The 64,873-nt window shown below is 33.5% G+C and overlaps 5 protein-coding genes across 5 annotated transcripts; 2 read left to right on the top strand and 3 right to left on the bottom strand.

Annotated features, from left to right (window-relative positions):
* Positions 1 to 7,912: 7,912 nt before the first annotated feature.
* Positions 7,913 to 10,209, bottom strand: LOC130825789 (germin-like protein subfamily 2 member 4). The gene is made up of 2 exons (XM_057691198.1): positions 9,922 to 10,209; positions 7,913 to 8,608 (listed from the first exon to the last, which is right to left on the bottom strand). The coding sequence occupies exons 1-2, from the start codon at positions 10,034 to 10,036 to the stop codon at positions 8,067 to 8,069; spliced, it is 657 nt and encodes a 218-aa protein (XP_057547181.1). The 5' UTR covers positions 10,037 to 10,209; the 3' UTR covers positions 7,913 to 8,066.
* Positions 10,210 to 19,096: 8,887 nt separating this feature from the next.
* On the top strand, positions 19,097 to 21,388 carry LOC130825801 (germin-like protein subfamily 2 member 4). The gene is made up of 2 exons (XM_057691225.1): positions 19,097 to 19,385; positions 20,699 to 21,388. Exons 1-2 carry the CDS (start codon positions 19,271 to 19,273, stop codon positions 21,238 to 21,240), a joined length of 657 nt encoding a protein of 218 aa, XP_057547208.1. The 5' UTR covers positions 19,097 to 19,270; the 3' UTR covers positions 21,241 to 21,388.
* A 3,524-nt stretch (positions 21,389 to 24,912) lies between these two features.
* LOC130824868 (uncharacterized) lies at positions 24,913 to 29,644 on the bottom strand. Its single transcript, XM_057689886.1, has 3 exons — positions 29,483 to 29,644; positions 28,859 to 29,390; positions 24,913 to 25,042 (listed from the first exon to the last, which is right to left on the bottom strand). The coding sequence occupies exons 2-3, from the start codon at positions 29,353 to 29,355 to the stop codon at positions 24,913 to 24,915; spliced, it is 627 nt and encodes a 208-aa protein (XP_057545869.1). The 5' UTR covers positions 29,356 to 29,390; positions 29,483 to 29,644.
* A 5,044-nt stretch (positions 29,645 to 34,688) lies between these two features.
* LOC130826339 (probable receptor-like protein kinase At5g24010) lies at positions 34,689 to 39,417 on the top strand. Its single transcript, XM_057691968.1, has one exon. The coding sequence runs from the start codon at positions 34,923 to 34,925 to the stop codon at positions 37,401 to 37,403; it is 2,481 nt and encodes an 826-aa protein (XP_057547951.1). The 5' UTR covers positions 34,689 to 34,922; the 3' UTR covers positions 37,404 to 39,417.
* A 131-nt stretch (positions 39,418 to 39,548) lies between these two features.
* Positions 39,549 to 48,137, bottom strand: LOC130826340 (NF-X1-type zinc finger protein NFXL1-like). The gene is made up of 3 exons (XM_057691969.1): positions 47,784 to 48,137; positions 45,656 to 47,476; positions 39,549 to 41,178 (listed from the first exon to the last, which is right to left on the bottom strand). The coding sequence occupies exons 2-3, from the start codon at positions 47,353 to 47,355 to the stop codon at positions 39,549 to 39,551; spliced, it is 3,330 nt and encodes a 1,109-aa protein (XP_057547952.1). The 5' UTR covers positions 47,356 to 47,476; positions 47,784 to 48,137.
* Between the last annotated feature and the right edge of the window lie 16,736 nt (positions 48,138 to 64,873).

Raw genomic sequence — 64,873 nt, 5'->3', positions numbered from 1 at the left:
CGGGGTGGGGACGGGGAAATAAATTATACCCGCCGCGGGGATGGAGATGGGGATGGGGATGGTAACGCCAATACCCGCCCCGCCCCGCCCCGTTTGCATCCCTAATTCTAATCTTATAAGACGTTTAAGTATAACTAGGCATGGCCACCGGGCGGGTTACCCGGAACCGAACCGGTCCCGAACCGCTTGGAACCGGATCCGGTACCGGAACCGTTAACGACAGGTTCCGAAACGCCCCAAACCGTGAAACCGCCGGAAAAAAAGTTGCCGGAACCGTGAAACCGCCGGGACCTAAAAACCGCGGTTTGGAACTGAAACCGGTCCAACGGTTCCACGGAACCGGAACCGGTCCGGTTGAACCGGTCCAACGGTTCCATGGAACCGGAACCGGGACCGGTCCGGGTGAATCGGCCCAACGGTTCCATGGAACCGGAACCGTGAAAAGTAGCCGTTGCCATTTTTCCTATAAATACGCACAATTAAATTATATGAATCAATGCGCTATGAATTAGTTGAAATGTTTAAATCTTTTAATGGTAGGGTTAGCATAACAACTGACATTTGGTCTGCTCCCCCACATTTAGAATCTTATATGTGTGTAACAGCACATTGGATAGATCAAAATTGGATTATTCAAAAAAGAATAATTGCTTTTGAGACAATGCCAGAAAGACATACCGGTGAAAACATAAAATATAGATTAGTAGAGATATGTAGAGAATGGAACTTATTAGATAAGATATTTTGTTGTTCTACTGATAATGCAACCGCTAACATTAAATGTATAGAACTTTTGTATAACGAACCTGCTTTTAGTTTTATCCTTGGGGGTAGCTTATTACACATACGTTGTTGTGCGCATATAGTTAACTTATCTTGCCAAGCAGGTATAAAACAATTAAACGATTTATTAGAACCAATTAGAGATATAGTGAAGTGGCTTAGGATTGGAAAGATAAAGAGACGATATAAACAATTATGTGACCAATATCAACTAAAAAAAGTGTATTGGTCATTAGATACTCCTACACGTTGGGGCTCAAGCAACGATTTATTAAGAAAGGCGATTGCTTATCGTCTAGTTATAACAAAACTGTATAGTGAGTGTACAGATAGCTATATAGCTGATGACACTTGGGAATTAGCTATAGGTGTACATAATATATTAGAAGCGTATGACCACGCAACTAAGATATTTTAATATGTTTATGAACCGAACGTTCACTTAGTAATAAGTGAGTGTATTACTATTTTTTATCATCTCCTTAAACATACGTATGATGATACTAACCCATATTTGAAGCCGATTCTTGCAGATATGATGGAAAAATGGAAGACATATTTTACCGATTTTCCTTATATTTATGGAATTGCAACCATTTTAGACCCATGTTATAAAACTGAAGTCCTTACTAAAGTAATAGGATTTAACTACCAATCATTAGATTGCCCGCCTACTGATGTACATAATTATGTTGGAACATGTAAAAAATATTTAGCAGAACTCTATGATTATTACGCTTGTGTATATAACCCAAAACGCGATACGTCTAGGCGTGCTAGCGTTTCGGCACGTCCCTCTTATTATAATTCGGTAATAGCTAATATAATGAGTTAAGATGATAGTTTTGTAGGATCATCTTCTTCTTCACCCTCCACCTCATATTTAGAATTAGATAGTTATCTTAAACACCACTTTGAAATAGACCAAGGCAGCTATAAAATTTTAGAGTGGTGGAAAGAAAAATCTGTAAAATTTTCCATTTTATCAAGAATTGCAAAGGATATCCTTGCAATTCCTGCGTCAACAATTGCGTTGGAGTCTGCTTTTAGTGCAGGTAGAAGAGTTTTGGACGAAAAGAGATCTCGTCTTGCTCCACATAGTATTCAAATATGTGTTTGCAAGAAAGATTGGGATCAAGCGGAGATTCGAACACAAGGACTAAGGAATGATGATGATCAAGACGACGATGATGATCCATGGATGATGATGGATACATCTGCATCATCGTCAGGAGGAGAGTTAGCGGAAGCATCTAACCAACCAGATGATGATGACTAAGACGAATAGGATCAATCGGACAACGATAAATCAACATTCAACAACTATAAATAAAATGTATGACAAAGAACTACGTGGGCTTTGATTCCTTCGGGATACGTAGGCAGCTTAGTATTCCTTTGGGTACTAGGTTCAAGTCCATTTTCTCCCTCTTTTTTTTATTAATCATCTTTATCGACATTATCATTGATTCGTTTTTTATTAATTTATTTTTTGCATTCTTTTTAGTATATATTTTAATAACGATGACAACTTGACAAGCAATGAATTTCGCTAATAATCAAGTAATCATCAAAGGTACGTCCGCAATATTATAGTATTTTTTTATTATATAAATATTTAAAGAAAAATAAAAATGGAACCGATGGTCCGACCCGCCCGTCCCGTGAGTTGGAACCGCCGGAACCGCCTCATGAACCGCCTCAGAACCGTTTGGAACCGCCCGGAACCGGAACCGGAACCGGTCGCGACATGTTCCAAATGGAACCGGAACCGGAACCGGATGGAATCGGAACGGAACCGGACCAACCCGGACCGTGGCCATGCCTAAGTATAACAAAGAATAAACATTGTAGATACTTGAATAGTTATCTCAAGATTGATGGTCACGTTTTGTTACACATGTGGACTATTGTGAATTGTAATCTATTAATTCTTACCTTATATTATGTTTCTTTTTCTCATTTGGAATATTTTGAATTTTTATAGTCAAACTTTGATTGTAAATTATCATCAATTTATATGTAAAAGTATATTGACGTGAAATTTTGATAGATTTTTCTCAATATATAATTTTCAAAAATTTTATTTTTTAGGAAAAATTATTTAGAATAATCCAACCTATTCGTGATTTTCCTATAATAATCCCACCTATTGATTAACCATGAATAATTCCAACTTTGAAAGGAATTTTTCTAGAGTAAACCCGGTGACTAGATGACTTTATATAGCAAGTTTTATTTTATTTTTTTAAAAAAAGATAAATTAAAATAAAATGTCGAAACAATGTTAAAAAATTGTTCAAAAAAATTTATAATTTTTTTTATTATTTAGAATTTTTTATGTAATTTTTCAAAATTATTCTCTAATTTTAAATTAATTTTCAGTTTATTTTTTTGGTGAATTACCTACTATAGCAGGTCATCGGATTACCCAAGTTTACTTTCGGCAAATACCCGTTAAGGTTGGGATTATTCATGGTCAATCAATAAGTGACATTATTGTAGGAAAATCACAAATAAGTTGGATTATTCTAAGTAAATTTTCATAATTTTTAGAAACACAAAACTAAAATTATTTCAGAATTAAATTTACATTAGAATTTAAAAAGAAAAATAAATAAGAAGAACAAAATACAATAATAAAATGAGTATTCTAATCTTATAAGATCGTTTAAGTATACCAAACAATTAACATTGTAGATACTTCAATTTTTTTTCCCTAGGATTGACGATGACGTTTCTCTTAGACGTATGGATTCCAATTTGTGTTGTTTGAGTTGTTAAAGTTGTCGTTTTATTTTGCCTCATTTTCTTAATTAGTAGCAGATCACTCTCTATCATACTACTATGTCCAACAAGATAGCATCATTTCGGTTTGGATTGTTATTATTTTTTGGCCTTTTGTGTAATAAATGTAGTTTTAAATGAAAAAAATATTGAATAGTAAGAATTAAAAAGATTAAATGCGGAAAAATAATTGAGATTAGGATCGCCAATACCAAACTTGCATAATGTTTGGGCGAAGGCATCTGATGCTACTACCTTTGTGAGAATGTCTGCAAGTTGATCTTTTAATCTTACAAAATGAAGACTTATAATCTTTTTATCATGCTTCTCCTTTATGAAATTCTAATTGACTTTGAGTATCAAACAATTTAAAATTTAGTCATAACTTAGAGTTTCTAACACAAATAAAGCTGGCTTGGCCCATTGTTATTTATGGATGGATACTAAAGGGGTCGGGGGGAGGGGCTGAATTGTAGTATATGCGTTATTTTAGAATTTGAGAGTTTTTCAAATCTTTTGCGGAATTAAAGACTTGAATATAAAACGAACAAAAAATGACAATAAAGGGATAAAAAGATTTAATAAGGAAACTATCCAGAGCCAAACCCGATAAAAAACCTCGACCCACTATGAATTTCTCTAAAACTCTTTCACTATGAAAATGGGCAAAACTCATTACATAATTTTCATATAGGTTCTCTTATTTATCTTTCTCTCACATTAAGTTCCTCTATGAACACAATTCCCCTTATGAACAACCACTTATTCTCATTATCTTAACTATAAGCTTCACTCATAGCTATTACAACTCACTGCCCCCTTGAACTTAACTATAAGTTTCCAACTCTCTTTTTTCTGAATTCATTCAAATCCCTCTTACCCCATTTACAAGAGTTCATTCAAACTCTCAACATATCACTCGAAATGCAAACTCATCTCTTTATAAGAATGGAACTCTACGTATGATGAAACGTTAGAACATATAAATATACTTTGTGAAAAAGGAACAACGTATTGTCTCAGGTTCAGTCAGTAATATCTAGAAAGGACAAACTAGTGAACTAGGAACAACAGGTTTAGAACGTGACTGGAACATTGAGAACTTACTGCAAATATGTATTTAGGATATTACGTGAAACTCAATATTTATGAAACCCATCCTTTAATGAAGCAAACACTCTTGAAGAGTGAATACTCATGGTGGAGCTATGAAGACGCATGTTCTAATTGATTAAAGAAAGTCTTTATATAAGCAAGAGAAAAACTACTTTACAATAAGTTAACTTCCACTACTACCCATTAATTCTGAAATTTCCATGACACTTCAAATTAGGAAAGTGAAAAATGTTAGTTAATTAAAATTTCCTTAACAACCCATGTTCCTATGCTTAAGGAGAACATAAAATGTCAGTAAACTTCTTTGACCACTTCTTCCTAGGTTTAAGGAGAGTGGATATAAAATATTAGCAAACTTCTTTGACCACTTCTTCCCTTATTTCTAATTAACAGTCAAAATATCACTTTTTTGTTTTATGTAAAACAACAATTTATTAAACATAATTTTGTTTTACAAAAATACTTTTCAAATAATTTCACACAAATATTTATTAAAATCCTATTTGAAAAGATATTTTTTTTCTTATAAAACAGTTAGATAAAATAGCTAGTCAAAAGATAAGATATTAATATATAAAATTTAGTAAACAATATTTATCTTTAACTTCTTATTAAAAATTATTTTAATAATAAATAAATCATTATTAAACTACTAATTTTTATTATCTTATATCTTACTGTGTTTTACGTATTAACTGTTAGCCATATACTCATTAGGGTGACTTGTTTCTAAACTGACTTATTCTTAAACATACTCTTGTTCCTTCATGTATCTTAATATATTCTTTGTTCTATCATACTTACATGAAGCTTAGTACACTCATACTTGAATCTTCATGTCCATTTGTGCTTGGCTTCCACTATGAAGCTTCACTTTATTGAAATTCTTTTTGGAACAACCTTAAGATCCTCCTTGTTTCTACTTCGAAACTTCAACAATTTTGGTTTTATTTGTTTAGAATTTTTCTTGAAGTCTTTGTGCATATCTTCTGATATATGAAGACTTCTTTTTCGGAGCTCCTTCTTGGTAACTTCATTTATTTTGTTGTATACTTTAAAACAACTCTTCAAGTTATTGATGTTCTTAGGAACTTTCATATTCATAACCTATAACTTGTTCATGTACAACTTAATACACATATTAGTTTGATAATCATTTTGATTATCATCAAAACCAATCATAACTCAACACCCATTATGATTAAAAGTTAAAGGAAATTTGTATTAGAAGAATAATTTGACAAAAATAGTAAGAAAATTAAATTAGGACAATTTAAGTGAAAAATGGTAAATGATAATTATTCAAAAAATTAATCAAATCTATCAAATTATTAAATGCGCTAACAAAGCATAACAAGCTTTTAAAAGATGATATTGTAATGTATATATGTTGTTTGAATTTGCGGTGCACATATGTTAGTTGTATAAACTTAATGGGTACATGTAGGCATGGCCACGGTCCGGGTTGGGCCGGTTTCGTTCCGGTTCCATCAGGTTCTGGTTTCACCCGGTTCCGATTGCGGTTCCATTTGGAACCTGTCGCGAACGGTTTCAGTTCCGAGCGGTTTTACGGTTCCGCGGTTCAGGCCGGTTCGGAACCTGTCGCGAACGGTTCTGGTTTCAAGTGGTTCGGGACCGGTTCGGTTCCGGGTAACCCGCTCCGTGGCCATCCCTAGGTACATGTATAATAGTATAAGCTGTTGACATAGAGGTTTTACAACATGAGTTGACATCGTACACTTCAATAGTTTATCGCATTATACATTTTAAAAGTTTTTGTATATGCCTTATTTTTCTACGATTTAGGGTAATCTAGCTATAAAAGTCCTATTTGTTTTTTTAGTACTATTCACCAATCACTTTTAATTTGTAATTTATTCTTAATTTATAAATTAAAATATAGTTAAATGAAATCTTGTTTGATTCATCTCAATATAAGGTTTATTAAAATCTATATTTTATAATTTTAATTAAGCACAATTAAAGATATTAAAGATTGAATTAGTGCGTTGACAAACCTACAAAAAGTAAATGAGACATTTAAAATGAAACGGAGGAAGTATATTATTAGAATAGAGCCCTTTATAACAACTGAGACAACAGTATTCAAGTTTAAAAAACTTAGTAAAAGATTCATTATCAAGATTTGAGATAAATAAGAATATAAAAATAATTAAATAGCGGACAAAATTTAATTAGTCAAGTAAAACATATTAAATACTATTCTCAATCAATAATTCTCAAATATCCAACATCACAACTAATACCATCTACGACTCTTCCTCTGTTAAGGTGATAAGAACATATTACCATTGCTTTGGGAATAGAATATGCTCAACTGGATTTGGTTAATGAATTAGCGAAAAAAAGGATGTTAATTGAGGAATATGTTGGTTAATAAATATAAAACAAAAAGGGGGTTAATTGAAGAATATGATTAATTGTTTAAATTAATAAGAGAGGTTAAAAAGAGAGTGAATTGAGGAATATTTACTTGGTCAATAAATAAGACAAAGATTACCAAGTATTATATTTACTTGGTAAAAAAAAGGAATTGAGGAATATTTAATATCGTTATAGGAATGTATAGTATATATATGCGACCTTTTTATTTTTATGGCACTATATTATTAGGCATCTCACACGCCCTAAGAACTGCTCCTGATCAAATAGTTGATATATTGTGCAACTACAACAGAGTGAATGACTAATTTGCGTTTTGTGGTTAGCCAAATGGATGGGGTGCGGATACCCCTCCATCAATATACCTACACCAACCACTGTCCATTTTGAGGAAATTTCATATTGATTTGTGCCTACCTTGGTATGCATTCAAACTTCCCACTCACTACCGCAAACTCGATATATTTATCACAATTAGAACTACTATATATGCACTTCATAAACACTCATTGTTCGTGTTAAATGAGCTGTATGCCCTTGTCATTCTTAATTTATAAATTTATTTGTATTTTTAATTTTATTCAAAACATGAAATGCTAATAAGATAAAATCAAAATTTACAGTGAATAATTAAATATATTATTTATCAAATTATAATTTATACTTTATATTGTAGAAATGTTTTTAGCTATAGCTAAAAAACATTATGTATTGCTGATTCGACTAATTTAGAAAATAATTTAATTTTAAATTTTTTGTAAATTTAATAAAAAAAAATCTATATTAAATGCGAGAATAACATAAAAATAAAAATAAAGAAAAGTATCATTTTTATTAAATTTGAGTACAACAAAGCTAAAATTTTAATACAATAATATAAAATCAGGTAAAAGAATAAAAATAGAAACAAATCAACATTAAAAATTCTTACAAACATAACAAATCAAACACCCAATCAACTTAGGACAACAAACATGTTAAGAAGAAAGGCCAGCCCTAATGTTCTCAACATTTTTAACATCAATATTAAATGCTTGAGCCAAAACATCATTAGGCACAGGAGGCTGAGAAGTAAAGAGAGCAGCTGCAAATTGCTGAGTACCCGGTAATTGACTGTTAAAAGCAGCTAAAACAGCAGCTGGATATTTTGATAAATTCTTTTGAAAATGACCCAAACCTCTTGGAAACACAAATGTTTCTCCCGTTTTAACAACCTTAGAAATGAGCTTATTATTTGTGGTTATAAATCCAACCAACAATTCACCCTGAAGAACGAAAATCATCTCAGTGGCACGAGGATGAATGTGAGGTGGGTTTAGACCGTAAGGAGCGAAATCGACTCGAGCCATGGACACTCCTAAGGTGTTCAAACCAGGAATGTCTTGAACGTTTGCTCCGGTTACTTTTGATCTTAGAATGTTGTTGGTGATTTGACCGGGTTGACCGATTCCGGCGAAGAAGAAATCTTCTGCTGTTATCTGATCAATATTCTTGCAAGTGAATCCATTTACACGTGTTGCTGTTTGGACAATGATTAAAATAATGATTAGAATTTATTCGAACTATAATTCGAGGATCATAATTATCATATCACATATGATCATTTGGAGAAGTGGTTAACGAGTAATCAATATAATAAACCAAGTCTAAGTAAAAGTTTACTGAAATGGAAAAATTGCATTTTTGAGATTGAAATTCAACTGCATATCCGCTAAAATGAATTTTAAAATTAGTTTTCATCCAAAACTGTTGCTCTGACGTGGCTGTACTCAAGTTTACACGTGGAGATTCCACACATGGCGTATATTTTGAATTTCTTATCTTTTTTAATAGTTTATCCTAATTAAATAATTAATTAATTAATTAATTAAATTTACTTTTGTTAAGCCCACCGGTCTTAATTTATTTGTATTAGTACGATATTGTTCGCTTTGGGTCGAGGTCATACGAATTTTTTTGGCACGTTTCAAAATGCCTCATAATACTAATATTGTGTCGGATCACTTATACTTGTTAATATTTTCTAATGCTTCCATCAGACCAAGGACCACATCACCTGTGTCCTCTCTTCCAACGATATAATGTGTTTCCTTGAATCCCGCTTCACCATGGAACCTTCTTTCTTCACCACCATGCCAAGAGACTCTCGATGCAAGTCACCTAGACCAAATTCTCTTATCTTTAGGTCACACTAAGAACCTGCTCATACATCTTTTTTATCAATCCTCAGTCTACTTATGGTTTTGCTTCATTGTGCACGTATGTTCCTAGTCAAACCTTTGACCCTTGATATCAATTGCAAATTTAGGGAGAGGGGGAGTTGACAGATGGTAGGATAAGGTGGAGAATCAGGTTGACCGAGGGTCACATTGGATGTAACCTCCTTTCAATGGTATGGTATACCGTCTTCTAACCCTCTAATTCTTAAACCCTAATCAAAGCTTCAAATGAGCGGAATACACTAAGTATGATGATTAGTTTTAATTTAATAATCTTTTATATCAAAGAAAAAAATTAATAAAACAATTTTTTTACGTGTGTAAGAAGTAAAAAGGTGTTTTAGATGAAAATTGATTTTTATGTTTCTCGTAGAGGATGCATTTACTAAATTCAACTTAAATAAAATATTTTTGACCAAAGTTCAACTTGTTAGGTATAATATTTTCTAAAAAACTTGAGTTCACACACTTATATGTTAGCTTTGTGTCAACTTCACACATATATGCTATCTAGGACAATTATTGGGAAATATTTGTAAAGTTTATTACAACTTGTTAGCTTAAGCCTAAAAGCAAGTAAGCTAGCATTCTAACGAAAGATAAATCAATCTACCTGATGGAAGATCAGCAACACAAACATCTTGAAGCATGTCAGGGTCATTAGCAAAGACTCCTATTGTAACACTTGCTAGTAATACTAACGACAACACCACTCCGGTCGACGCCATCGGAAAGTGAGAACCACTGTTGTAAGGATATTATAGTTAGCTTGGAAAACTAGGAGATGATCACAAGGATTCAAGAATGAGTTTTACTCTATTTTGGTTTAATAAGCTTATAATGAAATGTCATGCATTGTTAATATGCTTTATATAACACTCAAGTTTGGAGAATTAGTCTAAGGACTCCAAATCAATAATGAGTGATTCGGTACGCTACATGCCTTTTTAAGCTTGACCACTTCAACAATTGTTTTTTTTTTGTTTGATTAAAACATTAGTAAAAAATACAATTCAATTATTTGAGATGAAACAAATAAAAAAGTGAGGTTAGTTCTTTTGATTTTTGAGTTTATTTTGTGTTTTAAATTTCTTTAATATATGTATAATTATTATATCGGTTGTATTAAACTTGTTAAATATTAATCGAATTCGTAATTAATTAGCTGATCAAAACTTAGTAAGACAAAACTAAAAAGTTTGGCCGTAATTCAAAAATGATCGAAACAAATATATCAAAAAAAACTTGGTCAAACTAGACCTTAACTCAAACCCGTCTGTTTTGACCCGTTTTCTTAATTTTGTGAACTTGTTCAGTTTTAAATCATCATTTTTAGTCGTAACCTACTACATTTCTTGTCAATGTTTGTATTTTAGATAATAATTCATTGTTTTAACTTTATAATAAGTTTATTTTTTTAGTATATAAAAATTATTCTATATATTGGGAAAAAACTGAATGATGAATTTTTTTTCAAAACAGTCCTCGGTTTGTTGGGTTGACTTGAGAGAGCTGATCCGATGTGATAATGGCCCGACCCAATGCTTGGCTGATTGACCGTTATGAGAGATTTAGTTGTATCATTTTATTTATACATGACCTATTTTAAATCAAATTAGACTCGATATTCAAATTTAGATAATCAGTTCTAAATTAAATAGCTCCATGTTTAGAGTTTCTATTTGATAATAATTTATAAATATGTAATGAGAGTTGTGATAAAATGTAATATGAAAAATTTAGAATAAATTGAACTAAATTGAACCTAACAAATCAAGATAAAGATAGAAAAATCTAGAAAAGTAAAAATATAAGAATACTTTAGAGAAATATAGATTTGTGTAATAATCTTCTCAAACTCCTTACATTTTAGTATAAATAGATTTTTTGGCTTACTAGGGTGGGTGTGCACCAATATGTGCACAAAAGATGTACACCTTATAATGAAGTCTCTTGGATTAAATGAATAGGAGAAATGTGATTTTGGGACTGCTTAAGTAACCTTATGGGGACTATCCCAAGAGATGAAAAAGTTTTTCTAGGAAGAGACTTCAACGGGCACATAAGCAAGGAAGCGGATAGGTATGAGTCAGTCCATGGTGGCTTAAACGAGAGTGGAGAACAACTACTTCAATTTGCCCCAGCTCAAGCTTTGGTGATAGCTAACTCTATCTGTAACACCCTCAGAATAGGTTGGACTTTTGAAAACACCTTTAATGAAAAACATGAGCCAAAACCTACTCATGGGAGTGTTACCGCCACATCTATTTCTAATAAAATAAATGTAAGGCTTAACGACTAAGAAATAACTTAATAACTTTAAATCCAACAAAGGGGCTTACAGCATAAGAGAAGACTGAAACGCAATCTATGTCCATATAAAATTTAAACGACTTAAGGTAAAATTTAAACTGAAATATGACTCTAGTAAAAGCTATATTTCTAAGTGATCCTCACTCCACGATTCCCACGCAATCAATAACCTGCAACATAAGAATGCAAGAAAAACAAGGGAAATTTCCCAAAATCAAGAAATTGAGTAATTCCAACTCCATCCCGTAAAACGATTAAGTTTGAAAATTATTTTAAGAAAATAAGATATAATTAAATTGAAAATAATTTTAGAAAATAATATATAGCTGAGTTTAAAAGAAAACAATTTTGGAAAACAATATATATAATATCACATAAACCAATTTGTTAATTTGATATTTAATAATGACAAACACATAATCAATTTTTAATTTGAGGGAACGAGAAAGCCAGTAGGCCGAGGCTTTATCCCTATACCTACTTCATCAAGAGGTCGTCACCCCAAATAATTCAAGGCCAGCAGAGTAGTCTCAGGGAACCCTAGTGTGCACACCCCTTCTACTTGGATCACAACAAATAGAAGGAAGACCAAACATCGTATCAAGTATCAGAAATAAAAATAATAATAATACCTGTCAGCAGCTATACTAACCAAACAGGGCAACCTGTTCATCACCCTTATACTTGGATCACAACAAATATAAGAGCTTCATTTCCCTCGAGTTACACTTTACGTGATTTAATATATTTTTATAATTAGTCGCGATCACGCAAACATATAATCAAACATACATTATTTATTTTATTTTAGGATCATAAATTTTTCCTAATAAATATATATCTCAGGAATTATCCAACTGAAATCTCATTTTCCAAATCACCATTCTAACATCAATTGGTGGCAATAGGAATTAATATCAAAAATATTTGTCTTCCAATTTAAATAGTATCTAATTTCGTTATCAAAATAATAATATAAATTTTATCGAAATAAAAATTATAAATTCAAGTTTGACAAAAATAATAGTAAATATAATTTGAGAATATATAAAACATAATATCATACAAAATAATGTCATATCAAATCATGCACCCATTTAAACACATTAATTATCACTTAGCACATAATACTAATGGGATAGTCCTAATTAGATGGACATTGAGAATTACCTTGTCACGCGATCTTAGACAACGTACGCTCCTAATAATCTCTGTCTACGAATCCGCTGTCTACACGAGAAAATAATATATCTCAATTTAATACCCCGATCAACTCATTCAAAAATAATTTAAAAGACTCCTTTTTATTTTATATACTTTGTTTAAAAAAAAAGGAATAAATTTAAACATGTAATTTAAAATTGTAAGAGTAGTATAAAAGAGCAAGGTTTTAAATAACATAGTTAAATCATTTTATTATAAGATTTAAAATTGTAAGGGTTAAAAAAAAAAAGTTAATAATAATTTTAGCAGGAATAGCAGCTAGATATTCATATGCTTGAACAAAAATATTCTTTATTTCATTCATTTCTCTATCAAAATCAAACTGTAAAAGGTAAATTATTACTAATTAGTTCGACATTAAAATCAAACTGTAAAAGGTAAATTATGACACATCCATACCTTGTTGTAAGCTCTTGTTGCTTTCCAAAAGTGATGCTTGTACAACTCTCCAGGGAACTTAATCTTAAAGTTAGCCCATATATGCCTACAGCAGAACCTAATTTCGGCTTCAGGAATCACTGCGTTTAAAGCTTCAATCAAACCCTACATTGTGAACACATTAGTATTTAGAATGTTAATTACAATTCAAACAAATTATAGAAATCAAGTAAGTACGTGCATACCTTTTGCCTATCGCTCATGAAGGTAAAATCTTCACATCCTGCTTGCACCCAACTACTTGATGAACTAACCGACTTTAGGTCTTCTACAAGGAGATTTAGAAACCAAGTCCAAGTTTCTACGTTTTCTGTTTCGACGACAGCCCATGCAACAGGGAAGATGTTATTGTTCCCATCCTTACCTACAGCGATAAGCAAAACCCCAGGAAATTGTCCCTTCAAATGCGCCCCATCAACACATATAATAAGCCTACAGCCAGCAACAAAACCCTCCTTACATGCTGGCAAACATATATACATCCTTTGAAACAAGGGTGGAGGTGTCTCTATTCCGATGCATTTGACGATTGCAGTGCTTCCAGGGTTATACCTCCTTATTGCTTCCGCATAATCCCACACCCTGCTATACTCTTCACTAGCATCACCAACTAACATTTTCTTTGCAATTCTTTTAGCCATGTAGCACTTAGAGTATTTCACTTCACAACCTAACTCCCTGTTTACCCGTTTCTTAAATGCCTTTAATTCCCAATTTGGATTTTCCCTCCAATCCTGTATGTATTTCTCAGCTAAATACAAAGCAGTGACTTTGTTATTTTGGTGTTGGTGACCACAAGTGTGCTCGGGAAAATAACTCCTTATTTGAAGTGTCTCCTCATCTTTCAACTTCACAGCCTGAACCTTAAAACAACACTTCTTATCGTTCCCACAAACACAGTTCACAATTCTACCTTTCGATTTAACGCAATTGCATCTATTGTAGCAATACACAGTTATCCTATTTCTACCATTATGCAGGTAACAATAATTGTAACTACATTCAATAGCATGGTACCTTAACGCTTTTCTAAAGACATATGTAGAAGGAAACTTAAGGCCTAAAGACAAAATGATCTTACCCTTAAAATCAACTTTAGGATTGAATGTAGGATAGCTTGCTATACCTTCCTCATCAACATTCAATGCACCCAAATCAACATCATCAAGCTCCAATTCATCATCATTAACGTATATGTCTCTATTGTTTTCATCATCAACCTCCTTATCTACTAACAATCTAATTTCATCATCACCTATAAACACATCATCGAGACCATAAACTACATTTTCTGCAAACAAATCTGAATCATGCTCATATTCATCCTCATCACCGCAACTGTAATCATCATCACTACTAACCTCAGATTCAGAAAGTTGTTGTTGTAGGGTTAAACCTCTCTCAATTGGTGTAAGGTTTAGGGTTGAAATAGCATCTGAGTTATTTGTTTTAGATCTAGGGTTAGCACTTACACATTCTTTATAACCCGTATATGTGTTTGGTGGTCCCATTTCCCCAACATCAACAACTATATTTTCTCTTTCCAGGTCATCCACAATCTCATGTGCCACATCATTTCTTTCAAGCTCCACCTCATCTGTCCTAACATTGACCAACTCATTTGCCAACTCAAAATGTTTCTGTTTCGAAGTACTTGCTTTTTTCCAGATTTTCAATTTCTTCATGTTACTGATTTATCTAATTTAAGGAACCATTATACATTATTCTCAAACAACAATAATCAATTAACAAATGACAACATAAAAACAAGAAATTAATAATGAAAATTACAGCAGCCATTGAAATAAAGGAGCGAAATTACAGACAAAAAAAAATTTCAACAACGAAGAAAAGATCCTTAATTGACTGGTGCTACATACCTCTAAATGTTAGATGCTTCAGCTGGAAGATGTCTCAAGGACGAAGGGAGTGAATTGAAGAGCTTTGCACAGCTTTTTCGAAGAAGATAACCCAGTTTTTTCGAAGAAGAAGAGAAAACATAAGCTTTTTCGAAGAAGGTTTCTGAAATGAACAACAGCAATGAAGAAGGTTTGCTAAATAATGGGTCACGTGCGTCACACGTGATAGTCAAAGTTAGTTTTGACGGTCAAAACTAACCTATCCGTTAAAAGGTACTCTTTTGCAAACTTAAGTATTACATAAGGTAGTTTTTTGGAAAAAAAATTAGATAAGGTAGTTTTTTGCAAAATCAGGTATAGAATAGGTAGTTTTATAGAATTTTCTCTAATAATAATCATAATTATAATATGAAAAAAAAAAAAAAAAGAAAAGTGGGTGAGTTCCAGGAACCCACGAAAAAGAAAGAAGAAAGGGAAGGAGGAGAGAGAAGGAGAAAGGGAGAAGGAAGAAGGAGAAGGTGTCGGCCGGCGGTGGCTCCGGTGGCCGCCGTCGCACGCCGGTGGTATCTCGGTGACCGTCGTATTGCCGGAAAAGCTAAGGTCAGAATTTATTTTTTTTTATTTTTTTTATTAGTTTTTTTTTCAAATGCAAAATGTGTAATTTGGATTGAAATTGGTAGAACAATATTATAAAGAGATGAAATTTCATACCTTTAATATCAAAATCTTGCGTTTTCTTGACTGAATTTTAAGCAAATGGGAAATGGAGAAAGTAATTTGTAGGAGAAGAAGGAAGTGTGAGTAATAATGTGAATGAAATTAAGGGTAATTGGTTTAATTTATAAGAGGTAAGTGAGGTTAGTTATAAGGTTTAGAGGGAGGAGTGGGAAGTTATTGTTAATGGGGAGTTATGTTTTTTTTTTTTTTTTTTTTCTGAAATTTATTTATTTATTATTATTATTATTTAAAAAAAACAGTTGTTACACTATCTTTAGAAAGAAAGAGGAGCACTTGATTACGTACAAGAGTGAAGGGCACGCGACCCAAACTAACTACGCCTTAGTTCGTAAAGGAAATAGGTCCTTGTGTCGTATTGTAAGGTGGTTTTGGGCACAGAGATGCCAACCAAAATCGGTTATTATTTTTGATTTTTAAAATAAGGAATTATCGAGTAAAAGGTAGAGTGCAAACGAAGGATTATATGGGGTAAACTTAAAGGGGAAGCAACCTCCACATCCTCAAACAGGATCAAAGTGCTGGGTTACCCGAGGCAATCCGAAGATGCAAATCATATGTGGAAAACTATGGCTGACACCATTTGACAAGCTGCCAAAGAGATCTTAGGAGTGTTAACAGGTAAATCAAAGGTGTACAAGGAATCGTGATGGTGGAATGAGGAGTTAAGGAAGAAGATAAATGAGAAAAACATAAGGTTTAAAGAGCTTATGGCTTGTATGAAAGAGGGAGATTAGATAAATAAGAGAAATTTCTATAAAGAGGCAAAACTGGTAGCAAAGAAAGCAGTAGTTAAGTCAAAAACTCTAGCTTGTGAAGACTTTTATAAAAAGTTAGATACAAAAGAGGGAGAAAAGCATATTTTCAAGCTTGCAAAGGTCAGGTCTAGAAGGAAGAAAAACATTGAGACAATTAGGTACATCAAGGATGAGGATGAAAAAGTTTTGTTAAGACAAGATGACATCAAAACAAGATGGTACAAGTACTTCTCTCAATTGCTAAATGAGTGTAGGAGACCAGAGGGGGTGTGAGGGCATGCTTCCGACGTCTAAAGCCAACATGAATATGGGTCAAACAAAAGCATAACCACAAATGAAGTTAGTAAAGCTCTAAAAGAAATGTGGCGAGCCAAGGCAGTCGGTATAGACAACATCCTAATTGAGATATAGAGATGTTTAGGAGAAGAAGGGATTCAATGGTTTAACCAGCCTCTTCAATGTAATCTGGAGGACACATAGAATTCTCGAAGAATGGAGGAGCAATACACATATCCTAGTATACAAAAACAAAGGTGATGTACAAGTATGTGGGAATTATAGAGGATTAAACTTCTCAGCCATACAATGAAATTATGGGAAAAAGTGATTGAGAAAAGAATCAGACAAGAGGTGGTTATTAGGGAACACCTATTTGATTTCATGCCAGGGAGATAAACCACTAAGGCTATACATGTGTTAAGAAGACTGACGAAAAAATATAGGGAAAGGAAAAAGGGCCTGCATATGGTGTTTATAAATTTTAATAGCATACTGCGATATATCATCTGGGAGAGCTTAGAGGCTAAGGGACTCTCGCGGATTCATATTGAAGCAACGCGAGACATGTACAATGGAGCATCGACTAACATACGAACACCCGTGGGATTACAAAGTCTTTCCCAGCTGGAGTAGGATTGCATCAAGGATCGACACTAAGCCCTTTCCTTTTCGCAATCATCTTAGATGAGCTCTCCAAATTTATCTTATATCATATTAATTTTCATGAATAGTAAACAAATGTCATAATCATGCAAATAAAAATAGAGCGAATTAACTGATATCATTATATTAAAAAAACATTCTTAAAATTTTTTATTGAATTAATATTGATAATCTTTAACATTGAAAAGTAAAAGTAAGGACTAGTTTATAAATGTTTTCTTTATTGCAAGATACGAAGAATGATATTTATGTTAAAATCAAATTCAAAACTATACTTGAAAATTGATATTTATTTTTTTAACTAATATAAAATCTGATTTTCATATGCTATGTATGAAATACTCCTATAAACTTAGGTCGTAAGTGTTATTAGAAAATAACAAGTGGTGCTCGTGGCTAATTTCAACGCCCAATGGAAGCGAATTATTGCAATTTGCAAATTAAGTTTAGTTTCCATTCATAATAAAATTGCAAGTAGTAGAAGTAGTTTTCAAAGTTAAGATAATTGCTAGTAAAGCCCAAGCTTTTTTACTTGGTAAAGGTCAACTTGAAAGTATGGGAGTTTGAGAAGATTATTACACAAATCTATATTTCTCTAAAGTATTCTTATATTTTTACTTTTCTAGATTTTTCTATCTTTATCTTGATTTGTTAGGTTCAATTTAGTTTAATTTATTCTAAATTTTTCATATTACATTTTATCACAACTCACATTACATATTTATAAATTATTATCAAATAGAAACTCTAAACATGGAGCTATTTAATTTAGAACTGATTATCTAAATTTGAATATCGAGTCTAATTTGATTTAAAATAGGTCATGTATAAATAAAATGATACAACTAAATCTCTCATAATGGTCAATCAGCCAAGCATTGGGTCGGGCCATTATCACATCGGATCAGCTCTCTCAAGTCAACCCAATAAACCGAGGACTGTTTTGAAAAAAAATTCATCATTCAATTTTTGCCCACTATATAGAATAATTTTTTTATACTAAAAAAAATAAACTTATTATAAAGTTAAAACAATGAATTATTATCTAAAATACAAACATTGACAAGAAATATAGTAGGTCACGACTAAAAATGATGATTTAAAACTGAACAAGTTCACAAAATTAAGAAAACGGGTCAAAACAGACGGGTTTGAGTTAAGGTCTAGTTTGACCAAGTTTTTTTCGATATATTTGTTTCGATCATTTTTGAATTACGGCCAAACTTTTTTGTTTTGTCATACTAAGTTTTGATCAGCTAATTAATTACGAGTTCGGTTAATATTTAACAAGTTTAATACAACCGATATAATAATTATACATATATTAAAGAAATTTAAAACACAAAATAAACTCAAAAATCAAAAGAACTAACCTCACTTTTTTATTTGTTTCATCTCAAATAATTGAATTGTATTTTTTACTAATGTTTTAATCAAACAAAAAAAAAACAATTGTTGAAGTGGTCAAGCTTAAAAAGGCATGTAGCGTACCGAATCACTCATTATTGATTTGGAGTCCTTAGACTAATTCTCCAAACTTGAGTGTTATATAAAGCATATTAACAATGCATGACATTTCATTATAAGCTTATTAAACCAAAATAGAGTAAAACTCATTCTTGAATCCTTGTGATCATCTCCTAGTTTTCCAAGCTAACTATAATATCCTTACAACAGTGGTTCTCACTTTCCGATGGCGTCGACCGGAGTGGTGTTGTCGTTAGTATTACTAGCAAGTGTTACAATAGGAGTCTTTGCTAATGACCCTGACATGCTTCAAGATGTTTGTGTTGCTGATCTTCCATCAGGTAGATTGATTTATCTTTCGTTAGAATGCTAGCTTACTTGCTTTTAGGCTTAAGCTAACAAGTTGTAATAAACTTTACAAATATTTCCCAATAATTGTCCTAGATAGCATATATGTGTGAAGTTGACACAAAGCTAACATATAAGTGTGTGAACTCAAGTTTTTTAGAAAATATTATACCTAACAAGTTGAACTTTGGTCAAAAATATTTTATTTAAGTTGAATTTAGTAAATGCATCCTCTACGAGAAACATAAAAATCAATTTTCATCTAAAACACCTTTTTACTTCTTACACACGTAAAAAAATTGTTTTATTAATTTTTTTCTTTGATATAAAAGATTATTAAATTAAAACTAATCATCATACTTAGTGTATTCCGCTCATTTGAAGCTTTGATTAGGGTTTAAGAATTAGAGGGTTAGAAGACGGTATACCATACCATTGAAAGGAGGTTACATCCAATGTGACCCTCGGTCAACCTGATTCTCCACCTTATCCTACCATCTGTCAACTCCCCCTCTCCCTAAATTTGCAATTGATATCAAGGGTCAAAGGTTTGACTAGGAACATACGTGCACAATGAAGCAAAACCATAAGTAGACTGAGGATTGATAAAAAAGATGTATGAGCAGGTTCTTAGTGTGACCTAAAGATAAGAGAATTTGGTCTAGGTGACTTGCATCGAGAGTCTCTTGGCATGGTGGTGAAGAAAGAAGGTTCCATGGTGAAGCGGGATTCAAGGAAACACATTATATCGTTGGAAGAGAGGACACAGGTGATGTGGTCCTTGGTCTGATGGAAGCATTAGAAAATATTAACAAGTATAAGTGATCCGACACAATATTAGTATTATGAGGCATTTTGAAACGTGCCAAAAAAATTCGTATGACCTCGACCCAAAGCGAACAATATCGTACTAATACAAATAAATTAAGACCGGTGGGCTTAACAAAAGTAAATTTAATTAATTAATTAATTAATTATTTAATTAGGATAAACTATTAAAAAAGATAAGAAATTCAAAATATACGCCATGTGTGGAATCTCCACGTGTAAACTTGAGTACAGCCACGTCAGAGCAACAGTTTTGGATGAAAACTAATTTTAAAATTCATTTTAGCGGATATGCAGTTGAATTTCAATCTCAAAAATGCAATTTTTCCATTTCAGTAAACTTTTACTTAGACTTGGTTTATTATATTGATTACTCGTTAACCACTTCTCCAAATGATCATATGTGATATGATAATTATGATCCTCGAATTATAGTTCGAATAAATTCTAATCATTATTTTAATCATTGTCCAAACAGCAACACGTGTAAATGGATTCACTTGCAAGAATATTGATCAGATAACAGCAGAAGATTTCTTCTTCGCCGGAATCGGTCAACCCGGTCAAATCACCAACAACATTCTAAGATCAAAAGTAACCGGAGCAAACGTTCAAGACATTCCTGGTTTGAACACCTTAGGAGTGTCCATGGCTCGAGTCGATTTCGCTCCTTACGGTCTAAACCCACCTCACATTCATCCTCGTGCCACTGAGATGATTTTCGTTCTTCAGGGTGAATTGTTGGTTGGATTTATAACCACAAATAATAAGCTCATTTCTAAGGTTGTTAAAACGGGAGAAACATTTGTGTTTCCAAGAGGTTTGGGTCATTTTCAAAAGAATTTATCAAAATATCCAGCTGCTGTTTTAGCTGCTTTTAACAGTCAATTACCGGGTACTCAGCAATTTGCAGCTGCTCTCTTTACTTCTCAGCCTCCTGTGCCTAATGATGTTTTGGCTCAAGCATTTAATATTGATGTTAAAAATGTTGAGAACATTAGGGCTGGCCTTTCTTCTTAACATGTTTGTTGTCCTAAGTTGATTGGGTGTTTGATTTGTTATGTTTGTAAGAATTTTTAATGTTGATTTGTTTCTATTTTTATTCTTTTACCTGATTTTATATTATTGTATTAAAATTTTAGCTTTGTTGTACTCAAATTTAATAAAAATGATACTTTTCTTTATTTTTATTTTTATGTTATTCTCGCATTTAATATAGATTTTTTTTTATTAAATTTACAAAAAATTTAAAATTAAATTATTTTCTAAATTAGTCGAATCAGCAATACATAATGTTTTTTAGCTATAGCTAAAAACATTTCTACAATATAAAGTATAAATTATAATTTGATAAATAATATATTTAATTATTCACTGTAAATTTTGATTTTATCTTATTAGCATTTCATGTTTTGAATAAAATTAAAAATACAAATAAATTTATAAATTAAGAATGACAAGGGCATACAGCTCATTTAACACGAACAATGAGTGTTTATGAAGTGCATATATAGTAGTTCTAATTGTGATAAATATATCGAGTTTGCGGTAGTGAGTGGGAAGTTTGAATGCATACCAAGGTAGGCACAAATCAATATGAAATTTCCTCAAAATGGACAGTGGTTGGTGTAGGTATATTGATGGAGGGGTATCCGCACCCCATCCATTTGGCTAACCACAAAACGCAAATTAGTCATTCACTCTGTTGTAGTTGCACAATATATCAACTATTTGATCAGGAGCAGTTCTTAGGGCGTGTGAGATGCCTAATAATATAGTGCCATAAAAATAAAAAGGTCGCATATATATACTATACATTCCTATAACGATATTAAATATTCCTCAATTCCTTTTTTTTACCAAGTAAATATAATACTTGGTAATCTTTGTCTTATTTATTGACCAAGTAAATATTCCTCAATTCACTCTCTTTTTAACCTCTCTTATTAATTTAAACAATTAATCATATTCTTCAATTAACCCCCTTTTTGTTTTATATTTATTAACCAACATATTCCTCAATTAACATCCTTTTTTTCGCTAATTCATTAACCAAATCCAGTTGAGCATATTCTATTCCCAAAGCAATGGTAATATGTTCTTATCACCTTAACAGAGGAAGAGTCGTAGATGGTATTAGTTGTGATGTTGGATATTTGAGAATTATTGATTGAGAATAGTATTTAATATGTTTTACTTGACTAATTAAATTTTGTCCGCTATTTAATTATTTTTATATTCTTATTTATCTCAAATCTTGATAATGAATCTTTTACTAAGTTTTTTAAACTTGAATACTGTTGTCTCAGTTGTTATAAAGGGCTCTATTCTAATAATATACTTCCTCCGTTTCATTTTAAATGTCTCATTTACTTTTTGTAGGTTTGTCAACGCACTAATTCAATCTTTAATATCTTTAATTGTGCTTAATTAAAATTATAAAATATAGATTTTAATAAACCTTATATTGAGATGAATCAAACAAGATTTCATTTAACTATATTTTAATTTATAAATTAAGAATAAATTACAAATTAAAAGTGATTGGTGAATAGTACTAAAAAAACAAATAGGACTTTTATAGCTAGATTACCCTAAATCGTAGAAAAATAAGGCATATACAAAAACTTTTAAAATGTATAATGCGATAAACTATTGAAGTGTACGATGTCAACTCATGTTGTAAAACCTCTATGTCAACAGCTTATACTATTATACATGTACCTAGGGATGGCCACGGAGCGGGTTACCCGGAACCGAACCGGTCCCGAACCACTTGAAACCAGAACCGTTCGCGACAGGTTCCGAACCGGCCTGAACCGCGGAACCGTAAAACCGCTCGGAACTGAAACCGTTCGCGACAGGTTCCAAATGGAACCGCAATCGGAACCGGGTGAAACCAGAACCTGATGGAACCGGAACGAAACCGGCCCAACCCGGACCGTGGCCATGCCTACATGTACCCATTAAGTTTATACAACTAACATATGTGCACCGCAAATTCAAACAACATATATACATTACAATATCATCTTTTAAAAGCTTGTTATGCTTTGTTAGCGCATTTAATAATTTGATAGATTTGATTAATTTTTTGAATAATTATCATTTACCATTTTTCACTTAAATTGTCCTAATTTAATTTTCTTACTATTTTTGTCAAATTATTCTTCTAATACAAATTTCCTTTAACTTTTAATCATAATGGGTGTTGAGTTATGATTGGTTTTGATGATAATCAAAATGATTATCAAACTAATATGTGTATTAAGTTGTACATGAACAAGTTATAGGTTATGAATATGAAAGTTCCTAAGAACATCAATAACTTGAAGAGTTGTTTTAAAGTATACAACAAAATAAATGAAGTTACCAAGAAGGAGCTCCGAAAAAGAAGTCTTCATATATCAGAAGATATGCACAAAGACTTCAAGAAAAATTCTAAACAAATAAAACCAAAATTGTTGAAGTTTCGAAGTAGAAACAAGGAGGATCTTAAGGTTGTTCCAAAAAGAATTTCAATAAAGTGAAGCTTCATAGTGGAAGCCAAGCACAAATGGACATGAAGATTCAAGTATGAGTGTACTATGCTTCATGTAAGTATGATAGAACAAAGAATATATTAAGATACATGAAGGAACAAGAGTATGTTTAAGAATAAGTCAGTTTAGAAACAAGTCACCCTAATGAGTATATGGCTAACAGTTAATACGTAAAACACAGTAAGATATAAGTTAATAAAAATTAGTAGTTTAATAATGATTTATTTATTATTAAAATAATTTTTAATAAGAAGTTAAAGATAAATATTGTTTACTAAATTTTATATATTAATATCTTATCTTTTGACTAGCTATTTTATCTAACTATTTTATAAGAAAAAAAATATCTTTTCAAATAGGATTTTAATAAATATTTGTGTGAAATTATTTGAAAAGTATTTTTGTAAAACAAAATTATGTTTAATAAATTGTTGTTTTACATAAAACAAAAAAGTGATATTTTGACTGTTAATTAGAAATAAGGGAAGAAGTGGTCAAAGAAGTTTGCTAATATTTTATATCCACTCTCCTTAAACCTAGGAAGAAGTGGTCAAAGAAGTTTACTGACATTTTATGTTCTCCTTAAGCATAGGAACATGGGTTGTTAAGGAAATTTTAATTAAATAACATTTTTCACTTTCCTAATTTTAAGTGTCATGGAAATTTCAGAATTAATGGGTAGTAGTGGAAGTTAACTTATTGTAAAGTAGTTTTTCTCTTGCTTATATAAAGACTTTCTTTAATCAATTAGAACATGCGTCTCCATAGCTCCACCATGAGTATTCACTCTTCAAGAGTGTTTGCTTCATTAAAGGATGGGTTTCATAAATATTGAGTTTCACGTAATATCCTAAATACATATTTGCAGTAAGTTCTCAATGTTCCAGTCACGTTCTAAACCTGTTGTTCCTAGTTCACTAGTTTGTCCTTTCTAGATATTATTGACTGAACCTGAGACAATACGTTGTTCCTTTTTCACAAAGTATATTTATATGTTCTAACGTTTCATCATACGTAGAGTTCCATTCTTATAAAGAGATGAGTTTGCATTTCGAGTGATATGTTGAGAGTTTGAATGAACTCTTGTAAATGGGGTAAGAGGGATTTGAATGAATTCAGAAAAAAGAGAGTTGGAAACTTATAGTTAAGTTCAAGGGGGCAGTGAGTTGTAATAGCTATGAGTGAAGCTTATAGTTAAGATAATGAGAATAAGTGGTTGTTCATAAGGGGAATTGTGTTCATAGAGGAACTTAATGTGAGAGAAAGATAAATAAGAGAACCTATATGAAAATTATGTAATGAGTTTTGCCCATTTTCATAGTGAAAGAGTTTTAGAGAAATTCATAGTGGGTCGAGGTTTTTTATCGGGTTTGGCTCTGGATAGTTTCCTTATTAAATCTTTTTATCCCTTTATTGTCATTTTTTGTTCGTTTTATATTCAAGTCTTTAATTCCGCAAAAGATTTGAAAAACTCTCAAATTCTAAAATAACGCATATACTACAATTCAGCCCCTCCCCCCGACCCCTTTAGTATCCATCCATAAATAACAATGGGCCAAGCCAGCTTTATTTGTGTTAGAAACTCTAAGTTATGACTAAATTTTAAATTGTTTGATACTCAAAGTCAATTAGAATTTCATAAAGGAGAAGCTTGATAAAAAGATTATAAGTCTTCATTTTGTAAGATCAAAAGATCAACTTGCAGACATTCTCACAATGGTAGTAACATCAGATGTCTTCGCCCAAACATTATGCAAGTTAGGTATTGGCAATCCTAATCTCAATTTTTTTTCCACATTTAATCTTTTTAATTCTTACTATTCAATTTTTTTTTTCATTTAAAACTACATTTATTACACAAAAGGCCAAAAAATAATAACAATCCAAACCGAAATGATGCTATCTTGTTGGACATAGTAGTATGATAGAGAGTGATCTGCTACTAATTAAGAAAATGAGGCAAAATAAAACGACAACTTTAACAACTCAAACAACACAAATTGGAATCCATACGTCTAAGAGAAACGTCATCGTCAATCCTAGGGAAAAAAAATTGAAGTATCTACAATGTTAATTGTTTGGCATACTTAAACGATCTTATAAGATTAGAATACTCATTTTATTATTGTATTTTGTTCTTATTTATTTTTCTTTTTAAATTCTAATGTAATTTTAATTCTGAAATAATTTCAGCTTTGTGTTTCTAAAAATTATGAAAATTTACTTAGAATAATCCAACTTATTTGTGACTTTCCTACAATAATCTCACTTATTGATTGACCATGAATAATCCCAACCTTAAGGGCTATTTGCCGAAAGTAAACTTGGGTAATCCGATGACCTGCTATAGTAGGTAATTCACCAAAAAAAATAAACTGAAAATTAATTTAAAATTAGAGAATAATTTTGAAAAATTACATAAAAAATTCTAAATAATAAAAAAAATTATAAATTTTTTTGAACAATTTTTTAACATTGTTCCGACATTTTATTTTAATTTATCTTTTTTTAAAAAAATAAAATAAAACTTGCTATATAAAGTCATCTAGTCACCGGGTTTACTCTAGAAAAATTCCTTTCAAAGTTGGAATTATTCATGGTTAATCAATAGGTGGGATTATTATAGGAAAATCACGAATAGGTTGGATTATTCTAGATAATTTTTCTTAAAAAATAAAATTTTTGAAAATTATATATTGAGAAAAATCTATCAAAATTTCACGTCAATATACTTTTACATATAAATTGATGATAATTTACAATCAAAGTTTGACTATAAAAATTCAAAATATTCCAAATGAGAAAAAGAAACATAATATAAGGTAAGAATTAATAGATTACAATTCACAATAGTCCACATGTGTAACAAAACGTGACCATCAATCTTGAGATAACTATTCAAGTATCTACAATGTTTATTCTTTGTTATACTTAGGCATGGCCACGGTCCGGGTTGGTCCGGTTCCGTTCCGGTTCCATCCGGTTCCGGTTCCGGTTCCATTTGGAACATGTCGCGACCGGTTCCGGTTCCAGTTCCGGGCGGTTCCAAACGGTTCTGAGGCGGTTCATGAGGCGGTTCCGGCGGTTCCAACTCACGGGACGGGCGGGTCGGACCATCGGTTTCATTTTTATTTTTCTTTAAATATTTATATAATAAAAAAATACTATAATATTGCGGACGTACCTTTGATGATTACTTGATTATTAGCGAAATTCATTGCTTGTCAAGTTGTCATCGTTATTAAAATATATACTAAAAAGAATGAAAAAAATAAATTAATAAAAAACGAATCAATGATAATGTCGATAAAGATGATTAATAAAAAAAAGAGGGAGAAAATGGACTTGAACCTAGTACCCAAAGGAATACTAAGCTGCCTACGTATCCCGAAGGAATCAAAGCCCACGTAGTTCTTTGTCATACATTTTATTTATAGTTGTTGAATGTTGATTTATCGTTGTCCGATTGATCCTATTCGTCTTCGTCATCATCATCTGGTTGGTTAGATGCTTCCGCTAACTCTGCTTCTGACGATGATGCAGATGTATCCATCATCATCCATGGATCATCATCGTCGTCTTGATCATCATCATTCCTTAGTCCTTGTGTTCGAATCTCCGCTTGATCCCAATCTTTCTTGCAAACACATATTTGAATACTATGTGGAGCAAGACGAGATCTCTTTTCGTCCAAAACTCTTCTACCTGCACTAAAAGCAGACTCCAACGCAATTGTTGACGCAGGAATTGCAAGGATATCCTTTGCAATTCTTGATAAAATGGGAAATTTTACAGATTTTTCTTTCCACCACTCTAAAATTTTATAGCTGCCTTGGTCTATTTCAAAGTGGTGTTTAAGATAACTATCTAATTCTAAATATGAGGTGGAGGGTGAAGAAGAAGATGATCCTACAAAACTATCATCTTGACTCATTATATTAGCTATTACCGAATTATAATAAGAGGGACGTGCCGAAACGCTAGCACGCCTAGACGTATCGCGTTTTGGGTTATATACACAAGCGTAATAATCATAGATTTCTGCTAAATATTTTTTACATGTTCCAACATAATTATGTACATCAGTAGGCGGCGATTGGTAGTAAAATCCTATTACTTTAGTAAAGACTTCAGTTTTAAAACATGGGTCTAAAATGGTTTCAATTCCATAAATATAAGGAAAATCGGTAAAATATGTCTTCCATTTTTCCATCATATCTGCAAGAATCGGATTCAAATATGGGTTAGTATCATCATACGTATGTTTAAGGAGATGATAAAAAATAGTAATACACTCACTTATTACTAAGTGAACGTTCGGTTCATAAACATATGAAAAAATCTTAGTTGCGTGGTCATACGCTTCTAATATATTATGTACACCTATAGCTAATTCCCAAGTGTCATCAGCTATATAGCTATCTGTACACTCATTATACAGTTGTGTTATAACTGGACGATAAGCAATCGCCTTTCTTAATAAATCGTTGGTTGAGCCTCAACGTGTAGGAGTATCTAATGACCAATACACTTTTTTTAGTTAATATTGGTCACATAATTGTTTACATCGTCTTTTTATCTTTCCAATCCTAAGCCACTTCACTATATCTCTAATTGGTTCTAATAAATCGCTTAATTGTTTTATACCTGCTTGGCAAGATAAGTTAACTATATGCGCACAACAATGTATGTGTAATAAGCTACCCCAAAGGATAAAACTAAAAGCAGGTTCGTTATACAAAAGTTCTATACATTTAATGTTAGCGGTTGCATTATCAGTAGAACAACAAAATATCTTATCTGATAAGTTTCATTCTTTACATATCTCTACTAATCTATATTTTATGTTTTCACCGGTATGTCTTTCTGGCATTGTCTCAAAAACAATTATTCTTTTTTGAATAATCCAATTTTGATCTATCCAATGTGTTGTTACACACATATAAGATTCTAAATGTGGGGGAGCAGACCAAATGTCAGTTGTTATGCTAACCCTACCATTAAAAGATTTAAACATTTCAACTAATTCATAGCGCATTGATTCATATAATTTAATTGTGCGTCTTTTAAGAGTGCTCCTAGGGATTGCTCTATACTGTGGTTGCAAAGTTTTTCTAGCGAAACGCTCATGTGCTCTACTTTCACCGTGGTTAAAAGGCAATTCATCACAAATTACATACTTAGAAAATTCATCAATCATATCATTACGATTATATCTAAAAGGCATACCTGTGCTGGGAATGTCCCACTGTGTCTGTCGGCTTCCACTTGTGGTCCCGCTGCCGCTTGCTGCATGAGTTTCTTTTGTGATTCCATGCTTCTTTGCCAAATGTTTGTTAAAAGATCCCGTACCACCACCTAACACGTATTCACAAAACACAATAAATAAATTTTTATAAAATATGAATATATAATGTATGTATAAAAAACTTAAAAAGTATTTAACTCTGGCGAAACTGTATGAAACTAAGGGCTTTACTCCTTGACTTTCACAAATTTGACAAGTGCATAAGAAAATATCTGGATTGTCGGTTGGTTCTTTTGTGAAATACGACCACACATGTGAAACAGCTCTACCACTAGGAGGTGGCATTGCCGGAAAAGGTTGTCTTACTGGTTCATCTTCATCTAAATAAATAATTTAAAATTATAAAACTATAATTAAATAAATAAATAATTTAAAATTTAATTAATTTGAAGAATAAGATTATAAAACTAACCGATAGTTTGGAAATTGACTCGTTTACCACGAGCTTGTCTTTGTTGTTGTTGTTCTCCTTGTTCTTCATGTGATCTTGTTGATGACTGTCGAGATATATGTATCCCAATAGGGGTCGTTGGTTCCTCTTCTTGTTCTTCTTCTTCATCAATTTGTATTTCTCTTTCCACTTCTTCTGCATAATTATGTAATTCTGGGTCGTACCCTTCTGGATAATTTGGTTCATAATTATAATTACTAATGGAAGGTGTTGTTGATACCGACAGAGTAGAAGTGGCCTTTCTTTTGGAGGAGCTGGAACCTCCCAATGATTTTGCCACTTTAGTAACTTTTTTTGAGGCTTTTTTCAAAAATGAAGACATGATTGATAATATTGAAATAATAATAGAATTAAGAAATAAATAAATAATTAATAGACTAATTATGTAATTAACTAAATTAAAAAATAATTAAAAGACTAATTATGTAATTAAGAGAATAATTACGTAATTAAAGAATTAAGTAGAGAGAGTAAGTAGAGAGAGTAGGAGAAGAGATGAGTTGTGAATGAAAATGATTGAAAGTGATGAGTATTTATAGGAAAAATGGCAACGGCTATATAACGGCTACTTTTCACGGTTCCGGTTCCATGGAACCGTTGGGCCGATTCACCCGGACCGGTCCCGGTTCCGGTTCCATGGAACCATTGGACCGGTTCAACCGGACCGGTTCCGGTTCCGTGGAACCGTTGGACCGGTTCCGGTTCCAAACCGCGGTTTTTAGGTCCGGTTCATGAAGTTTTTTTCCGGCGGTTTCACTGTTCCGGCAACTTTTTTTCCGGTGGTTTCACGGTTCCGGCAACTTTTTTTCCGGCGGTTTCACGGTTTGGGGCGGTTCGGAACCTGTCGTAAACGGTTCCGGTACCAGATCCGGTTCCAAGCGGTTCGGGACCGGTTCGGTTCCGGGTAACCCGCCCGGTGGCCATGCCTAGTTATACTTAAACGTCTTATAAGATTAGAATTAGGGATGCAAACGGGGCGGGTATTGGCGTTACCATCCCCATCCCCATCTGGTAAATCAATCCCCATCCCCGCGGCGGGTATAATTTTTTTCCCCGTCCCCGCCCCGATGGGTTTGTACCTAATTCCATCCCCATCCCCATCCTCATCTAGGTATCCATCCCCGTCTAATACCCATTTTACCCACCCCACCACCCGTCAAATCCCCGCTTAATACCCATCTGTGTCACTTATTTATTTTCAAATCCCCGTCTAATCATCACTTAATATCGCCTACCTCTACACAACTCGTAATGAATATAAACAAATTTTATTGAGAAAAAAAGATAAAAAATAGAAAAAAACATGATTATAAACCTTACTCTAAAAAACATGATCTTAGACCTTATGAAGTAGTATTCATGGCTGAATCACATTATGTTTTTATTAACACTCATTAATTCAACTAAATGAACCGCTAATAATATCAGAATAATGAAATATTATTAACGAAACCAGAGATCCGATCAAATTACAAAACAAACATTTTACCAAAAACCTTGTGAGCAAATGAAGCATCATGAAAATATAAAATTAATAACAATATAATCACCCACAATACATAAATTTATATCCAAACTTAATTATAGGTGTAAAATAATTCAAGGTTTTCAGAAATTTGAAAAATAATTTAGGGTATTCCAATTCTCAAAATTTGTACATTACGTGAGGCGGGGCGGGGCGGGGCGGGGATGGGGCGGGTATCACCTAAAACCCATCCCCATCCCCATCCCCGCGGTGGGTATGAATTGTATACCCGTACCCGCCCCATGACCCATCAAACCGGGACCCATCCCCGCCCCGATGGGGCGGGGATGGGGCGGGTCTTCTATTAGACCCACCCCGCCTGCATCCCTAATTAGAATGCTCCTTGCGTTCTCTTTTATTCTTTTCATCTATGTTTTTATAAATTTTAATATAAATTTAAAAGTCAAATAAATTTAAATTTTGTATTTTTAAAAATTATAAAAACTTAAATTTAAAATATATACTTCTCCATTGAGAAAGATTTATCAAAATTTCACATAAATATGTTTTTCCTTATAAATTAAAAATACAAATTAAAGTTTCACAAAAGTTCACAATATTTCAAACACGGAGATAAGATTAGCAGTAATAGATTAGTGAATGCATCTAGCTAATGCATACCAACTAATTTAGTGGCAATCAATTGTGATTTCCCAATCCAAATAGTGGGCAAAAGCGTTAGCTTATCGCAACTTGAGTAAACATTCGTAACTTTTGTGGTAATGCTTTGGAGTATTATCTTAGTGGAAGAATATGGAGTGCTCAGTGCTTGCTAGCTGCTGCTGTCAACTTCAGTTAACATTCCTAAGCCCAACATGTACGCAGACGGCAACTTTTTTTCCACTGTTTCGGATTTAGAGATCAGATCAACCAATCGCAACTTCAGTAAACATTCCTAACTTCAGTAAACATTCCTTCTAGCTGTTTTTACCAGGCATTTATTTAGGGTTTAGAATTTAAAAAGGCTTTAATATCTATAAATTTTAGTTAATAAAGTAGACATTTAAAAATTTGCAATTTATGATCAATGTTTTTCAATAATCAAGAAGTATATGACAGGTCTACATTTATAATGATAATTATAAAATATAGGGTACGTCAATGTTATTTTTCCGAACATCCGTTAATATTCAGAATTGACCCTCCATTGTGAGGGCTCATTTCTTTCAGTTTGACTAAGGATCGTAAAATGCTAAGAATAGCACTACTCCTTGTTAGTAGTGGGCCGTAGAGATTGTCCAATCTCACCCCAAATTAAGGAAACTAATGCAAGCCTAATTTTAGTAGAATTCTTAAGTTGAATAATTTATATATTTTAAATCTTTTTAGAACTAAAAAGAACTTAACTCAGTTTATTGACACCTTGATAGAGCAAAATTTAATGTCAAGATTGGTCCGTTAATGACCCTAGGGCGGGCCCTAGGCAAGGGCAAGCTGGGCCTATGCCCAGGGTCCACCCACAAAAAGTTGAGAGCCCATTTGAATTAGTCGGGTTATTTACAGCGTAGCGTGTGAGTGTTTCTTGAGGTGGATCTGTGTGAAGATGCTAGTTGCAGAGGGGTTGAGTTTGGGCGAGAGGGTTGCCATTGAAGAAGCTTGGAACGAGATCTGATATATGAAGAGAAAAACGATGACTCCCTCACGTGAACATTAGAAAGATAAGGGTTATTTAGTTAATTAAAGAAGGAAAAAGTTAAAAGTTGGGCAAGTTGACACATTAACCGTACTCCTAAAGTTAAAATTTAAAATTGTACTCTAGAATTTGTGTATTTTAATTTGACACTGCATCTATACCATATTAATTATAAAGTGTAAAATTTTATAATACTCAATATTAAATAAATACACTATTGATTTCAATGTTTGTTATTATATACACTAATTTTTAAATGAGACCATTTTATGGTGAAGTCATTTCTATTCGGCTGACTCAATATATATTTGTTATCTTAAAGTGATCACTTATAACATTAAATAAAATGATCACTTCTTATAGTATTTAAATGATCATTTACAATCTCAAAGTGATTAATTAGAATAATATACTTGTACATAGAGAAAATTTGTACATTCATTTATTAAAATTAATTTTTATTTTATTCTTAATCAATAAATTAAAACCTAGTCAAATAAATTTTTATTTGAGTTGTCTCAATGCAAATTGTGAAAAAAAAATTATAAATAAGGGCCATAATAAATCTTTCACCCAAGGCCTTAGAAAACTTAGGCCCGCCCTGAATAACCCATTTTGAACCGTTGGAGTCCGGCTAATTAGTTACCATTGGTTTGAATCTAAGTTTAAAATGTCCAATCCTATGAGTTGGGAGTCTCAAAATAAATAAGTGAACAATTCATAATTGATAACTTTTGTGTCAAAACATTTGAGATTTTCATAACCTTACTCAAATGAAAACATGATATGAGCTCGACATTAAATAAGCACTATAAAGCTTTGAGAGTCTAGCTATTTGAGACATGTTATATTAATTTATGACATAACATAACTTGCATAAAATAACTTTTTTTTTTCACACCTTTTGAAAATCTTATTCCTTTTCTTACCATGATTTTGAATCATGTCTTTTTTTTAGTTGTAGATCACTTATGTATCACATGCTCTTCATAAATTCATTTAGAAACTCATTCTCTATTTATTCACATATTTCTTTCATATTTTAATTATTTTTTATTTTATTCTCTATCTATACATTAAAAAAAAAAAAAAAAAACTCCTCTCTTAGTGTGTCAATTTCATGGGGGACACAGAGAAAATTTATTAATTAAGTTTATCAAATTTTTATCCCGATTCAAAATTGATATGAAATCCGATAGAAAATTATTATGTCATAACTAATAAATTCATGAAATCCCATAAAAAATATTTGGGTCAAACTCAACCATAAACGAAAGTCTGAACATTTTGACTCATTTTTCCAATTTTATCAATTATGAGTTTTTAGTTGGGACCAACATATATACCTAATCAATTTTTTATTTTTAGTCAATATTTCTTGGTTGAAGCCTTCAAATCCATATATTGGTTTTTTCTTTAAGAAAAATATTTTTCAAAAATGTTATTATATATTTTCATGGAGAATGTTAATGAAATAAAAAAAAAACCCAAAACCCATTGTGTTGTTCTAAATACGGTTTGAAACAAATATTACCTAATTGAAAATGACTGAATTTGAAATTAATCTGACCCGAAATCCATTTGCTTGACATGTTTATTCTTAATTCATTATTTTTCTCAACTCTGTATTTCTAGAGTGATTAGATATAAAATTTGTGTTAAATAACACAATACAAGCACGCGAAAGATGAGAGTCATGTCACGGGCCACACTCTCCAAAATTAGTTATAGAATGACGAATTTGACGGATCATGTATGTAAGGGCACATACTATCTCGTATCTATTTCACAAATTCGGGCCATGAACAGACCCGGTCCGCACATCCAGTGATGACAATGTGACATGAACATTAAAGTCAAACAGCAGGTAGAAACCATAAAAAGCACGAAAATAAATTCATGTGAAAATTGGAATTAGAGAAAGATGGGTTTTGGACCCACCATTCAAACACGCGTCTTTCAAAATTGTTGCATAAATAAACAAATTATGATTATATAAGAGAATCCATGAGAACACCATCCATCCATTAATCCATAAGACATAAACGGTCCTTATTCTTCCTTTTGTCACATTAAACAATTTCAAATTTTTCCTTAACTTTAATGTTTTCCACTGTCATATCTTTAACTTGCTTCTTCTACAATCATTTTCTTTCTAGCAGTATCCACCATTACTACCAAATTTATGCAATAATACTTCTATTAAGCTTAATGACACATTTTTCTACCAATACCAGACAAAAATGGTTACACAAATCACCATTTCTTGTTTTTCTCTGCTAATTTTCTGTTGTTTGAGCTGTTTTTGTGTCGCTTCTTATTACCCACCTGATAATTATCTTATAAATTGTGGTTCGAACATTAATACTACAATTGAAAATCGTGTTTTTGTTGGTGATTCGACAAAACCCAGGTTTCTTTCTATTTATTCTTCTGCTAAATCGTCACAAATTTCTGTTTCTAACCTTGACCCATCTACAAATTCACTTTTAATTTATAATTCGGCTAAAGTTTTCTTAGGTGGGTCTACTACATATGAATTCAACATCAAAAAGATAGGAATTCATTTGGTACGTTTTCATTTTTGGCCTTTTAAATCTCAAAATTATAATCTTAGTTCAGCTATTTTTAGTGTTTCTGTTAATGGGTATTCACTATTTCATGGTTTTAGACCTTCTATGATGTCTTTAAGAGAATTTATAGTGAGATTGAATAGTAATAAGCTTGAAATTATGTTTACTCCTGATGTTAGTGGAATCAGTTTTGGTTTTGTTAATGCAATTGAAGTGATTTCAGCTCCTGATAACTTGATTCTTGATTTTGGGGTGATGAATATTTATAATAATGGTAAAAAAGAGTATAAGAATTTATCTTCTCAGATTTTAGAGCCTGTTCATAGGATTAATGTGGGTGGTTTGAAGATAACCCCTTTTAATGATACCCTTTGGAGGACTTGGATTCCTGATGATGATTATTTGGTTTTACAATCAGCAGCTAAAAGAGTGAGCACAAATCATGCCCCTAATTACAAACCTAGTGGTGCTAGTAGGGAGGTTGCACCTGATCATGTTTACATGACTGCACAGGAGATGAATAGTAATGTGACTGGTTTGGATGATTATAATATAACCTGGAATTTTCCTGTGATTGATCATGTTCAGTATGTTGTGAGACTGCATTTTTGTGACATTGTTAGTATTGGGCTTAACCAGCTCTATTTCAATGTGTTTATCAATGGTTTGATGGCATATAAGGACTTGGATTTGTCGGATTTAACGTTCCATACGCTTGCATCTCCTTATTATCTGGATTTTGTTGTGTGGATGGACCATTCTGGACCTATTCAGGTTAGTGTTGGTCCATCTGCATTGAGTACTTCTATGAAGAAGAATGCTATTTTGAATGGAGTTGAGATCATGAAGATAGTAAACAGTAAGGTTACTGGATCTGGATCCCACAAACGGACAATGTGGATCGTTTTCGGGTCTGTCCTTGGAGGTGTTGTTCTGTTGAGCTTTGTGGTGGTGGGTGTTTTGGTTGCGTGTAAATGCAGAAAGAAACAAAAACCAGCATCGGAAAGTGCAGGTTGGACGAATTTGCGTACAACAGGAGGAAGCATGTTTAGTAGAGTTACAGAAAGTAGTACTTCTCCACACAGAAGTGGATTAAAGATCCCTTTTGAGGAAATTCAATATGCAACAAATAATTTTGACAGAACTTTGATAATCGGAACTGGTGGGTTTGGGATGGTGTTCAAAGGAGTCCTTAGAGATGGTAGGAAAGTCGCTGTAAAACGAGGCATGCCTGGGTCTAGGCAGGGTCTTCCAGAGTTCCAAACTGAAATATCGGTTCTATCCAAGATCAGACATCGTCACCTTGTTTCTATGGTTGGATACTGTGAAGAGCAGTCGGAAATGATCCTAGCATACGAGTATGTCGAGAAAGGGCCATTGAAGAAGCATCTATACGGTGGCGGATCACCAGTATTATCGTGGAGGCAGAGGCTTGATATTTGCATTGGTGCGGCTAGAGGTCTTCATTACCTTCACACAGGTTTCGCACAGGGAATCATCCATCGAGATGTCAAATCTACCAACATTTTACTCGATGAAAGCTATGTTGCCAAAGTAGCTGATTTTGGTTTGTCAAGGTCTGGCCCACATCTTGATCAGACTCATGTTAGCACTGGTGTAAAAGGTAGTTTCGGTTATCTCGATCCAGAATATTTCAGAAGACAGCAACTCACAGATAAATCAGACGTTTATTCGTTTGGAGTTGTATTGCTCGAAGTTTTATGTGCTAGACCAGCAGTAGATCCCTTACTTACGAGGGAACAGGTTAATTTAGCTGAATGGGCATTAGAATACCAAAAGCAAGGCCTCCTAGAACAAATCATCGATCCTCGTCTTAAGGATGAAATAAAACCAAGCTGTTTAAAAAAATTCGGAGATACAGCACAGAAATGCTTAGCAGAATATGGTGTAGATAGGCCGACTATGGGCGATGTTCTGTGGAACTTGGAGTACGCATTGCAGCTTCAAGAGGGTCAATCTACAACAGTGACAGACGATACAAGTGACACATTTACTACCGAAATTTCAGTTTCAAGAGTCGTTCTTCCTGCTCCAACCACTGTTATTCCCATTGGTGATACAAGTGACGAGAATTTATGCAAGTCATCCAGTGAAGTTTTCTCACAGTTGGTGACCAGTGATGGCAGATAGCCCAAAATGTGGTAATTCAAGCCTTAGCTGGTTGATATTCTCAGCATTTTGTGCTGTTGGTAATTAGCTTTTGATTGTTTATTGCATTAACTACTAAAGTTTTTGAATTCAATATTCACTTCTATATTGTGCATATATAAAAATTCTCACTCAATGAATTGAAATATGCTCAGTAATCAGGACTTTGACAAGATCTTTAGCATAAAAGAAAATCTTACTTTTTTTTTTCCTAAGTATTTTTTTTGGGCAAATCTAATTTTACTGTGTATTTACCAAAGGAATAGAGAGGCACACAACAAGATCAAACCCTAAGTCAAAAGAGGCTAAGCTACAATGAACTCTCATGAATTGCGTCGGTATCAACATAATTCGCTAGATAATTCACTTTTTGAATTCGCGATTTGCTCAAATGACCCAAAAGTAGCCCAAAATTGACTGTAGTTCGCGTTTCGCGATTTGTGATTCGTGAGAAGATTAGCGAATTATGTGATATTGGTCAGTATAAAACTCCACCTTAGCTTCTACGAAGGGTTGATAGAGTTCACCCTGCATGTGCAAGAGAGAACAACTAGCAAAGCTTTTAACCAAAACAAAGCAAAAGCAGACGGTCAGTGCAAGATCTTTACACAACCAGTAATACTTAAACTTGCAGAAAGTTGCTTGAAGCTGTCCAAAGTACCATCAGTTTTACATTATACCACAATACCGAGCTAGTTAAATTCTTACAGCCTTTATTCTAACATACCCTATTTAAAAATGTAGAATGGCCTAGACTGTTGTACTGATATTAACAACTAACGTTTCAATGTTGCATTTGTATTGTACATCTTTTTTTCAATCACAAGAGAACGCCTTTGTTCCGGCTCAAAAGGTGTAATTTTTATTTCATGGGTTTCGAGAGATAGATATAGCCTTCTTGTTATACAATGAAAGCCTTCACAATGTTTAGCAGCATAAAAGGGTTCACTCGTGTAATAAACTAAGAAGCTGTGGCCTTTTGTAGTTTCCGCGACTGCTACTGAATCATCACTCTAGAAATTATACAGACAATGCAATTTCCTCGTTTATTTGATGTCCAGCATTGTTTGTGTTTGTTCATTGCTTAAGTTGCTCTTTTAAGTTGTATCCAATAGGGTTTTTCTCACTCAGGTCTGGTCTTAACCTGATTTTAGCCGTTCTGGTCTGTTCCATGAAATCCAATCTAAACAGGTCCATTCCTGGTTCTGAAACGATGCACAGGCTTAAGTCTATTTATCTACTGCTTGTGCCTGAGCATTCCATACACACAGTTCAACTCAATGGTAATTTCTCCTTATTTGCTGAAGATTATTGAATGAAGGAATCGAATAATATTGATAAGGTAGCCTGTTGTTTGCTTGTATCGAATCTTCTTGTCTTCTTTTACAAGTTGATCACCTTTAATTCATTGATGGTGCCTTGCTGAACATCTGATAATATGGTGCATTTTGCAATTACTGAAGCAACCCAGTGTCATTGCAAACTCCGGACTCACAATTGATTCCACTGCCCGGATTCGAGTTTTTGACATATCAGCTACTTTTTGTAACAGGTTAGGAAGATACAACCTCGTACGAAATTACAATCAACGTAATGGTACGCCTGTGAGGTACACAAGATGATGCTGCAACAACTGCACTCGTGTCCCCCTCAAAAATGAATCTCGGTAAATGTTACGAGGAAAAACACTCGGGGATATAATACCAACTTCAGGTATACGTTTCCATGGTGACAGACACAAAAAAAATATCCATGGTTACATAATGAAAAACCTTCAAAGCAAATTGATACAATTGGTCTTTTCGATTGATACCTAGATGTCACATAATTTTTCTACTGTCTCTACTAGTAGTTGCTAAATTAGCATCATAAATTTATTACAGAACATTCAATAATATTATATTAATGCACTACGCACTATAAAAGGAAAAGAATAATCCATGTGAATGACAACTAATAATTATCTATTTGCTCATGAGAATAAACAGTATAAAATATTAATTACTTATTTTCCAAAATTTTGAAACAGTATAAAATAAACAGAATCTCAATTTGCATGAAAATATGAGCATCAATTGTCCAAAAACAAGGAAAAGAGAACATGAGTGAGCCCAAAAGAAAATACTCCTACAATGTTACTTTGTCAAAAGCCTTTTCCCAGTCATCCACAACTTCAGCATTGTCATCAGGCTGAGGTGCTGTCTTCACTTCACTACAAGCTTCTGAGGCTGAGGTGTTTTCAACAGCTGCCCTTGTTTTTGAGTAATCAATAACCCTCGTAGTCGAATCAGTTGTTCTTAATGATGAAGAGTCGGGATTCAGAACAGTCCATCTGTTCATCGTTATGGTCGCTGGGGCATCACGTCCTTTCCACGACGACGAATGTTTCACATCATTACTTACATTACCACTAGTCCATTCTTCCTCGCCCCATGTGTCTTCAGCCCAGGTACTGGCCTTCTTCCATGGATTACTTCTCGAAGCAGATGGTGTAGTCCCTGCCCATGCAGGTGCAGGTGCAGGTGCAGCATCAGCTGCAGCACTACTCTGTTGAACGACAGAAGCCCCATGATAAACAGATCCGTTATCTAACCTTCTCATAGCAGTTTCTGCTCGGACAGCTTCACTGAAAACAGCAAGGGCATTCTTATCATTCAACCACACGAGCTCACATTCACCACCAAACCGCAAAACCAATGTGCTGATGTCTGCTTCACTCGGAAGATCAAGCAGGGCAACAACAAGCCTAGGATTCATATCCACCAAAGGATCAAAAACAGGTGGATGGAGTGCTACCACTGCAGCTGAACCCTTGGGTGCCAGAATGTGAGGTGGGGCTTTAGATTTTGCAGTAGCATGAACCACTATAAATCGTTTAGGCTCCCAACCAGCAGCACTAATAAAGAGTTTCCATCTCTCTGCTATAAGTCGAATTGCGTCTCGCTTCTCCTTCATCATCGTACAAAATACATGAACCTTAATTTTGCTACTACCACCTCTGTTTTTACCAAGTACCAAGTGTTTGCATCTCTCCTCCACCGCAAAAACCCATTTTGGATCACGTCGAAGTAATTCAGATAGCACTTGTGAAGCATTCGGATTATCACCAAAATGGAGGGCATCTATACTAGGCTGAGAAATATCAAAAGCATCTGCAAGAACCCGTTTTTTCTCGAGTTTGGCACATTCATCGTCACACATAAGCTTCCTATGACTTAGTGGAACTCTTGTTTCATTTGCTTCCACAGGCTGAAGTGGCGCTGGCAACTTCTGTAAAACAGAAGCTTCAAAAGCATATGCATTGAAAGTGGAAGTATTTCCCCCAGAATCACAAGGCACCATTGTGGTAATTCTTCCACAAGAACAAGAAATTGTAACTGGGGACTCACATAAGTCAGGACAAGGAGCTAAAGGATGGCAAGGAGCTTGACAAGTGTGTCTACAGTCTCTTCTTGGGGCACCACAAACCTGTCCACAAGAAGGCTTCTCAGAAGGATCTGAAGGTTCACAAGACAGATCACACGGTGACAGGTGGCAACTCCTAGCACACGCATGCAGTCCACATCGCCTCGGCTTTCCACAAAGCTTGTTACAAGTAATCTCCTTTGACCCACAGGGAACATTACGAAGAACCACATGACCACCAATGCATTCCTTCATTATGGGAATAGAGCAAGGTGGGCACTCTCCAAAATGGCAACTGTGAGTGGATTGGTGGCCACAAGGTTGAGAAACAGAGCATGGATATTGACATGAAGTGATATAGGTTGGCTATGTTTTGAACAAGGACCAAACTATATGCACACGTATGTTTCAAGGTTTCGGAATTCAGCAATTAAGGCTGAAAGTTTAGGTTGTATTGTAAAATGTTTTTTTTTGTGATTTTTGTGGGTTTTGTAATAAGAAGAACTAAGAAAAGATATGTTGAATTGAACAACTTGAAAATGGCTGATCCAAGGATTAATTTGATACAGATTCACCACAAATTAAAACCAAGGGCTCCTAAGAACACATTCAAACTTTAAGCCAAAAGAATGAAAAGCATAGGAACTTCAACTTACTAAAACCAATCCAAGTTAAAGTAAATTGCAAAGAGAGAACAAAGGAATTTGCTCAAAGGTTGTTTTGTATTCAGAATGTAAAAATCAGGTTGTTTATTACAAGAGTTCATACATCCTATTTATACTAAAGCATTCAGCAATGAGTACAAACTTTGAAAATGAAAGTACAACAAAAATGGCAATAAAATACAACAGCTAGTAAAAGAACAAGGAGATTTTTGCTGATTTTGTTTGTTGTCTCTAACAGCTAGTTTTGTTGTCTCTAACAGCTAGTTTTTCTTTGGGATTTGCAAATCATCTCTTCTACATTCTTGGGATTATTTGAGGCTGACTTGTAAGAGATATTATCATAAAAATCCCACTCAATCTTCAAAACATATGGCTGTTGTAACTCAGCTGGTTTTGAAAAATGCAACAGCTCAATTTGGAGAATCTGATTGCTTGTTTTGATCCATGCATTTAATTTTGTAAAGGACATCCCATGAGCAAAATAAATATTAGACTCAATAAAATAAAAATTACAACTCGACTAACTAAACATGAGACATGATTAAGCTTGATCCTAAACCTGGCTTAATCATCTCTAAGACTTTGTTTCATTATAAAAATGAAAATACAAAATAAAAATTAAAGAAGAAGATTTAGTTCATGATTACAAAATTAAAAGACTTCACATTTGAACCTTGAATTTGAGCATCTTCCATATGACGAATCATGGTATTGAACCGGGTTAGCTTATGAGAACTAGATGTAGGTCATCCTACATCATCCTCCCCTTCTTTAGAGAAGCTTGACCTCAAGCTTGGTAACATATCATCAAAATAAACCACTACAAAGTGACCTAAGAAAGGCTTCAAGGTTTGGTTCACAAGTCTCATAAAGGTAGAAGGTGTATTAGATAAACCAAAGGGCATAACGAACCATTCATAGAGTCCTTCCTTAGTCCTAAATGTTGTTTTCCACTCATCCCCCTCATGGATTCTAACTTGGTGATATCCACTCCTCAGCTCAATCTTAGAGAAAACTTTAGAACCATATAGATCATCTAACAAATCATTAAGTCTAGGTATGGGAAATTTATACTTGATAGTGATTCTATTGATGGCTCTACTATCCACACACATCCTCATTTCTCCATTCTTTTTAGGCACAAGTAAAGTAGGAACGACACAAGGACTTATGGATTCTATAATCAAACCTTTAGCTAACAAATCATCAACTTGTCTCCTAATTTCTTCGGTTTCCTTAGGATTAGTCCTATAGGCTGGTTTGTTAGGCAATGAGGAACCGGGAATGAAATCAATTTTATGTTGTATATCCCTTTTAGGTGGAAGTCCATTTGGTATTTCATTAGGAAAAACATATGCAAATTCATCAAGCACAGGTTCAATTAAAGGGTGATCATGCAAAACAGATTCAGTTTCATCATTTAGCAATAACAATTCTTTTCGTTCCTCAAGTTCATGTTGTTCACTTTTAAGTATAGGAATTAAATAATGAAAATTAGTTAAAGTTTCTTGCAATTTAGAATTAGCGTTAGGTGCATATGGTGCTAAAGTTATCTGTTTGTTATTTAAAACAAAAGTATGGGTGTTTTTAAAACCATCATGCATAACTTTCCTATCATACTGCCACGGCCTACCTAATAAAACATGACATGCATCCATAGGTATAACATCACATAAAAGACTCTCCTTATAGCTATTACCAATGGAAAATGAAAGCAAAACTTGAGAGTTTACAGGAATACCTTTGTTTTGATTCAACCATTTAATCATGTATGGCTTGGGGTGTGGAGTGGCGGTGAGATTAAGCTTGTCCACCATATTCTTTGAAGCGACATTAGTGCAACTTCCTCCATCAATGATAAGCGAACAGATCTTACCTTTAACTGTACATTTTGTGTGGAATATTGCTTCCCTTTGTGGGTTTGGATCTTTGGCTTTGACCCCACTAAGAGCTCTTCGCATAACCAATAATTCTCCTTCATCCGGATATATTATTTCCTCATCAAGTTCAGCATCGTCACAGAAATCCTCCTCGTTTTGCTCTTGATGATCATCAAATTCAACCAAGTTCACCATTTTTCGGTTTGGGCATTCGGAAGAAATATGTCCTAGGCCTTGACACTTAAAACATCTCCTAGGTGTGAATGAATTGGTGTTTGGTTTTGTTGTATTGGGCATGCTTAGGGGCTGCTTTGAATTATTGTTTTGCAAAGCTTTTGAATCTTGTGAATGGGCTTTAGAATAGGAATGGGGAGTGTTCTCTTGGTAGGAATTGAAATTGGTAGTTCTTGCTGAAGTGAAACGTGAGGTTTCCTTCATTTTAGTTCTTTGTTGTTTATCCACTTTATGTGCAAGGTTAATTAAATCATCAAGGCAAGCATAAGGTTGTAATTCAACAATGTTTCTGATTTTTGAATCTAAACCATTTAAAAATCTTACCAAGGTTTGGTGATCATCCTCCTTAAGGTCGCATCTCATGATCATGGTTTCAAATTCTCGACCATATTCTTCTACACTCCTGCCATCTTGTTGTAGATGTTGAAGTTTGGTGAAATTCTCTTGCATGTAGTATGAAGGCAGAAACTTTTCCTTCATTTGCTTCTTCATCTTTTCCCATGATCTAATCTTGTCTTTCCCTTCTCTTTCTCGTTTTGCACATTTGCTAGCCCACCAAGTAGAAGCGTATTTGCGCAATTTTAATGCTACTATCTTTACCTTCTTTTCTTCATCCGCATTCTTGTAATCAAATACTCTTTCAACAGTTCTTACCCATTCAAGGAACTCATCTCCATCTAATCTTCCTTCAAATTCTGGAATGTCGACTTTAAGATCATCTCCACGGCTTGTTTGCCTATTAACTTTAGGACTTTCAGATTCATAATACCCACCTTCCCTTAAGGTGCGTTTTAGGTCTAGAAACTCTTTAAGTTGGGCTCGTAAGTAATTAATGGTGGCATTTTGCTCTTCAACAATTCTGCTCAAATCACTTGTTTCTCCTTCACCACTTTGAGACATGGTGTTTGTTTTTTTTTTTTGCTTTGTGAGTGAACAAAATTAAGGCTCGGAGCGTAGCCTTGGCTCTGATACCAAGATGATATAGGTTGGCTATGTTTTGAACAAGGACCAAACTATATGCACACGTATGTTTCAAGGTTTCGGAATTCAGCAATTAAGGCTGAAAGTTTAGGTTGTATTGTAAAATGTTTTTTTTTTGTGATTTTTGTGGGTTTTGTAATAAGAAGAACTAAGAAAAGATATGTTGAATTGAACAACTTGAAAATGGCTGATCCAAGGATTAATTTGATACAGATTCACCACAAATTAAAACCAAGGGCTCCTAAGAACACATTCAAACTTTAAGCCAAAAGAATGAAAAGCATAGGAACTTCAACTTACTAAAACCAATCCAAGTTAAAGTAAATTGCAAAGAGAGAACAAAGGAATTTGCTCAAAGGTTGTTTTGTATTCAGAATGTAAAAATCAGGTTGTTTATTACAAGAGTTCATACATCCTATTTATACTAAAGCATTCAGCAATGAGTACAAACTTTGAAAATGAAAGTACAACAAAAATGGCAATAAAATACAACAGCTAGTAAAAGAACAAGGAGATTTTTGCTGATTTTGTTTGTTGTCTCTAACAGCTAGTTTTGTTGTCTCTAACAGCTAGTTTTTCTTTGGGATTTGCAAATCATCTCTTCTACATTCTTGGGATTATTTGAGGCTGACTTGTAAGAGATATTATCATAAAAATCCCACTCAATCTTCAAAACATATTGCTGTTGTAACTCAGCTGGTTTTGAAAAATGCAACAGCTCAATTTGGAGAATCTGATTGCTTGTTTTGATCCATGCATTTAATTTTGTAAAGGACATCCCATGAGCAAAATAAATATTAGACTCAATAAAATAAAAATTACAACTCGACTAACTAAACATGAGACATGATTAAGCTTGATCCTAAACCTGGCTTAATCATCTCTAAGACTTTGTTTCATTATAAAAATGAAAATACAAAATAAAAATTAAAGAAGAAGATTTAGTTCATGATTACAAAATTAAAAGACTTCACATTTGAACCTTGAATTTGAGCATCTTCCATATGACGAATCATGGTATTGAACCGGGTTAGCTTATGAGAACTAGATGTAGGTCATCCTACATCATGAAGGAAGAGGAGTCCCACAAGGTAGGGGCGGTGGAATTGAAGTCCTTCCACAAGCACATGTAAGGTAAGTAAATATAGTTTCCAAGCAGGGAGGACAGTGACCACAGTGACAGAATGCTTCACAGGAATGTTGCCCACATTTCAACTTCTTACCACATGGCATTGAGCAGAAGTGCGGATTCCCGCCATCAGATACAGTGCTGCTAGAATCAGAAAGGGGGCAGCAGCGCTCACTGCAACGATGCCTTCCACAATTCTTCTTACGCCTACAAGGCCGATCACAGACAAATGTCTCACTGGCTAAAGTCGTCTTATAACATTCCACCGTCCGAGACGTTGAACCACATCGACATTTTTGGGCGACAATCTCGGTGCAATGAGGACACAATTTAGAATGACACTTATCTTTACAATAGTGCTTCCCACAAGGAAGGAGCTTCCCACAAGTCCCTGAGCATGTCGGGATCGGATCTAGACAACTCCTTCGCTGATCCCCTATAGGTGTCTTACCACAATAACAGGTTTTTAATTTGCTAGGCAAGAATTCACATTCACCACATGGGCCTGGATGACAAATTTCTGTACAATGATGATTTTCACATCCCAATTTCTTTCCACAAGAAGAACTACAAGAGAAAACACCATTTTCCACACTTATCTCTCCATTCAATGACATGTCTCCACAAATAACCATCTCAGATTTCTTCTTGCAAAAGCAAGAGGCATCCATGGGAGCCCGGCATGGCTTACATGGACCCACATGACAAAGCTGTTCACACCAATGGCATCCACATTCGAGAATCTTATTGCAGACCATACCACAAGTGTGCACAGACTTACGCTCAGAACATCTTGTGGTAATTACTTTCTTGCCACAAGGACAAGGCCGAGGAGGAGCAAAAGCTTTGCATGGAAGACAAGGACCAGGATGGCAATGTAAAACACAAACATGAGGACACATAACCTCCTTGCTCAAACCAGCTCCAAGAACCTCCTTCTCTAATGGCTTTCCACAAGGCTCACCGCAAGAATGGGGTGTCAAGTAAAAATCAGATTCTGGATCATGTCTCTTCCCACAAAAGCAAACATAATGAATATCCTTTGATGCTGTAAGCTGCACTGCCTGACACCCAGGACATCGCCAATTAAACCCTTGACTCTTCACAGCAGAAGTATCAATCGAAGTAGGTGCACGAGCCCATTTCTTGATGCAATTCAAATGGAAGATAGAGTAACAGCTCGAGCAAGACCAAATAGGAGCCGTCCTCCTCACCATATCATAACAAATCATACATTCCACAATTCCTCTACTTAATTTGTCCTGAATCTCTTGCACCAGCTGAGGTAAATCTGCATCAACCCCAATTCCTCCCCCCTTTCTCTTATTGTTACTTCTATCGCGATTTACAATCCCTCCTTCTCTCATTTCGTTCTTCCCTCTCCTCAAATGTTGAGGCCGACCCATATAACTCCGACCTCCATTACCACCACTTCCACTACCTCCTCTAAACCCTCGACCCCGTCTATTATCCATTTTCTCCGACCTACTGTTTTCATCACCAGAATATCCACCGGTATACTCATTAAAACTTGACGGGGAACTCGAAATTCCAGGCCCTTTAGGAACCCATTGCTGACGACTACTTTGGCCAGAAAATCTAGGACGATCGCCACCATCATTCTGAGCTCGAGAGCTCATAATTTCAGAAATAATCCCCAATTTCAGAAACTACCCACTCAAATTAACCCATCAAATCAAATCTGGTATTTACAACAATCCACAAATTAAAACTTCCTTTTTCTTTTCTCCTTTAACACCCCTGAAATATAAATCCCAACAAAATAATCAATAAACCACAAAATCACACATCTTAAAACAAAAAATGAATGAACCCCACGCCCAAAAAATCAAAATACATTCGAAGTTTCATCAATTTCGTCACAAAATCTAATTTACCTAGCAAACCCTTTCATATAAATAATTAAATATAAATAAACCCAACAAAATTAAAGATATGGGCAGTCAAAAAAAAATCAATGAAGTAAGAAATCATACTATATGCAATTGAATTTGCAGAAATGAACCAAATAAATTGATGAAATAAGCAACAAAAAGAAATAACTGACCTCCGAAAAAAAGAAGAAAGTTTTTTGTTCTACTTCTCTCTCTCCTGGTTGTTCTCTTTCTCTCTGTTGGGTAGAAAAGAATCCCTGGTAAAAAGATGTCTGCTTTGTTTTAGCCCGGTTAGAAACTTAGAATACAGGGATGATCCGAAATGTATTTATACAGCTAGTCAGAAAAATGAATTTATTATTTTCAAGAAGTTTAACAAAAGTTTAAAGGAGTATAATTGTACTCCTAATATTCATTTTTTCTTGGAGACCAAGCTGAAAATGAAAAATGAAAGCAAGAAAGGAACAAGCCGTCATGGAGAACGTGAATCGTCAAGGACTATTTGCCTTGTAGGTGCCGACATCTGGGTAAAATTATTCTCCCTCTTATTTATTTTCCTTGTTCCATTTATTTTTTTATACTTAGAGTTGTACTAATTTAAATTAAATTTGTATAGTTTATTAAAAATTATTGACAAAAAATTAAGAATATTAATTTTATTTTATTAGATTGTATGATTTACATAAATCAGAACGCGGACTTAGAGTGAATGTAAGACGGGTATAAAGTGGATAATACCCATGATGGATATATGGTGTATTCAGTTGGCCACTGTGGTTGGGAATGTGTTCAAACACATACCTAAAAATGCGTAGGCATAAGTATGAAAATTTTATGCGTGATTAGGTGTTGGGTAAGAAAACTTTAGGTGGGTATGAGTATAGAGAGGGCATATCGCACCCACCTGCCCACATTGCTATCCGAGTTAGATTAATGATGGTTTTATTACGACCCAAAACATAAAAAATTATACTCGCATTCAAAAAGATGTTAGAACTTATAGTTGAACATTTAGAGTTATTGGAAATATAATGCAAATACAAATAAAACAAATCGATTTGTATTTCCCTTGTGTGCATGGCAATGGAACTCTTTGCTTTGTAAATCACCAAATGGACACCATGAAGATAAGGTTGCGACAGTCAGAGAAGTCGCTCGGAAACTTGATATGAGTAGAAGGCATTCATGCACTTTCCTATTGTGATATTTCTCCCACAAAGGTGCTTGGGATGATAAATGAAATTCACAATGCGATACAATCTACATAATAAAATCCTAGTACAATGAAATTGCAATACTAAATATAAGTGTTGTAGTGAATTATGAACTTTGATGATATTAAGAGTTAATTACTCTCTCAATATTATCTCTCAATATTATCTCATGAAAAAAAGAACAAGAATAAAAGTATTCTTAAAAGAGAAATCATAATCATATGAAATTGAAATGGAATGTCCCTTGGCATGCAACCTCTATTTATAGAGCTATGCATCAAACAATACCTCATTTTGAAACAAAAGTGTTTCACCAAGCAAAGCTTATGAATCAAAGTAATGTTTCACCGAGCAAAGCTAACGAACCAAAGTAATGTTTCACCAAGCAAAGCTTATGAAACAAAATAATGTTTCATCAAGCAAAGCTTATGAATCAAAGTAATGATTCACCAAGCAAAGCTTATGAATCAAAGTAATGATTCATCAAACAAAACTTATGAATCAAAGTAATGATTCATCAAATTATTTGAGGCATTTAATTTGGACTTATAATATATTTATTTAGTCCCACTACTATACTAAGTATTTAGTATATACAAATATAGGTCTATATACTCTAAATGTTCAACAAGAGTATATAAAGGTACTAAAATATATACTATATACTATAAACAATAGTATTGAGACATAGATAAGTATTAAAAAAACATAAGTCTAACGAAAAGCTAAACAAAGAAAACAAAAAGTTGAGGTCATTTGAAAGCGAAACTCGTCACTCATAAGAGCCGACTCATCGCTTTCTTTCTGATGTTCAATTTGGGGGCAAAGAACAAAATCGAGTTGGTTTCTTTGGGAACACCAAGTCGACATTTGAGGCGATAACTCGTGGTCAAGTTGTCGCTTGTTCCTAATTGATTGTTTTGTTCTTTTTGATCAATTTTGACCATATGGATGGTTGGTTTGATTATTCCTAATGATTAGAAATTGATTATAAATCAGTTATCCAATCATATGTATGGCATAAAACTATGCATCCACTATTATAAATAAAAGGGTTGTATGTAGAGGAATTTTGGCACATTTAATTGCAATTCTCATATCCCTCTTGTCTAAGAAGTAAGAATACTCCATTCTTATTTTTCTCTTATTTCCAAGAGATACCCCAAGAGAGTTATAAACTCTTTGTGTGTTTTCTGACTTTATACTCTACACAATACTTAGTTATTTTATGCTATTCTCTTTTCTATTAGGAGATTAGAGTTGTTTGTATCTCATTGTGAATTTCATTTTTAAGTTTTAAGTACCTATGTGGAAGAAATCACAATAGAGAAGTTTTCAAACACGTACAATAAATATCAAGTTTCCGAGTGATACACATTGTTGCAATCATATCTTCAAGGTGAACTTCAATCTGATTATCAAACATAAAAGATGATAGGTGCCAATTAAAAGGGAGGATACAAATTAATGCATGTGTAATATGTATTGAATTTCATTATATACTATGACTTATAGATTTCAAAATGACGAAGAAATAATTACAGTTGGTAAATCTATGTGATTAAATATGAATAAAAAAATAGGGAAATTTGCAAAGAAACACCTTTTAAAACCCCTTTTTTGTAAAGAAACAGCTTTTATAATTTTTTTTGTAAAAAAGCACCTTTTAAGAGACTTTTTTTTTACAAAAACACCTTAAATCAATTTCCGGTAACTTTTGTCAACTTTCCGGCGTTGACTATGCCATTTGTCAACTATCCGGCGTTGACTTTTGTTTTAATTTTTATTTTATTTTTAATTTTTATTATTATTAATTTTTTTATTTTTGTTTTTATTATTATTTTTATTATTATTATTATTATTATTATTATTATTATTATTATTATTATTATTATTAATTTTTTTTAATTTTTTTAAAAATAATAAAAAAAAAAATTAAAAAAAATTAATATTAATAATAAAAATAAAAATAAAAATAAATTTTTAAAAATTTTTTTATAAAAATTTAATAAATTTATATTTTTTTTTTATACTTTTTATTTTTATTATTAATATTAATTTTTTTAAAATTTTTTAAAATTTTTTTTTAATTTTTGTCTTTATTTTTATTTTTATTTTTATTATTAATAGTAATTTTTTTAATTTTAATTTTTATTATTATTTTTAAAAAAAAAATTTTTTAAATTAATAATAATAATAATAATAATAATAATAATAATAATAATAATAATTTTAATAATAATAATAATAATAATAATAATAATAATAATAATAATAATAATAATAAAATAATATTAATAAAAATTAAAAATAAAATAAAAATAAAAACAAAAGGAAAAATAAAAAAATAATAATAAAAAAATTAATAAAAATTTTTTTTTTTTAATTTTAAAAAAAATTATTATTTTTTATTTTTGTTTTTATATTTATTTTTATTATTATTATCATTATTATTATTATTATTATTTTATTTTTTAATTTTTTTAAATAATAATAAAAATTAAAATAAAAAAATAATATTAATAAAAATAAAAATAAAAATAAAAACAAAAGTCAACGCCGGAAAGTTGACAAATGGCATAGTCAACGCCGGAAAGTTGACAAAAGTCACCGGAAACTGATTTAAGGTGTTTTTTTTAAAAAAAGTCTCTTAAAAGGTGTTTTTTTACAAAAAAAAATTATAAAAGGTGTTTCTTTACAAAAAAGGGGTTTTAAAAGGTGTTTCTTTGCAAATTTCCCTAAAAAATATTAAAAAATAACACTTTTTTTATGTGTGAGTCGAACGTCAATAGAGGAAATAGGTACTAAAAAGTGTTGTTGAATATCAGAGATTAGTATCAAAAGATGATACATTAATTATAGATTACCATGTATATATAGCAAAGACCTAAAACCTTAACATCATATATTCAGGATAATATTATCTTTTACCCTTAATTATATTTACTTGGTCAATAATAACTGATCATCAATCTATATTTATTTGTGGCCTTTTAGGATCATAAATTTAACTTATTTGCTTAATCTCATTACTCCATAATCGTATGTTATTCTCTATCAAGCAACGTTCGTGTATCAAATATACAATTTATACCTCCAATTTTTGTATTAATCCTATATTGTTTAATTTATATTGTTATATTGATACTTGGACATAATTCTTTATTGTCCAACTTATCTATAAATAAGATGACAATACCAGAATTTCCTAAGTCTAATGATATCAAATTTTACCATTATACATCACTACACCTTGTGATACTAAAATATCACTGCAAAATCATTTCTTGTTTTCTTTAACTTTGAACTGACTTATCTAAATTACAAAATAACCCTGAACGCATAGCCATGCTTCTATTTTCAGTTCTCACTCACAAGTTATTTGTACTCTAATTTGTGAAAAGAGAAGGAGGTTAAGATATACATTAAATAGGGGAGGATTAATAGACAATTAGAGTATATCGGACTGTAACGGCCCGGTTTAAGTGACCCGGAAAAATCATGTGAAAACATGAATCCGGTTCACAAACGGACGCAAGAAAACTCATCCTTACTCGGATCGTCAACGTTCCAACGGTAAAGGAATATGGTCAACAAAGAAAAACAGCGCCAAACAAAACAAATCAGCGGAAGTCTTTACAACTCGAGAGCCCACCGGCCTCTAGACTAGCTAAAGGTTGTACGAGATAAAAAGAAAACATCATAAACTTTGGTTACATAAACTGAGTTATTTAGACTCATTACAAAGTAAGTCTAGACTTGATAGTTACTGGTTCTAAGCTGAATCCTCACTCCAGCCCCCTCCTGCAGTTAGCCTGCTGCACGTCGTATAATAACACGTAGCAGGTTCCAAAGAACAACCAATACACGTCAGAGACTTCATACATATACTAAACAGGTTGAATACAAGCATTGTGTTTACCCTAGCATGCAAAGGCTCTATTATGTAATCTTTATTCATTATTTCCAACCTTGTAACGTTGCCCGACATGTGCGGGTCGTACAAGTCATATTTCCAATTTGTTTTGGTGGAATACACTTAGGAGAGCTAATCCCAAGGCAACCACCTACCTAAGACGTTGCCCGTCCTGTTCGGGTCGCCAAAGGCTAAGTATGCATACCCCCATGGTGATCATAAAGATCCCTGAATGCCATGGGAAAAATAGTTGATAATTTTCCAATTCATTTGTTAACCCTTTTGGGTAACATATCCATAAATTCTCAATTTCCACATAATCATTTCATATTATTTGAGGTGTCTAATCCTTATGTGATTACAATGCCTTGATTAGGAATAAAACAACATCACTTGCACAACCAAGTAAACAGTATGGTCTAAGCGTGTACCTTTGAACGTTGCAAACACACGTTGTTCAAGCACAATTAAAATTTCGCTCTCTTATGAAACGAGGTCCTAAATAACACAAAACGATCACATATTAGACCGTGTTCACACATTTAATCCACTCAATACCATTAAGATATCACTAAGACTTGATAATTTCAAATGTTTTCATCAAACTCCCAATAGTTCCAAATTTACATTCTGACCAGAAACTTTTATGGTCATTTCGGACAGTCTAGAAAATTCAAATTAAAAATCCGACTTCACCACTGCGTCCGGAACGCATCAATTACCTTGGGTACCAAATTTCATAATTTCTAGCATCCAATTACTATTTTTAATTATTTTAAGCGTTTTAACGAGTTTTAAAACGCATCGGTTAAATAAAACAACAACGAAACACACCCAACACTCGGATCGGGGCGCCACTACCGAGGCAGCAGCTGCTGTCCATAAATTCCTTCTACTTTAATTATTTTTATTTTATATATTTTTTTCTATTTAAATTATTTAATCCTTTTTAAATCCCCATACCAAAATACACCTAACCAAAACCGAATTTACATTTTACTAAAATAAAACAAATAAAACCAAATCTCCTATCACACAATCCACTTGATATTTCCACACATCTAACAATACATAAAATCCCATCAACAATCTAAACCATCATCAAAACATAAAACTAGCAACTTAAGATATACTCATCCACAAGATCCTTCAAAAACAATTGAAGTTTCATAACCCATGATAAATAAATTAAATACTTGATTCTCTTATCAAATTAAAATTTTTGTAGAGAATCATATATCATCATTTTTGAATCAAAACATATATATAAGGACAATCCTTTAAACAAATCAAATTTTGTTAAAGGATTTATAACTCATGGATACCTACATTACTTAATTCATACACTTAAAATTCCTACTAACAAATTGTATTTTAGTTAGAGATATGTGAACTATAAAAGAAATTTATTTAAATATTAATATTAACTTAATTCTTTTAACAAATTAAACTTTGTTAAAGAATTTAAATCAAAAGAAAACATAACCCAATCCTTTTAACAAAATTGAAGTTTATTAAAGGATTAGTAGAGAAAATTATATATAAAAGAATATATATTCAATCCTCCTAAAAATCATAGGATATCATCATACATAAAAATATACTTCACCTTAGAAATCTTTTTGAATAAAATTTATAATAACAATTTAAATAAACTTACCCCTTGAACAAAAGATTGAATTGAACAAGCCAAAAGAATTTTTTTTTTTTTTTCTTGAACCGAAACCAAGAACAACAACAAGGGGAATATTTTTTTCTGAATTTTTTTCTCACTAAGAAGATTAAAATGTGATTAGGAATGTGAGGAATTTAAATTGAAGCTTAAGGATTAATAGGCAATTTAATGGATGGCTTTAAGTGTCATAATTCACACTTATGAGAGGAGTTACAAAACTCCTCCCCTTGCACTTCACAACCGGCTGCCTCTTCCCCTTCCCCTATTTAATTTTTTTTTTATTAATTAATTAATTAAACAATTATTATACTATTGTTAAAACAGCAAGAAACGTCACGCGATAACATCGTACGCGATAAAACTTGTTACCGTTAAAATTAACCTACTTTATTACTTATAATTAACTATGTAAAATAATATAATTTAATATCACTTATTTATTTTATTTTTGTTATATTTTATTTTATTATATTTTATTTACTTTTAAACCCGATAAATTACGGGGTGTTACAGACTACCCCCCTTAAAAGAAGTTACGTCCTCGTAACTTGTGTGGCAACGGAAAACATAAAACACACATGCTATCACAACTATAACTCCACATCATAACTCATGAGTAAAACACAACTACCAAATCAAAGATTTAACATTCCTCGCGCGAAATTCCTATCGCCCTCTACCCCCCTTAAGAAGTTACGTCCCCGTAACGCTACTGACCTGAAAAAGGTGAGGGTACTTTTCTCGCATAGCGTCTTCTGTTTCCCAAGTAGCCGCTTCACGCTCGTGATTTGACCACAGGACTTTTACCATAACTATATCCTTCCGTCGAGTGCTACAGACCTTTTTATCCAAGATTCGAACCGGTTGTTCAGGGAAAGACAAAGATGCATCCAAATCTAAAGGTTCAGGATCTAATACATGAGTGGCTGCGGCATGATACCGCTTTAGTTGAGACACATGAAATACATCATGTACCTTTTCTAAAGAGTTTGGAAGAGCTAACCGATAAGCCACTTTACCCACACGTTCTAAAACTTCATATGGCCCTATGAACCGAGGGCTCAACTTTCCCCGAGCACCAAAACGTACTACTCCGCGCATGGTTGATACGCGGAGTAACACCTGTTCTCCCACGGTGAACTCCTCTGGCCGTCGTTTCAAATCAGCATACGACTTTTGGCGATCCTGTGCCGCTTTCAACCGATCCCTTATCAATCTTACCTTCTCATTCATCTGAAACAACAAGTCAGGTCCTAAGGTCACCGCTTCAGTAAAATCGTCCCAATAAACCGGGCTACGACAACGACGCCCATACAAAGCCTCGAATGGGGCCATCTGTATAGAAGCTTGATAACTGTTGTTATAAGAAAACTCAACTAGATCCAAATGTTCATCCCATGACCCTTGCCACTCCATGGCAATAGCACGTAACATATCTTCCAATACCTGATTTGTTCGTTCTGTCTGTCCATCCGTCTGCGGATGAAACGACGTACTATAGAGCAACGTTGTAACCATTGCTTGTTGCAAGGTTTGCCAAAACTGTGACAGATATCGTGTGTCTCTATCTGACACAATAGTACGGGGTACACCGTGGAATCGTATGACATAGTTAATGTAGGCTCGTGCCAATTGTTCTATCTCCCAGCGACAATTCATAGGGATGAAACGTGCCGATTTAGTTAAACGATCAACTATAACCCATAATGCATCATTACCTCCTTTTGTTCGAGGTAAACCCACAACAAAATCCATAGAGATATCATCCCACTTCCATACTGGTATCTTTAATGGTTGTAATAACCCTCCTGGTCTTTTATGTTCACTTTTAACCTTCTGACAGGTCAGGCAGCGTGAGACATATTCTGCAATATCCTTCTTCATCCCCGACCACCAAAACATTAACTTGAGATCTTGGTACATCTTGTCACCACCCGGATGTACTGAAATTTCGTACAATAGGCTTCATCCAGGATACGTTCCTTCAAAGACTCCTCCCCTGTCGGTAAACACCAACGACCCTTGAACCTCAAGCTTCCATCTTCATGGACAAGGAATCCCTCTGCTGTTCCTTCCCGTGCTTGGTCCTTTAATTTCAAGAGTTTCGGGTCTTTATCCCGAGAATTCAAAATTTCCTCAAAGAAGGAAGGTCGAATAACCAAGGCGTTCAGACATCCCTGTAGTTCACCATTACGTACCACTTTCAAGTTCAGTCTAGCAAAATCCCGATGCAACTTTTCACCTCCGTCCAAGGTGGACAGCGAGTGACTAGACTTCTTACTCAAGGCATCGACCACCAAGTTCGCTCGCCCCTCATGATATACGAACTTTAGATCATAATCTGTCATCAACTCTAACCACCGACGTTGTCGCATGTTTAAGTCAGGTTGAGTATAGAGATATTTCAGACTCTGATGATCAGTGTAAATCCTACACTTAACGCCATACAAGTAATGCCGCCATATCTTGAGAGCGAAAACTATAGCGGCTAACTCCAGATCATGGGTCGGATAATTAACTTCATGTACCTTCAGTTGTCGAGATGCATAAGCAATCACCTTACGGTCCTGCATCAGTACACAACCCAATCCTTTCTTCGATGTGTCACTTTAAACAGTATAATCCAACTTTGGGTCAGGTAGAGTAAGAACAGGGGCCGTAGTTAACTTTTCCTTCAAAGTCATGAAGGCCTGTTCACATTCATCCGTCCATTCGAACTTCTTCTCTTTCTTCATTAACGAGGTCATGGGTCGAGCAATACGCGAGAAATCCTTAACAAAACGACGGTAATACTCGGCCAAACCTAGGAAACTTCGTACCTCGGTGACGTTCTTAGGTGACGGCCAACTTTGAACTGCCTCCACCTTTACCGGGTCCACCGAAATACCTTCCTTAGAGACAAAATGACCCAAAAATGATACCTTATCCAACCAAAATTCACACTTTGACAACTTCGCGTACAACTTATTTTCTCGCAGGGTTTGCAGGACAAATCGTAGATGTTCCTGATGTTCTTCTCGGTCCTTCGAATAGACCAATATGTCATCGATAAAGATAACGACGAATTTATCCAAGTACGCACTAAACACTTGGTTCATTAAGCACATGAACGCGGCTGGAGCATTTGTCAACCCAAACGGCATCACTGTGAACTCATAATGTCCATAACGTGTTCTGAAAGCGGTTTTATGTATATCCCCTTCAGCTATTCTTAGCTGATGATAACCCGATCTTAAGTCAATCTTCGAAAAGATCCCGGCTCCTCTCAATTGATCAAATAAGTCATCTATCCGGGGCAACGGGTATTTGTTCTTAACTGTTACCTTGTTTAACTCCCTGTAATCAATGCATAATCTTAAACTACCATCTTTCTTTCTCACAAACAGAACTGGAGCGCCCCAAGGTGAAACACTAGGTCGAACATAACCTTTATCCAACAATTCTTCAAGTTGAGACTTCAATTCCTCCATCTCCTTTGGGGCCATACGATAAGGGGCCTTAGAAATCGGTCCAGTCCCCGGTACCAAATCAATCGTGAAGTCAATTTCCCGTTGAGGTGGCATTCCGGGAATCTCGTCCGGAAAAACATCCAAAAATTCATTCACTACAGCAATATCCTTGGGATCCTCCTCCTTCTTCCCCCCCGGCTGATATGACATAAGTACAAAGGGTGTCCCTGCCTCACAAACCTCTACAATTCCAAGGTCGACACAAAATTCGTTTTGGGCCCCTTTTGAAATTTTCGATATCTAACCTTTTTTCCTCTTGGTCCTTCTAGCGACACTCTTCACTTCCTAAATTCTATAGTGGCTTTATATTTTCCCAACCAATCCATCCCCAAAATTACCTTTAAGCCTTCCATATCTAACAAATACAAATCACTTGGAAAGACAACTTTTTCTATCTTCAGGGGTACATCTTTATACAGTCTATCACAACTGTATAATTTTTTTTTTTCGATGGGACAGCTACCGTATAAGAAACATTTTCAAAAGTTCCTAAATTTAATTCTTTTACTTTACTCTTTGCAAGAAAAGAACATGTAGCTCCCAAATCAAATAATACATTCACAGCCATAGAATGAATGGCGAACGTACTTGTAACCACATCCGTCGCCTGATCAATTTCTCTTGCACTGACCGCAGATACTCTTCCATTAGCCGGCTGTGCATTCATTCCTCCCACTTGATTGCCCCCACGATGCATTTCAGACTCTTCAACCCGGTTTCCATTTATCCGACCTTGTCCCCCATTAAAAAGGTCGCTGAAACCTCTGACCCGCATTGCTATGATTTCCATTCCCGTACTGTCGGCTGACTTGACTGCCGGCGTTGTTTTGAATTCTTTTGCCGGTGCTGCCCACCCGGCCGTTGAATTCTACTTTTTTTTTTCTTTATGTAGCATTCATACTCTCTATGGCCTCTTTTGTGACAAATATTACACTCAACCAAATTTCCGTCACAATCTTTTCCCAGATGGTTATTCTTGCACCTTCTACAGAAATAATTCCTCTTATTGCCATCTCGAACCAGTAATTGCTTCGCAGGCTTAGCTTCTCTCTTAAAGCCCGCATTTGCCCCAGACCCACCTTCTTAAAAATTGCCAAAATTTATGGCTTTCTTTTGATAAGAACTTGCTGGAGTCCTTGATGCCTGATCAGCACCGTCTTTTCTCTTCTCGGGGATATTACCTTTCTCTCTCTCCTTTTCCTTCCTCAAGATATTCGCTATTTGAGACGCTCGCTTGTACATCTGTTCCAAGCTGTTCTAACGATCACTTTTATTATGTTTTTGAATGTCATACGACAATCCCAGCTCAAAACACTGCATTTTCTTCTCTTTAGTGGGAACTTCATCAGGACAGTACTTGAGATACTCCATAAATTTGTGGTAATACTCATCAACAGTCATACCACCCATCTCTAACCGCGCAAACTCGTTCGACTTATCTTTCCTTACGTGCAGCGGATAGAATTTCTCCCGCATGGCCCTTTTAAACAAATCCCATCCAAAATCCCCCTCAGCCTGCTCCAACAACCCCGATCTACTGTTTGCCCACCAGTAGTCGGCTTCTCCAACTAAATAAAATGCAGCCTGATTGACTTTCAATTATTCCGGGCATTCTACTACATCAAAAAGTTTGTCGAATTCTCTTAACTAGAGTTCAAGCTCCGACGGTTTCCCTTTACCGTCGAAGGTCGAGGGTTTGCTCTGACTAATCCGTTTGCTCATTTCAGATGCTAATTCTGACATAGACCTCTCTCGTGGTGCGCTTAAACTTGATAATGCTTTCACCAGATTTCTTAGCGTACGGTTAGCATCATTTGTAGACAGTCTCTTTCTTGACAAAGGAGGCATCTTATTTTAACACTAAGCGTCCCAAGTGTCAGCACTCTCTTCATAGCTAGCTAAGTCAAAATCCTCATCATCTGCATCTTCCCCAGAATCAGAGCAGGAGTTCGAGTGTGCTTCTCCTGATTCATTGTCACTATCTCCAGGGTGGTTTATTGATACCTCCTCCACGTCTTCTTTGCGATCCTCTTCATCTGAGCAAACCCCATCAAGCCCAGTCCCATTACTGGAAATCTCAACATAAGTAGGTGGTTTCCGCTTAGGCTCCCACGTTTTGACATCACTCTCCGACTGAACCTCGGTTTCCACTAGTGGAGGGTCGGGTAGGTCCCGCTCCTTCAACTCTTCCATGACCACATCAGCGTCGTCTGATATGTGGGTCTCGCTCTCCTTCCCCGGTTCTACATTTTTTTCTAGATTTAGACAAACGATGTAATTCATTTAAGTCTAAATCTAAATCATACCATAACCTATCAGCCTTTGCCTTAACCAATCGCATCCTCTCCCTATAATCTCGGATACTTTCACCATTCATTATTCTCCATATATCAGCATTGGAGACTTCTCTCCAGGCAGTCTCTGGGTCAAATATCGATACTTCGCTAGTCTTCCTGGGGGTGTGTGAGTGCATGGGTGTTTTTCCCTTATTTCCCTTATCCATATATCCTAATTCTACACGGATGTACAAACAAAACATTACTATCACAACAACACAAACACAATACAACAAAATTACCTCCTAAGGACTATTTCCCCAACTCTCTATTAGGTCGTTTATTCCTTTATCATCTAAGGAACGTTGGCTCTGATACCAATTGTAACGGCCCGGTTTAAGTGACCCGGAAAAATCATGTGAAAACATGAATCCGGTTCACAAACGGACGCAAGAAAACTCATCCTTACTCGGATCGTCAACGTTCCAACGGTAAAGGAATATGGTCAACAAAGAAAAACAGCGCCAAACAAAACAAATCAGCGGAAGTCTTTACAACTCGAGAGCCCATCGGCCTCTAGACTAGCTAAAGGTTGTACGAGATAAAAAGAAAACATCATAAACTTTGGTTACATAAACTGAGTTATTTAGACTCATTACAAAGTAAGTCTAGACTTGATAGTTACGGGTTCTAAGCTGAATCCTCACTCCAGCCCCCTCCTGCAGTTAGCGTGCTGCACGTCGTATAATAACACGTAGCAGGTTCCAAAGAACAACCAATACACGTCAGAGACTTCGTACATATACTAAACAGGTTGAATACAAGCATTGTGTTTACCCTAGCATGCAAAGGCTCTATTATGTAATCTTTATTCATTATTTCCAACCTTGTAACGTTGCCCGACATGTGCGGGTCGTACAAGTCATATTTCCAATTTGTTTTGGTGGAATACACTTAGGAGAGCTAATCCCAAGGCAACCACCTACCTAAGACGTTGCCCGTCCTGTTCGGGTCGCCAAAGGCTAAGTATGCATACCCCCATGGTGATCATAAAGATCCCTGAATGCCATGGGAAAAATAGTTGATAATTTTCCAATTCATTTGTTAACCCTTTTGAGTAACATATCCATAAATTCTCAATTTCCAAATAATCATTTCATATTATTTGAGGTGTCTAATCCTTATGTGATTACAATGCCTTGATTAGGAATAAAACAACATCACTTGCACAACCAAGTAAACAGTATGGTCTAAGCGTGTACCTTTGAACGTTGCAAACACACGTTGTTCAAGCACAATTAAAATTTCGCCCTCTTATGAAACGAGGTCCTAAATAACACAAAACGATCACATATTAGACTGTGTTCACACATTTAATCCACTCAATACCATTAAGATATCACTAAGACTTGATAATTTCAAATGTTTTCATCAAACTCCCAATAGTTCCAAATTTACATTCTGACCAGAAACTTTTATGGTCATTTCGGACAGTCTAGAAAATTCAAATTAAAAATCCGACTTCACCACTGCGTCCGGAACGCATCAATTACCTTGGGTACCAAATTTCATAATTTCTAGCATCCAATTACTATTTTTAATTATTTTAAGCGTTTTAACGAGTTTTAAAACGCATCGGTTAAATAAAACAACAACGAAACACACCCAACACTCGGATCGGGGCGCCACTACCGAGGCAGCAGCTGCTGTCCATAAATTCCTTCTACTTTAATTATTTTTATTTTATATATTTTTTTCTATTTAAATTATTTAATCCTTTTTAAATCCCCATACCAAAATACACCTAACCAAAACCGAATTTACATTTTACTAAAATAAAACAAATAAAACCAAATCTCCTATCACACAATCCACTTGATATTTCCACACATCTAACAATACATAAAATCCCATCAACAATCTAAACCATCATCAAAACATAAAACTAGCAACTTAAGATATACTCATCCACAAGATCCTTCAAAAACAATTGAAGTTTCATAACCCATGATAAATAAATTAAATACTTGATTCTCTTATCAAATTAAAATTTTTGTAGAGAATCATATATCATCATTTTTGAATCAAAACATATATATAAGGACAATCCTTTAAACAAATCAAATTTTGTTAAAGGATTTATAACTCATGGATACCTACATTACTTAATTCATACACTTAAAATTCCTACTAACAAATTGTATTTTAGTTAGAGATATGTGAACTATAAAAGAAATTTATTTAAATATTAATATTAACTTAATTCTTTTAACAAATTAAACTTTGTTAAAGAATTTAAATCAAAAGAAAACATAACCCAATCCTTTTAACAAAATTGAAGTTTATTAAAGGATTAGTAGAGAAAATTATATATAAAAGAATATATATTCAATCCTCCTAAAAATCATAGGATATCATCATACATAAAAATATACTTCACCTTAGAAATCTTTTTGAATAAAATTTATAATAACAATTTAAATAAACTTACCCCTTGAACAAAAGATTGAATTGAACAAGCCAAAAGAATTTTTTTTTTTTTTCTTGAACCGAAACCAAGAACAACAACAAGGGGAATATTTTTTTCTGAATTTTTTTCTCACTAAGAAGATTAAAATGTGATTAGGAATGTGAGGAATTTAAATTGAAGCTTAAGGATTAATAGGCAATTTAATGGATGGCTTTAAGTGTCATAATTCACACTTATGAGAGGAGTTACAAAACTCCTCCCCTTGCACTTCACAACCGGCTGCCTCTTCCCCTTCCCCTATTTAATTTTTTTTTATTAATTAATTAATTAAACAATTATTATACTATTGTTAAAACAGCAAGAAACGTCACGCGATAACATCGTACGCGATAAAACTTGTTACCGTTAAAATTAACCTACTTTATTACTTATAATTAACTATGTAAAATAATATAATTTAATATCACTTATTTATTTTATTTTTGTTATATTTTATTTTATTATATTTTATTTACTTTTAAACCCGATAAATTACGGGGTGTTACACGGACATAAGTTATATATGCTAGACTATATACTATAGTGGGACATAAAAAATTAATGTAAAATTAGAGAAAAATTTTAAAAATTTACATAAAAATGTTCCGAGTAATTAAAAAACTCAGAAATTTTTTTAAACATTTTTTTTCGACACTTTATTTTAATTTATCTTTTTTTTAAAAAAAATAAAACTTGTTATAACTTTTGATCCGATTACTTGGTTTACTCTAATACTCTCTAAAGTTAAGATTATTCATGATTAATGAATAGGTAGAATTATTATAGGTAAATAATAAAATGGTTAAATTATTCTAGATAATTTTCATTAAGCTTTTTATTACAAATATTCTCTTATATAGCCTCATACACAAATTCAATTTCTCATCATATCACATTCATTCTTCTATTTTTTTTATTTTTCAATGTTATATTTTCAGTGAATATGAACTACACTAAAAAGTAATTCCTTTCTCCCTTTTGTTTATTATATTCTTTTACTTTTGATTGTGAATGAATTTGTTACATCTTTTTTTGACATAAACTCCCATTTATTCTAATGATCTCATCCACAAACTCAAGTTTTCTTATTATCTCATCAATATATTTCTTTTAATTTATTTTGTTTGATTCACCCACTAATAATAAAATAATATTAAAAATTGAGTCTTGTCTCAAATAGAGTAAATACCACTTTTTTAAATAAGATCTTGGTTTCGATTCTTACATTTCTTTTCCACAAACTACACTAAATTAAAAAAACAAATAAAAATTACTATTCTATAAAAAATTATCTATGGTCTCATTGACACTATATGTATTTGCTATTTGTCTTTCAATGTATATTACTAAACTATCAGCAAGATAATTATCACACATTTTGTTACAAAGTGTTGTCTTTATAATAGATTGGTTTATTGTATGAGTTTTCGGTAATTCATGTATTCACTTATTTAAACAAATAATTAAATAAAGATAAGAAAATTCAATTAAAAATATAAAACAAACCTTTATCCTTCAATTATGGATAATAAGCTTAATTTTTAATTTTGTCGATTTCTCCCAATCGGTTTCTTTTTTTATCGTTTTTTCAGTTGTTAAATGATAATTGCATTCCTAATTTGATACTCTAGTATTACTTACAACATTCTTTTTTTTAAAAAAAAATTATTTTGCTTATGTTATTCTCTTTCCTTAGTTGTGTTGCTTTAATTGTTGGGCTGAAATTATATAAAAAAAATATATCAAATGACGATTGTATATTAAAAAAATTTGCCGAAAATCTCTGGGGGCAAAGCCTCTATCCGCTCCCAATTATGTTCCGCCATTGTTCATAAGGAATATTTTCAAAAATTAATAAGAGTTAAACCTTTTAGATGGTGAACTTTTATTTTATTAAACAATAAAGCTAATATAGAAAAAGTGAACTATACGCAGCAAAATAATATACAAACTAAATTTAATAGAAATAATATGGACATTACAAATATTAAAAAATGTTAAAATAAAGTTAGTAGAAAGCATATGAAGACTCTAAGCATTATAAAAATTTAAAATAAAGTTAATGTAAAATACATGTGGACCATAAATATAAAAAATAGAGTAATACAATTAAGCTGATTATGATTAATTATGACCAATAAATATAATATAAATTGAAATTTTT

The sequence above is a fragment of the Amaranthus tricolor genome, chromosome 10, assembly GCF_026212465.1.
Source record: "Amaranthus tricolor cultivar Red isolate AtriRed21 chromosome 10, ASM2621246v1, whole genome shotgun sequence".
NCBI lineage: Eukaryota > Viridiplantae > Streptophyta > Magnoliopsida > Caryophyllales > Amaranthaceae > Amaranthus > Amaranthus tricolor.
This window is presented reverse-complemented; position numbering and strand designations above follow the sequence as displayed.

Excerpts from the sequence above, each read along its gene's own strand:
- LOC130825789 (XM_057691198.1), bottom strand. The coding sequence starts at position 10,036 with ATGGCGTCGACCGGAGTGGTGTTGTCGTTAGTATTACTAGCAAGTGTT. Across the intron at positions 8,609-9,921 it reads TGTTGCTGATCTTCCATCAG|CAACACGTGTAAATGGATTC; the intron begins GTAGATTGATTT and ends TTGTCCAAACAG.
- LOC130826340 (XM_057691969.1), bottom strand. The coding sequence starts at position 47,355 with ATGAGCTCTCGAGCTCAGAATGATGGTGGCGATCGTCCTAGATTTTCT. Across the intron at positions 41,179-45,655 it reads TGTGGGACTCCTCTTCCTTC|TTCATGTCAATATCCATGCT; the intron begins ATGATGTAGGAT and ends AACCTATATCAC.
- LOC130826339 (XM_057691968.1), top strand. The coding sequence starts at position 34,923 with ATGGTTACACAAATCACCATTTCTTGTTTTTCTCTGCTAATTTTCTGT.
- LOC130825801 (XM_057691225.1), top strand. The coding sequence starts at position 19,271 with ATGGCGTCGACCGGAGTGGTGTTGTCGTTAGTATTACTAGCAAGTGTT. Across the intron at positions 19,386-20,698 it reads TGTTGCTGATCTTCCATCAG|CAACACGTGTAAATGGATTC; the intron begins GTAGATTGATTT and ends TTGTCCAAACAG.
- LOC130824868 (XM_057689886.1), bottom strand. The coding sequence starts at position 29,355 with ATGCCACCTCCTAGTGGTAGAGCTGTTTCACATGTGTGGTCGTATTTC. Across the intron at positions 25,043-28,858 it reads AGAAAAACTTTGCAACCACA|GTTCTCTTATTTATCTTTCT; the intron begins GTATAGAGCAAT and ends ATTTTCATATAG.